Source organism: Poromitra crassiceps (genome assembly GCF_964638095.1).
Source record: "Poromitra crassiceps genome assembly, chromosome: 17".
Classification (NCBI taxonomy): domain Eukaryota; kingdom Metazoa; phylum Chordata; class Actinopteri; order Beryciformes; family Melamphaidae; genus Poromitra; species Poromitra crassiceps.
In genome coordinates this window covers 28,381,272-28,453,360 of record NC_139635.1, presented here as the reverse complement: position 1 = coordinate 28,453,360, position 72,089 = coordinate 28,381,272, and the positions used below count along the sequence as shown (strand labels likewise).

General features: G+C 43.4%; 4 protein-coding genes across 4 annotated transcripts; 2 read left to right on the top strand and 2 right to left on the bottom strand.

Moving 5' to 3' along the window:
- Positions 1-15,373: 15,373 nt before the first annotated feature.
- jcadb (junctional cadherin 5 associated b) lies at positions 15,374-27,492 on the top strand (the record flags this gene model as incomplete). Its single annotated transcript, XM_083654041.1, has 3 exons — positions 15,374-15,735; positions 20,747-24,636; positions 27,458-27,492. 3 exons carry the CDS (start codon positions 15,374-15,376, stop codon positions 27,490-27,492), a joined length of 4,287 nt encoding a protein of 1,428 aa, XP_083510167.1.
- Positions 27,493-36,288: 8,796 nt separating this feature from the next.
- On the bottom strand, positions 36,289-53,995 carry kcnj9 (potassium inwardly rectifying channel subfamily J member 9; the record flags this gene model as incomplete). Its single annotated transcript, XM_083653400.1, has 7 exons — positions 36,289-36,555; positions 37,611-37,741; positions 39,571-39,768; positions 41,291-41,483; positions 43,570-43,771; positions 47,178-47,388; positions 53,710-53,995. 7 exons carry the CDS (start codon positions 53,993-53,995, stop codon positions 36,289-36,291), a joined length of 1,488 nt encoding a protein of 495 aa, XP_083509526.1.
- Positions 53,996-64,205: 10,210 nt separating this feature from the next.
- eif3f (eukaryotic translation initiation factor 3, subunit F) lies at positions 64,206-69,910 on the top strand. Its single transcript, XM_083653336.1, has 8 exons — positions 64,206-64,335; positions 64,861-64,931; positions 65,518-65,597; positions 65,686-65,823; positions 65,918-66,009; positions 68,235-68,371; positions 69,108-69,221; positions 69,726-69,910. Exons 1-8 carry the CDS (start codon positions 64,224-64,226, stop codon positions 69,801-69,803), a joined length of 822 nt encoding a protein of 273 aa, XP_083509462.1. The 5' UTR covers positions 64,206-64,223; the 3' UTR covers positions 69,804-69,910.
- A 273-nt stretch (positions 69,911-70,183) lies between these two features.
- Positions 70,184-71,993, bottom strand: LOC310792317 (MICOS complex subunit MIC26-like; the record flags this gene model as incomplete). The annotated part of the gene is made up of 2 exons (XM_083654040.1): positions 70,184-70,751; positions 71,593-71,993. The coding sequence occupies 2 exons, from the start codon at positions 71,991-71,993 to the stop codon at positions 70,556-70,558; spliced, it is 597 nt and encodes a 198-aa protein (XP_083510166.1). The 3' UTR covers positions 70,184-70,555.
- Between the last annotated feature and the right edge of the window lie 96 nt (positions 71,994-72,089).

The window sequence follows — 72,089 nt, the reverse complement described above, 5'->3', positions numbered from 1 at the left end:
TGATGGGTTTCCTACACGTTCTGTAATAAAAACATCTCAAAGCAAACATCTGATCAGATGGGGGACCCTGTGACAAAATCTAATCAAATGGGGGTGTGGTCTAATTTGTGTCAGTTTAGGGTATGTAAAAGTTTGAGAACCACTGCTCTATATGATGAACCCACCACTCTATATTTCAAGGGGAATGAAGCTGATAGGTGTGTGTAATACTCGTCTATACCAGAGGTTCTCAAATGTTTTTCAGCCAAGGACCCCTTACAACATAGAAAATATACCGGGGATCTGATTTGTGATTTTGGGCTAAGCTTAATTGAAGCTTTTGCCAAAAGAAAAAAAAGTTTTTATTTTTATTTTCCTGAAAACTTTTCGCGGAGCCCCTGGCAAAGTGCCACGTACCCCTGGGGGTCCCCGGACCCCCATTTGAGAACCACTGGTCTATACTAATCACATATTCTCTCCTATTCACTAGTGAGACTGTTTTGCTGCTTTGGAGCCCTGACACATGCTATCTACAGAGGTGTGAAACACTATATATGTGTTGATTGGATGTATGGGAGAGCAGTATATATAGAGATTTAATTATGCAAACAGTTCTCAGAGGCAGAGCTGCTCTGGAGGCAGAAATAATCTGATTGGTTGACTTGAACCTCAATGGGTGGAGCCACCTAACTAAAAGTCAAGAGGTAAGAGAGGAAGAGACGAATCACAATGTTGTTTACAATAGCGCCCAGGTAGACAACGCCTGCATCACGTACATACAATTTAATTGAGCAGAGGCAACAACTGAGATCAAGAGAAAATGGTTACGTCAAAAATGCAGGTTTGATGCCTTCATATCTCATTCATTAATAACACTTTCACTAACGTTAGTTCAGAGACCTAATTTACCTGTTGGGCCACAGAATAAAAACAATTACAGCTTGAGTTCACCCAAAACTCGCAGCTCGTGCAGCCAGCGGTGAGATGTCACTGTTGGGGAGATTTGGTCGATCAACACAGTACATACAATAAAATAAATAATATAAATTGTATACTTGCTGTACCCCAGTGACTCTCTGACTGCATCTCCAGCAACCCTGCCATCAGGTTGATCAAACATGCGGATGACACACGACTGTGCTGGGCCTCATTAAGTACAATGATGGGTCTGGCTACAGACAAGTGGTGTCCCACCTGGCTGAGTGGGGCTCAGAAAATAACCTGGAGCTCCACCCCCCACCCACCCCAGAAACAAAAAAAACAGTTGAAATGATCATAGACTTCTGAAAATGCCCCTCCCCACTTTCACCCCTGGTAACCCCTGGTAACACGGATGTTAAGGAGGTGGATTCATTCAAATTCCTAGGCACCACCATCACCAACGACCTCAAAACGCCTATTCCACATCCCACCTCAAGCAGCCATTTTGTGTCTAAAACCCACACGGATTAAAGCTCCTGTTGGCTCCTTCCTCGTATGTGCTCCATTGTCCAGGCAAGTGTGAAAGCCAAGTAGGCTTCCTGCCTTTTAGACACAAAATGGCTGCTTTGGGTGTCATGTGAAATACAGGTCCAATGGGAGATGAACACCTCCATCATCAAAAGGATCTACTTTTATGACTTTTAAAAAAAAATCAGAAAACGCCTCAAAAGTCAGAAAAGTGATTCACGTTTGTGAAGATTATCCTGCTGAACACAAATTACCAATCCCATAAACTTTTAACCACAGACCTTATTTTATGCATTTAAGTGAAATCCCCATTCTAAAACGCCATTCACTTTCCCCCCGAACATGTCCGGGACTTCCGCCTTCCGCCTACAAAAATATGTCATCCATGCAGTACTCTATTCTTTACCTATAGCATTTCTGTATCAGGCATAGGCCTTTCATTCAATTTGGTCTATTTGTCTGTGATTTACCTGACAGACGGTAAACTGCGGTAAGCCCCACCCACCTGGTACTGCAAGCAACTCAAAATGAACCCGTAACCCCGTAACCCTGATGAAGACCTTGTCGGTCGAAACCGGTCGGTTTTTTAATTGTTAATTGTTCTACATGTAAAGCCATGCAATAATAAAGGCTTTTTAACTTTAAATTAACTAGTTTTCCTTGCTCCACGTACGAGTGCCTGAAGCCTGCCTTTTGCTCCAATAACTCAAAATGAACATTGAGAATTCTTTCCGAAAGTAGCCTACTATTTGAACCAGGTTTTCAAATGATTAGCCGACATGTAATAGGGACTTCCATAAAAGCAAAACCCTTTTGATGCCCACAGTATTTGACTGATTATTTTTCCTGCTGCTTTTTCATCTACAGTTCATGACTGTTTCTTAGATGAAGCACAAGGCTATGACTCGCTAACGCTGGGTGTGGGGGGGGGGGGGGGGGGGGGGGGGGGGGTCAGGTCTCTGTTCCTGCTGTACGTCTAATGGGGAAAACAGGCAGCAACACCTCATGAACAGCATTTCACTCCAATGTGAGATATATCCACCATACAAAAAAGTAACAGCTACTCTCAGAAAAAGGACAGCACACACTTAGAAATAAATGATGGTACTTTTTGACATGAAGGACATAACTTGAAGGGACATTCTGTCATCATTGACTCACCCTCATGTCAGTTGAAAACACTGTATAGAGACGCTGCGTAAAAAGAAGGGAAATAAAGGCCAAACGCATCCAAAATGGTGTCGGTAACATTACGGATTTCCACAAAACTGTAGAAAAGCAGGTGCAGGTCATGGATCAACCTGGAACTGATTACCTTTCCATAGAGACACTGCGTAACGCGTCATCATTCAGAAACCACGCCCAAAACGGGGGAAAACAGAAACCCCCCCTCCAATCCTGGCGTTCTCCTATGTCGCGTGCATGGTTGTGTGTTGCACCAAAAGATTGTATATACGGAAGATGAACACTCCAACTTACTTGGCTTCCTTGTTTTGCTCAGGAGCACAAAAAAACTTTAACTGGCGATTTTTTACATTTGTTGTGCGCGCAGCCCACCACACAACAGCTTTTAGCTATGTTTAATTCAAGGAAAATGACGCTGGTGTGTGGAAATGAATGGAGCTTTTCCCCCGTGATGGGCGTGGCCTATTTCATGCAGTGTCTCTATAACACGGAGTCAGCATCATTGACTTTCATTACAGTGCATCAACATAATGACATCATCAACGAGTTGTGCTGGCAGCCTCCCTGTGTGTTATATGGAACAAGCGTAAACCTTTAAGTCCGTGGTGCAGTGGTGTGGCCATTCAGCTTCATGGCACCAGAGCCATGTATATAGAAGAGTCGCGACATCTCCATTCACTCCAATGGACCAGTCTTTTACATTGCAAAAGGAACTTTTGGCAAAAAGGAACTTTTGGGAAGTAAGGTTCTGGATTAAGGAGTGCTGTCGATTTGCAGCAGAATGGATCGTTTGTGATGCACTTTGAAAGGGTCAGATGTTTAAATAGTCAAATTGTATATTATCAGCTTTATTTTATGCATTCAAACGTAGCGCGAGCCCCCTTCCTGGATCTGCATTTTGGACCGCCGCTGACGCCACTCTCTTACTAGATTGTTCTGCATGGCACCACCGACACCCCCCTAGCTACTCCCCCTCTTCACCCCTCAAATCCCAACTTTCTACCACCTTCTTATCCCTAGCTACGGCCCCGTTTCCCTCGCTCCGTTTCCTCGCCCCCCACACCACCAACACCCCCCATAGCTCCTCGCCCCCTTTCCTCGCCCCCCACACCACCAACACCCCCCATAGTCATCCCTCGAATCCTGACTCTCTATGACCTTCTTATCCTTAACCCTATGGCAAAAAAAGCACCCACATTGGATAAAACACCGGATAAAAGCATCCACCAAATGGCATATGTTATGTTACCATAGAGATGGCTGTCAGTGGCAGCGCCCTGTCGGTGTGGCCGCAGGCAGCAGCAGGAGAGCTGCACTGGTCTGTGTTCAGCTGGTGCTCCTGGCTGGCAGCACTGGGAAAATGGCCAGAGGTCCATCACAACAAAACCAGTCAGATTACTGTGTTCAAGAACAAAAACCAGTCAGATTACTGTGTTCAAGGACAAAACCAGTCAGATTACTGTGTTCAAGCACAAAACCAGTCAGATTACTGTGTTCAAGAACAAAACCAGTCAGATTACTGTGTTGTGTGTTCAAGGGGGTGGAGGTGCCAAGACAACACCTAGAAGCATTGGGAGCGTGTTAATATGGAAAACGTAGAATGGATTTATTTTTTTAAGTAGGCCTACTTCACTTGCTGTACACACACCCACCATCAATTTCTTCCTTAACCCTCTAATGCATAACATATCCATACCCCTGTTACAGATAAGGTTAAAAAATGACCCCTATTCATTTCCTATGTAATTTCATGCATGGTTGAGGGTTTCTTTGCTATATATTTTGAAATCTATTTATTTCATAATTTAATGTCCCATTAAATGTCATGTTCTTCATTACAACAAATCATTATTTTCATGTTTACTTTGTTACTTTATGGGGGAATAAACAAGTTTTTGTGGTACTACATCAAGTTTCTACACATGGCTCAAAAACGACCCATGTAGCCAAGTATGATTAAAAACAAGACAATGACAGACTTTAATAATCATTTTGTTAAAATAAATATTTTAGCAATGATTTGGACCAAACATTATTTAATATTTAAATTCATTCAATTCATATTTGTTCCTTATAAGGCATCATTCTGAGGCAAAGCTGCATGAATGCATGTTAGCAGACGGGTGAGAGTGCAGAGGAATGCAGGAAAAAGGTAGAGGCTTATTGTCTTGGTTGAGGATGAGACGGACACATGAGCTGTAGGAATTGAACCTGGGAGCTTGAAATGAGCACTATAACAGCCAGTGTGTTTTAGAGGTCAGAGAAGATGACCAAGCTGGCAACATGTCTGAAGGGAATAAATAAACAACACGGGTTTGCACAGTAAACAGGTCCAGCAAATGTCATGGAGGGATCTTTTCAAATCTAATTTCAGCTGTAATATTTATAATAGCTGTCAGTTGGTGGCGGCTTGGCCTTTCTAGTGTTTAGGGACGCGCTCTCTCTAAGCGTAACAAAGGCGGACTGTTCACTCAGCAATAATTTACTGACTTATTCACTTATTCCATGTTCACGTCGCGTCGGATTTACTTTAGCTGCCGAGTGGGAAAAAGTGTTCCCGTCAAATGTCCTACTTACATGTAGCCGAGGTTGTGTGCATTTGTTGTAGCTTCCGAAATCTCCTTTATGATTGGTGACATTTATCAACACAGGCAACAAACATGGCAGCGAATCCATCTATGCGAGCAGTCCAAGATGATACAAATCTAAATGACGCGAAATATTCACGCGAATACAATCACCTCCACTTGCGAAAAGCGAGCAGTATCCCTTACAGTTTGTTTACCATTTGTTGCATCCACCAACAGAGTTGGTGGAGTTGGTGGATGCAGTCAGTGTTTTTGTCCTCGTTGGGCGCCTAACTTCGGATTCACGTAACACCACAAAAATGTATAGAAGGGTGGCGGAGGTATGCAGTCCACCGAGTGCCCTCTAGTTGGTTAAGCTTTCGGTACAAGACCTCAACTAACAATGTTTGTTTTTTTTAGGAGCAATCTTGCATAGATCTTTTCTTCTAAGGGACCTTCCCCCCATACATTTTTGGGTGTGCAGATTCCCCTTTCTTGAAAATGAAATGGTCAAAATGACTTTGGATGTGGCTATTCCAATGAGTTAAATGCATGCACACTTCCAAGTTGTAGCAACAGGATATCACCTTATTCTTATGATCTTACTACTATAATAAGGTGGCCCGTTTGTGACATCACATAGCCAGAGTAATGGCTCATTTCCACCACATTTTACTGCCCTGCACAGCTCGTCACCAGTCGGCTCTACTCGTTTCGGCCCGATGGATGTTCTGCTTCGACCGCCGATCATCTGCCCCCGCCCACAGCTGGTCGTCATAGCGACCGCATATCTGTCCTCCGCCTGCTATAGCCGAAGTAGGCTATAACATAACGTTACAATTAAATCCATCCACAGAACTTTTAAACTGTTTATGAAATACTGGTGCCTCTAAATGACCTACAGTGTACATGGGCGAATGTGACAATCGGCCAGGAGAATGGATATCACTTTGTTGTTAGTCAAACTCACATGCATGCGCTGCGCGGGGACGGGAGAGGCACAACAGAGTAGCCTCTACCCCGGTGGCCTCTCACCAGGCAAGACCGCGGCTTCACCAAAGACCCGCCTGCGGCCTAGCGAAGCGCTGCACTCAACTACAAAGGGCTTCCTGACCAGCAGACTTTTTTCTCTCTCAAAACAATTGAAACCACCGCCACGATTTTATTTCACCAGAGGCGAAGGCAGCAACACAAAAGACTGATGGAAATAACATAACAGAAGAGAAGGTAAGCCCACTAAACTGGTATGCAGCATTGCATTGACAGTCAGTAGATAGACAGAGTAAACACGATTCTGCCTGACCAATCAGTCGTCAACAATGTTTTCACGTCACCGTATGGTACCGGGTTTACAGCCCTAGAACCCCGACGAGGCAGGGACGAAAAGTAGCCCGACTCAACCCCAAATCAACCCGGGCTGGGACGGTTTTTACCGGTGGAATGAGACCATTTATCATGTCGAGCGGAGCGGGATCGCGCTACTACCTGCGGTGGAAATGGGCCATAAGATCACTGATGGAGGATCAGGAGGAGGGAAGGCCATCGAGCAGGATTCGAAGCGGGACCCGTCGAGCAGCGAGGGAGGTCGGTGCGCTGGCACGAGGGCCGAGAGATGTCCGGGGACACGGCGGTCGAAGAGGAGAGCGAGGAGGCCGGGGGGAGGGACATTGAGGAGGGGGCGGACCCCCCGAGTCTGGAATTTGTGTAATATTCTGTGAGAGGCAGCAATGTGCCGCAAGGCATTCAGTCTGCCGGAAAGCCATTAGAAGAAGAAAAAGAAAAAGACTGATGACAAGGTTACCGAAGCTGAATCGAGGGGACAGAATGTAGGGAAACGGTGGATGGATAAATCCAGAAGGAGGCGGTAATGCAACATAAAGGATGCCAACTGCCATAAAACACCACAGAAGAAGAAGAAGACTGATGACAAGAAACCGGCTTGAGCCAGTGAAATTCCGATTGAGCTAAATACAGGAGTTGGCATGAGTTTGGTCACAGCTCAAAAAAGTGTGCCCATGGCACCTCCTCTCCAGAGTCTCCACCCTAGCGCATGGATTTATAGTATTACACAAAGCCACACCCTCTCTCACACACACACACAGCATGCACGCACAAACACAGATCCACACTAAAAAATACAAGATATCGGCAATCATATCGGTATCGGACAATCTTAGTCATTTTTCAATATATTGGTATCGGTCCGATTAGCAACATAACAGCAATGTTAATATCGCTTATCATCAGTATTAGTCAAAATGTTCATATGACGAAACAATGCGGTAAATATGATTTATAGGCTTTTCTAAATGTTTTGCAAATAAGAAAGACGTTACTTTTTCAAAATTCACAGTGTTTACATGACATTTTTCAGTACACAATTTGATGATTGTAGAAACTTGTTTTATACAGATAATATCGATACACGCAAATATTGGTTATCAGTCGATCATAATGTTATTATCGGTTATCGTATCTGCCAACATTTTCATATCGGTGTATGTATCCTTACACCCTGTTTTTGTGTATCGTGACAAGTGGGTTTGGCAGTCGTTAAGGTTAGAGAGGTGGACTGACTCAGACTGAGATGAATGAGTAATGCTCTACACTTGAGCATGGCAGAAGACTGGCTGTACTGTGCCTCTGTGAACATGAAAATCAGAGCATGCCTGCCCAGTGTAACCCTCTCCCTGGATGAGTAACGTTTGAACAATGAAGGCAAACTCTTGACTCTCTTTTCACAGGGACCATCGAGAATAGACTACAAGACTTCTTCAGCAATTAGTGGATGTTTGGGACGGCGGTGTCTGCGATGGAGGCATCCCTCAGAGTGCAGCGGCATCTTCATCAGTTAGTGGATCTTTGGGACGGTGTCTGCGATGGAGGCGTCCCTCAGAGTGCAGCAGCATCTTCATCAGTTAGTGGATCTTTGGGACGGTGTCTGCGATGGAGGCATCCCTCAGAGTGCAGCATGTCACAGTTGGCACACGAAGGCCTGAGCCCAGCACATTTAATTAGACAAGCTGTCTTGGCATTGGAGGGGAGGGGGGACACACACAGTGACGAGTCATCAACATCACCAAGGGCGCGGTGCTGCTTGCTGCCATACTATATATCTGAAAGTTAACAATGCTGTGTGGGGACAAAGACTTGCTTATATAGAAATCCATCACGGAGAACTAGAGAATTTATCACTGAGAATTAGAGTTTGTATTGACAATTCGGTTCAATAATGCTATGAATCGGAGCAGAAGTGATGGCTGCCCTGTCCTACTAGAAATGGGGTCCTGTCTTAGGTTTAATATACTGTAGCCTATTTGTGGGGTGGGTGTGCGTGCGTGTGTGCGTGTGTGTGTGTGTGAGAGAGAGAGGGGGGAGAGGCCTAACCACTATACATGTATGCTGTTATTCAAGTCAGTAGGCCAGAATCAATGGGGGGAAAACTGGCTGTTGCTATGAAAAAAGCAAACTTGTGAGGAAGAGTTTGGAAGAAACCATTTCAACATCCCTCTCTGTAGCTGCTATAGTAGGCTATGAGGAGCCAGCCCACCCCGCCTCTGTGGCTGTGGTGAGGAGAGCCCATGCAGTCAGGCAGCCAGCAACCAGCGCGTCTCTGCCTACCAATCACCATGCTCCGCTCAGGCTCCGGCTCTGCGCTCAGTCTCAGCAGCTGAAGCTGGAGACGGCCGCGCCGAGCATCTTCCCAGGTATGCGTCTCTCTGTCACTACGCCCTTACAGCCGTTTTGCAACGTTATGGCATCCATGCTGCAAGATTTCTCCCCAAAAGCCGACAGCGGGCTATTTCTAGGGAGGGGTTGAATCCATCTTTTATTTTTCCGTCTAGCCTCCACGGTAGCGCAGGGCAGCCGGGTCTCGGTAAACACAGTCAGCGAAGACGCATCTGCAAATCCTTCTCATTAACCGCGCTAGCTTCAACTTGCACACGCCTCAAAAATGTTATTCGCCCTTCGACAGATCACCGCTGCCCGGCCGCTGCTGCTTGCATGTGCGTGGCGAGGCGGGCAATGCGTGCTCGCCGATGTGATGCGTGCATTTCTCGGGGAAGATGTCAAATTGAGACGGGGTTATGATTTGGCCAAGCAGCTTTCGTCAAAACATGACCGCTGGCAATATTTTCAACTCAAAGTGCGTGCAGGTATATAGAGACCCCCCCCCCCCCCCCCCCCCCCCCCCATAGGCGCTGGACTTGCGGCACTGGGCGAAGCATGGTATTGGGAGCAAAGCTGATTTGAAAAAAATCATTTCATAGCAGTCAATTTGATGTAGGCAGTGCCATAACACTGCAGTAAGGCTATAGTAGGTCATACCACACACACCGTCTGTATCCATGCATGCACTGCTATTCTAACAGCAATGATATATTATTGATAGCCATATGCTATGATATAATAGGATCTATTTCACATCATTATTCATTCATACAATGTGTTATCATCCATGGGGATTTGATTAGGAAGATGTTTTTCAGAAAATCAGATGGACTTATAGTTAACACAAGTGGTCTTAATTATAAACGTGCTGGACTTGTGCTTTGAATTAGTTGAGCCAAGCAGTTTTTTGTGTGATTAGCCTGATGTGAGGCGCTCTGTTTTCCCTGTCACTAGGTAAGACAAGGTACACTCCCTTAGCAGTTAGGGTGGCGCTGCCTGCTAGTGCTGATGTGTTACAGTGGCCACTACCTGTGCATGCAGACAGCTAGGCCTGGCTGCTGTAGCCTACATTGGGGGCCTCCCTCCTCCCTCAGCACAGAGAGGGGGGCGGGCAGGTCAACTGAAGCAAGTTTAAGGTGATTCTTCAGACTCAATCCATCCACAACGTGATATTAAATATTATTATGTCTAGCATTGCACTGGGAAGTTATCAATGAGACCACTCTGCTTTTCCAAAAGCAGAATTGGGGCTCAGCTCTTAACAGCAGTATCGCCTAATTATTACCTTATGAATGACCTCAACAGCGTCTTTTACAACAATTGATTAGTTCTCCATTGTATTGTGCACGGAGTCTATAATGTGCACGCAGAAAACTGCTTGTGTCGTAATTACTCATGGCAGTTCTGTTGTTGCTATGCAAAAAGGCACATGTGCCCAAGTTCCCCTGCCATCATTTCCAGTCATGACCTTGTCTGTTTGGTTCGGCTGCCTCTGATGAAACTTACACTGCAGGCTACTTTTCTCTCCACTCGTCACGCCTGCTTCTGGATTTGACCAATTCAAGAAGCCGAGTTGATTTTTGCTGCATTTACCACAGTATAGCTGTTTGCTCCACTTGAAGAGAATAGTTTAAGGGGTTGTGCCGACGCTCTTTCAGCATGCTGATTTTTGGATTAAGCTTAAACTCCAGCCTTGCCTATAGCCTTGAAGTTGCAGTGACATTTGTGATTGGCTAATCCATTTTCAAAAGTGTTGTCCTTGAAACGATAGTTACACCCAGGCTGGCTGTGATGTGGAGGTTTTCTGTTGAGCGTTATACATCTGGATAGGCTAGCATTCATTATATTCAGGCTAGACTGATCTGTAGGTTTGCAGTGATTGAATCATACGGTATGAAATAATCTCCTGGACAAGAGGAAACTCCTAATTGCAAAGTTAAACAAGTTGTTGAGCCGAGAATGGTAAGGTCACCCTAAGGTCACGAGAAGAGGAGGGAGTTTTTAAAGCTCATTCATTGAATGGAAGTGTTTGATTTACAATAGCTATTTTGCTTCTTTTATGGAAATGGGGGCAAAGACAGAATTTGTTGACAGATTTGGTGGTTTAATCCAACTTGTTTTTAACACTCTTTTCATGTTTATATATAATTAATATATTCTATTGATGTTAAGCATTTACATGTTAAGTTATTGACACATTGTGCTGTAGGTCTGCTGCATACACATCCGATTTGTATCACATCAATGCTTATCACAGCAAAATAATATAGGCCTACCTGGAATTATTTTTCCAGAAAAATCTGTGTTCCAAAAACACTATGTTAGAATTATATATTATGTTATTATAATGTATTGAAGCCCCTGGAAACCCAAATCCACAATAACCTTCTAACTATATACTGTTGGGTCTTATGTGCATAAGAGTAAACATCAAAGTATTAGACATTAGTTTCAATCCAAATCCTAAATATTGCCATTTAAGTTTTTTGTTTTCTGATGTTGGGTTTGCAGTGGGAGTGGTTATGCTCAAGACTTATTGCACAATAAGCTTGCACAATGATCTGAAGTGCCTCTACCCTGCAAATTTATATTTTTATATATATATATATATATATATATATATATATATATATATATATATATATATATATATATATATATATATATATATATATACACACACAACAAATGTGTCAAGTTGTGCAGCACTGGAGGGGGAGGGGAGGGACACGCCTACAGTTTCAGAGCAGAGCATAGTTTTTCATGATTTAGAAACCTAATTTTATATGGCAACATTTAGAATCGTTCAAATTTGGCTATCTGGTTAATAACACATTTAGTTTTGGTTTCCAAGGGCTTTAATAATGAATTTACTACATTGATCCAACTAGAAAAGAGCTGCAAATGTCTATTTAGGAGCTTTTTGGGCAAAACAAGGCATCTCAATTAGCCTACACAACAAGGTAGAGGGAAGGCTCATATAAGACGGACTGATTTCTTATTGAGATCATGGTAGACGGAGTAAATATTGAAGTTTTTTTCAGTCTTTATAATCCACCATGCAATCACATGCAAATAATTCTCAATTCTGTCACACGTCTTCTCCCCTGTTAGCACTCTGATCTATTCATGAACAATAACATCGATGCAGTGCAGATTCATTGACAAAAGGAAGGCAAATTAAAATAATTTGTCATCACTTTTTTGTGAAAACACCATAGCTAGCGGTATCAGGTCGACTCTGCATCTTTGATTCAACACCATACTTGTCCTTTAAGTGACAACTTTCTAATGGAAAGTGGATAGTGAGCCACTATTCAAGTCCAAACCTGATTAGCCAAAATGCTAATGTGTGCAAAGCCTTTGATCACAGCATTACTGTTTTATAAGCCATCCACTGTCATCTCCAGGCAGGACAGACTGTGATAGCCACTAATTAATATATCAGACAGGCTGGGCTGCTTAAACATGCATGCACGTACGCACATCCTCCTGACACACACACACGCGCACGCACAAACACATGCACACCTAAACACACAAACCGTACAGGATAAATTCTTGATATTGAATTTAAAACTGATTTTTATAGGTCTGTGTTCATGCAGCTGTCCTGCAAAATGTCTGTGTTTTTAACTTGTTGCATGGCTTTTCCCACGGCGCTGGGCCAGCAGCCGCACCGGGGTCAGGGGACTGAAAAGTCAAGACAATCACTCACTCAGTCAGTCATGAGCAATTTATTGAGTTTAGTGGGAAAAGGGCTTGTAGCTAGGGATAGGAAGGTGCTAGAGTCGGGATTTGAGGGGTTGGTATAGGTGGAGTGGCTAGGGGGATATGGGTCATGGGGGGGGGGGGGGGGGGGGGGCAAGGAAGGGGGTGGGGGGAAAGGGGGCATAGCTAGGGATAGAAAGGTGGTACAGAGTCGGGATTCGATGGGTGGGTAGGGGGAGTGGCTAGGCCGGGGGATATGGGTCGTCGGGGGGGGGGGGGGGGGGGGGGGGGGGCAGGCAAGTGGAGGGGTGAGGGAAAAGAGGCCATAGGGATAAGAAGGTTCTGGACTGAGAGTCGGGATTCGAGGGGTAGGTGGGGATAGTGGTTAGGGGCATATGGGTGGTGTTGGGGGGGTGGGGCAAGGGGGAGGGGCCATAGGGAAAGGAAGATGGTAGAGTGTCGGGATTCGAGCGGTGGGGAGGTAGAGGGGCTAGGGAGATATGGGTGGTGGGATGGGGTGGCATGAACAGGGGAAGGGGGCAGGGCCGTAGGGGGATTGTTGCCGTGGGCTTAAAGGTTTGCGCTTGTTCAAGAATACAGTATTGGCAGCCTTTGTAAAACAACTTTAGCTGCTTTAAAAATGAATGATATTGTGACCATGATTAGTTGGTGCTGAAAACATACTGTAAAGCCTAGTTTGATCGGACACTTTGTTGTTGAACAGTATCTGCTGGTCTAGAATGGAATGGAGTGAATTTGGTTTGCAAAGTCTTTGTTGTGCTGAAAATAAGTAAGGAAATGAATGCAATATGGCTCTTCCACCAATCATCATGTAAAGACAATCAATCTTTTCAGAGATATCAAATGAAAGATTCTCTCACAGGCCTATCGGAAGTAGAAAGAGTTGAGTTGGAAAAATGATGTGAAAATATAACTCAAACTAGAAATAAATCTGTTTTTATTTGGGTTAGTTTTGGTTATTAGTCTAAGTTTATTTTCAGCTTTTCCATTATCTTTAGCTATTTTAAAATTGTATTCATTTTTTCCCCAAATGTCTCTTTTCACATCTAGTTTTAGTATTCATTTCAGGTTTTGTTATCAATAATAATGTTGATAGAGGTGGCAGTCAGCCATCTGAATTTGATCGGTACAAGTTAGATTTCAACTTTGAGGTTTGGGTTTTGAGAATCAGAACCAAAATCAACAGTTGTTCTTGTCCTTCCTCTGCAAAGTGAAGCTACTGGAAGTACTGTAGAGCACCGGCCTGCTTTAGTGCATCTGCCCAGATGCTGCTCTGAATGTCCCTGGAGAACAATAACAGTGATTAGAACACGGCTCTCTCGAATACTCGATTCTGATTGGTCAATCAACAATATTCACCGGTCATTATTTCTCGACAACCGACCGCTGCTCTGCCACACCTGGATTAATCAGTTGGTAAGAGCATTTTGTCCGCAGACGCTACTAATTAGGCCAACCAGTTGCAGCTGTGGTGTCTTGTGTGCCAATTACGAATGAAACCGCTTTGTGTTGAAAACGCTATTAAAAAATCTATTTGAATAATTATTTTTGTCAGATTATTGAATGATTTAGTTGTAGGCCGTGTTCTAAGCGGGATAATGTATACTGAGCCGGTGATTACTGGAAATAATGACCTTCAGGTGAATATTAAGCCCTCCGCTGCGCGTCGGGCTAAATCATTCACCTGTCGGTCATTATTTCCACAGTAATCACCGGCTCAGTATACATTATCCCTTACTTATATTGACTGATGAACTTTCTACCCTCTGAGAACCTACTTGTGTCGGGGTCGACCGCTTTCCCCCTGTACTTATCCCAAATAAGGGGCCACAAAGGCATCAGGCAGGCAGAGGTTTACTAGTGAACAGCAGGCAATTCATCACTTCCTATGTATGTATGGCTGATATTATAAATCCTACTTTTCTGCTTTCTGGATTTGGCAGAGTTGTTCACATTCGCAAATAAACCAGACTGCATAGGAATATCATATATGAATTCTTAAATGCTGTGGTGTTTCCCTTTAAAACTGCTTAAATGTTTTCTTCAACACATGCATTTGTTCAATTCAGGACAACACTCATTTGGAGCTTATAGCTTAGCTTAAGCCAGGCATGTCCAAAGTCCGGCCCGGGGGCCAATTGCGGCCCGCGGACAGATTCTAAGTGGCCCTCGGCTTGTCTCTAAAAAATATACTATTATGTGGCTCTCCAGAGTCCACACAGTATTTGTTAATCAAGTAAGTTTAATTTGCATTTTTCCCCTTTACCTAACAATGACAGCACTATCATACAGTTTGTACAAGCACCAAGTAGGAACAGCACATGCAGAACTAATGTTTTCAGATGCTAAACAAAATACTTTAGAGTACAATTGTATGTGATTTTTTTTTTTTTTTTTTTATAAGATGCGAGAAGCACCTGCCCCCCCCCCCCGGCATTTTCACATTATCTAATCTGGCCCCCATTCAAAAAAGTTTGGACACCCCTGGCTTAAGCGCACAATCTTGAAAAGTAACACACATCTGCGTTGTTGTTGTTGTTGTTGTTGTTGATTTTTACACCAGACACACTGAGGTGTTGAAAAAATGACACACCCAATTGAAGAGCGCACGAGGGAATAATCTGTACCAAATGTGACCTGTCCTTCCCCCCTCAGTGATGGCCTGTGCTGAGCAGCCGTGCTCCAGCCTCCACCAGCAGCACTGCGCATAAGGCAACACGCCCACCTTTTGCCCTCCTGCCCAGCAGCCAGAGAGAGAGAGAGAGAGAGAGAGAGAGAGAGACGGCGCCATGTACAGCGTGGAGGACCTCCTGATCTCGCACGGATACAAACTGCCCAAGAGCGGCCCTGCGTCTGCCACGCCTTACGACAAGCGCCCCGCCGACTGCCAGCGCGAGCTGGTGGTGGACACCAGGGCCGGCCGCGGCACGCTGAACGGGTACGAGGCGGCGGAGCGCGGGGCATCGCTCAGCGCCATCTACGGCAGCAGGCAGGCTGTGGTGAAGGGCTACCCCTACCCGCTGTACGCCGCGGACCACGAGAGCGGAGAGAGGTTTCTGAGGAGAAAAGAAGCCGGCAGCCTAGGCCTCCTAAGCCTAGGTAACCTAGGTGACGCTCAGCCCTTGGGTGATTCTCTCGCCACAGATAGTGGGTGAGTTTCCCCCCCTCTCTATTTTTGCGATCCCCCACACCCCATACCTTCCCTTTTTCTCCCTCTCCCCCTCCCTCCCTCCCTCACTAGGGCCCTTCTGTATTGCATGCAAAGCCGAGTCTGCACTGCGCACTGCTCTTCCCTTTCCCCTCCTTGCAGAGCTGCAGAACAGCGTGGCTGCAGCAGCAGCAGCACCGCTGCCCGATCTCACGCTGGGATATGAGGAGTTATGAAAGGTGCCTTTGCGCGCATATTTGCCTTGTTGACACGGCTGTACCGAGAGGGGGCCGGCCTCGCTGTGGAGCCCAGCCTCGCAGCGGTATGGTCTCTCCTCCCACAGCCTCCGCCAGATGTAAACAGCAGCGGTAGACAGCGAGCGAGCCGAGGAGGACTGAACATGCCTCAAGACAGGCGCGTAATCACTCCACTGTAAACACTGGCACACTGAATCACGCCCAGCACGTGCTCTGTGATGTAAGCATGTTGCTGGGCAAGTGTGCACAGCGCGGCTCCCCTCAGCCATACAGTAGCCTATGCTGCTGAGGATGATCCATTGATGTTGCTGCTTAAATGAATGAGTCCAGTGACTAACGCACTGATTTTGCCAGTTCAGCTCACTTCAGTGCCGATATGACTGGATCACTCGAAAGGTTAATTGTAATTGGCTCATTTTTGATTCCTCAATTATTATTATTTTTGGATTGCATATTTTGTCCATTTCTATTAGGGAAGGGACTGCTAAGGGCATTCTCAACTGCATATCACCGTTTCATAAGTATGAATTGTGCCTTGAGAAAATACCACAATTAATTCATTTTTTTCTTATTTGAAAGTTCTGAAGGTCACATTTTCTAAATGATAATTTCATCGATTCTAACCAGGATTCGAAAGCCACGCCCCCTCACTCCACTGACCTGGAGATATTTAGGGCCATTGCAATATTTCCGCTGCATTCATTCAGCAGTGCTGCTCTACCACTGCAAGAAAATTACCACCACTACGAGAGCAAATGAGACAATTTACATATTTCAACAAAATTCTCCCCTTGAATACAAACGTGAAGCTCTGGTGTTCCTATTCTGATTAAGTATCCTAAGAAAATAATTGTTAGCTTCATCTTGGACCTAAACAGAGACAAATGTGGAACCAAAACTAAAATTAGCCCCATCACTGCTACATGATATTACAGTGGACATGAACATGCCAGGAGTCACACGTCACACAGTTGGCATCTGATGTTAGTTTCAAATTATTTCAAGATTTTAAATGTCACAGATGTGCTTAAACAGAGCAATCAACAAGACCCTTTAGGGTTCTAATGCTCAATTTTGTCTCGAAAATTCCTCCTGAAATATGTTTTGCTCTGATATACTGAAGATGACTACTTTGATGGTTTGTAATTTACTAGCAATGTACCTGGTGTTGCTTGGGCTAAATAGGCACAAAGCAATACAACTGCGCCTTTTGCTTGGCTGGAAATTATGGGGGTGTCCAGCTGGTTTCCAGGACTATACAACCTGCCTATGACCGTCCCCGGGTCATAACCCACCGCCATGCAAATCTTCAGCCCAATCTGACCTCTGGTGTGGGGGCGTGCATAAAATATATGCACACAGACAGACAGACAACTTCAACTTTATTATATAGAATAGCGAGTGGCAGGTAGGTTATTATAGTACACGTGGAGATGGACCTTTCTAATTCAGTTATGAGATTAATTAAACTGAGGGCTTTGCAAAGAACACGTACTTCTGTTTCATCCGTTAACGTTAAATGGGAAGTCAAACAAACAAAGACCATTTTTGCTTAGACTTTAAGCCACAGCCGCTGTCCAGATGACCAGTTTTCAGAATAAGGTCAGCACAATTTAATATGCAGATGGATCATATTGCAGTAGCCGCACTATTTCATGGTGTCTTCAAGGGACTTGTGAGCCGCTGACTTAAGCACTTCCGTCTTCTATTAGGCTGTGTTGGAAAGACTGATTCCTCTATAGACCAAATCAGCGGGATGTTTACATTTACTTCCGGGTACCCCTGAGGTCCACACATTATAATGGCGGTGGACGGCACAAACTGACGCGTTGAAGACAAAAACAGACAAAGAAGACAAAAATGGTTCGTCCGTGTTGTGTTGTTGTTTAATATCATTCATAACAACACTTTCACGAACGTTAGTGGAGACCAGACTAGCTAATTTACCTGTTGGACCAGACCAGAGTAGACTTGAAGCTAAATTAAATTAACTTGGCGTCAGTAGCTCTGTCTGTAATAACCTCGCGTCACCAGGCTCTTCTCACGAGTCTGCAAAAAAAACAGCGAGTTTGACAGACAAACAAACGCTATTAGCTAGCTAACACTACATAAAACAAACACAGAAGAAAGGCTAGATACGTCGGACAAGCATGTTTACCAACCGTTTAACCATTTAAATTGAAAGTAGTCGGCCGAAAACAGCGAGAGGGTTTGACAGCATTTATTTGACAACACGCACATTTAAACCTGCCGCCTTCCCCAAGTGGTACCCGGAAGTAAATTTGTTTACATGGTGACGTCACGGTGATTTGGTCTATACACCCAAATCACAGACTTTATACAGACAGACAGACAAACACAGGCTTTATACAGACAAACACAGGCTTTATACAGACAGACAAACACAGGCTTTATACAGACATACAAACACAGGCTTTATACAGACAGACAAACACAGGCTTTATACAGACAGACAAACATAGGCTTTATACAGACAGACAAACACAGGCTTTATACAGACAGACAAACACAAGCTTTATACAGACATACAAACATAGGCTTTATACAGACAGACAAACATAGGCTTTATACAGACAGACAAACACAGGCTTTATACAGACAGACAAACACAAGCTTTATACAGACATACAAACATAGGCTTTATACAGATAGACAAACACAGGCTTTATACAGACAGACAAACACAGGCTTTATACAGACAGACAAACACAGGCTTTATACAGACATACAAACATAGGCTTTATACAGACAGACAAACACCGGCTTTATACAGACAGACAAACACAGGCTTTATACAGATAGACAAACACAGGCTTTATACAGATAGACAAACACAGGCTTTATACAGACAGACAAACACAGGCTTTATAGAGACAGACAAACACAGTATACAGACACACAAACACAGGCTTTATACAGATAGACAAACACAGGCTTTATACAGATAGACAAACACAGGCTTTATACAGACAGACAAACACAGGCTTTATACAGACAGACAAACACAGGCTTTATACAGACAGACATACTGTTGCACTTCTAACATGTCACAATTATCAATATCAATAACATCAAACCTCAATACAGCAATGGCTGTTTTACAGTATGAGATGATGATTATTAACAATGAGAGAATGCTCACTCACTTTTTCATTCATCTTATTTCAACATGGATTAATTTACACACACACACACACACACACACACACACACACACACACACACACACACACATTCACTTATGTACAGGTATTTGTACATACACAACACACACATGTACGCACGCACGTGTGTGTGTGTGTGTGTGTGTGTCTGTGTTTGACATACTGTTGCACCGCCTATATATATATATATATATATATATATATATATATATATATATACACAGTGCATGTATGTATATATATATATATATATATATACACAGTGCATATATATATATATATATATATATATATATATATATATATATATATATATATATATATATATATATATATATATATATACACAGTGCATATATTTAACAAATTTACCACGAGAGTAAGGGGGTTGTGGCCACATTTACCACTGGTACAGGGTTGTGGCACGAGGCGAACCAAATAATATAAAAAATACACAATTGTAACATCCAATTCATTTATTTACAATCATTACTGGTTTCAGAATACATTTATCCTTCCGCCACAGAATATAGTTCCATACACAAGATCAATGATTGCACTAAACATTTAGTTGCCTTTGAGCCAAAAAACAACTAACCTATTCCTTAACGGGATTCACAGTTATTGATACATTGCCTGTAAAAGTACAGTTATTTAAACAGTTATCTAAAGCAGCCCGTTTTGGTGGTGGTGTGTTGATATCTGGTGACAGCAGAGGGCGTTTGTTTGTTTGACAGTCCCAGGTTCGGGGTCCGGGCGCTAGTCCGACCTCCCGCTAGTCCGACCTCCCGCTAGTCCGAACTCGTGACAACTCAAGCTCAGCCAGTTCTCTCTCCCCAATTTCACCATGTCGTTCTTTGTTCACTTCACCTTCATCTTCATCTAACCACTGCTCAAAACTCAATCCACCCAGTAAATCAAACGTTACTACGAAATCGGACATTTCCTTGTTAGAGATCGGCCATTTCCTTGTTAGAGATTTGCAGACTGACAGGCTAACAGTGGGCGGAGTCAGCACAGGGAGCGGAGTCAGCATCAGGGAGCGGAGTGATACTGCGGTTGGAGCCGAACTGTAGATTGTTGGCCTATTTACCACTGTTGCTAGCCAATCAGAATCCAGTATTCACTCATGCTGTTGTAGAAATATATATACTGTATACTGCATACATATATATATATATATATATATATATATATGTGTGTGTGTGTGTGTGTGTGTGTGTGTGTGTGTGTGTGTGTGTGTGTGTATATCATGATTGAGATTGAGAATACATTATTGTGTCTACCAGACCTGGATAAAATAGGATTTGCAAATGATTCTCAATGTTTGTTTGAACCTACAGTATATGGAGTACCAGTGAGCTATCAATCACATAAACGTGGATGGAATTGACTTTCAAATTCTCTCCTGTGTTTGTGTAAACCTTCTGATGACGGCAACTAAGTAGACGCAAACAAACAACAAAAAAGTGTTTGCAAGGCCTAGTTAACATACTGTAGCTCTAGAGTCCACCATATTCTCCCTCTTAACAGTATGACTGTTGCTAACAATGAGTCTTTCTGTCCTCCTAGGTTCTACGATGTTCCTAGTTTGACTTATTCAGACCCGCTGAGCCATGAAGAAAGGGACGTCTCCTACTGGAGGAGGCGAGGCCAGGACTTCAGCGTCCTCCTGGACTATGCTGATGGCAGGGAGCTGAGGGCCTCTGCTGGCGCATGGAGGCCTCAGGCCCTAATCGCAGCTGAAGAACACAGGGCAGAGAGGCAAGCGCAGCAGCTATGGGAGGAAATTTCCTGGCTGAGAGACCCGGATGCGGGCCCTGGTCAGCTAAGGGTGACCGGGGAGAGGAAGTGCCAGAGCCTGGGCACAGAGGAGTGGAAGCCTGCTGTGGGCCTGGGAAGACAGCTGTCTGACGGGGAAGGGGACAGGTGGGCTCTGGATCAACGCCGCCTCAGGACTCCTGAGATGGGCTCTTTCCACCCCAGAACTAAAGCAAAGTCTCAGTCTCTCCCCAGAGTTTTGTCACCTGTTGGAATTGAACGCAAAGATGTAATTCCATCCAGGCCAAGCTTACCCGATAGACAGAGAGTGAGCAGCACTGTCTTCTCTGGGCCTTATAGTAGGTATATCTATAGCGGTGGCAGGGACCGGTGGGGCAGGAATGCCTGGCCAAGCAGCCATGTTGCACTTTTACCAAAGCCCAGGTTCAGCAGGCCTTCAAAGCCTCCGTCATATGAGATTCACCAGCAGACTAGGGGTAGCGCAGAAATGCTTGCTATAGACCAGGGTGCCAAACAAAAAGAAAGGCCTATCTATTATCCAAGGGGCGGGGATCTGAGACAAGACTATTTCGCACAACACTCTGCCATCTTTGGTATGGAGCCCCCTGGCTACATCCCACCCCCATCTTATAGACGACCCCCACCCCCAAGAATGGTTCAATCCATGGTTCAAATGGGTCAAATGAACCGCAACGAAATGGCAAACTTAAGATGGAGGTCACAGACTCTGCGGATTCCCAGCCTTCCAGATGCTAGAAGGTGGTTTTGTAGACAGGCAGGTTCATGGCTGGAACATTATGGAGATCGAGCTGCGTCCTATCGGAGACAGGTACATTCTGGATACGAAGAACATCCAGGTCATGCCCGTTATTTACCTATTGAAGACCCAAGAGTGAGACAAATCTCAGGAGGGCCTGGCGGAAATTCTCTCACTGACTCGGACAAGCTCCGGAACATCAACAAAGAGAATCCCTGCGCTAAGGTTTTAGGACAATCTACACATGATAGTGCCTTTCCCCCCCAACAGGGGCTCGCTCTCAATACCGACAGCCGCAAAGCATCTCTTAATGACAACGACAGCAGTAATCGGTGGTGCAACAGGGGCATAAACAAAGGGAGTGACAGTGTAGCTCCTGAACAAAGCCGTAGTCAGTTTTTCCCTTCATCTATTCTGGGTAAACCACCTCCTCCCCCATGCAAGCCGCCGGCTGACCAGGGTGTGTCTGAAACTGTGACAGAAGTCAAAAAGGTGGAGCAGCCTGAACCGCCAGAGAAAGACAAATCCAAGAATCTCAAAAAGAAACTTAGCGAGACAATATTTTGTTTGGTGTCGGTCCCTGTGACTCCGCAGCTCAGTGGGCCGTCGCGTGACCAGAATAATAATAACGAGAAGCCGCCGGAGCGAGCGGACAGTCCGAGTGAGAACAAAACTGGCCACTTAACAAACCAAAGTCTCCAAAGCACATCTTCAGCTGAGGCCGAGCTGCAAGCACTAACCGGTAGCTTCGCGAGCAGCAAAACGAGCAGCAGAGCCAGCAGCAAAATGGTGAGAAAATTACCCTGTAGACCCCCTAAGATAAACCATTACAAGGAGCTGAAATTGTCGGGGGCCTGGCCTGCAAACCAGTATCGAGACCAGGAGACACAAACTAGCCCAGAGGCCCGAAAACCTGCCCCTCCAGGGCCGGAAAACAAGGAAGCACAAGAAGAACCTGTCCCGCAAGGCACTGATGCCCCCTCGGATGGCAGCGGTGTGGTGAATACTGCCTTCAGTTTTGCTATAAAGGGGGTGAAGAGCCTGAAACTGTCCAGCAACAGCGCCTTCTCCCTGACCGCCACTTTCTCCAACCAGCTGAACAAGAGCACAGCTCAGCCGCCAGCAGCACCACCCTCAGGAAATGTGGAGGAGGCCCAACCAGCAGCAAGCAGTGGACAGGAGGCATTTGGACAGTTCCTGCTGAGACCAGCCAGCCAGCGGCCGTGGGACGCTGTCAAAGAGCTGGAGACCATCAACAAAGAACTCCAGGATCAGCAGCAGCAGAGCAGCAAACAGCCCAGCGTTGACAAGTGCATCGAGGACCTCAACGAGGCCTACAAAGACATCTTGGAGCTAGGCACTGCCAGCAATAAAGTCCCCAATGGTTCTGTGCAAATCCCTGAGCGTATCAAGATCCGATTGACGTCAGAACCAATCAAAAGGCCCAGCAGCCTTAGGCGGAGTGCAGTAAGCTGGTCTGTTGACCCAGAGTACAGGGAGGTTAAGAGCGCCTTCTCCAGACCTGCAACTAAGTCGGTAACTTTCAGCAAGCAGCTTAGGGAGGAGCTCCCCGTCCCACCTCGGGAGACGGGCTTCAGAGAATACAGGGTCGTCTCGCATCTTTCACGCAGGGCATCGAGCATCGATGGCAGGACAGTCAAACTAGACCTGCCCGATGAGCCTATCGAGACACCAATTTGTGACTTTAGCCCAACGACGCGCACCGCAGCAGCCGAGGTGCCGTGGGCAGATAGGCAGCCCATGCAGGATGCCTCCACACTTACCAGTCCTCCTGATTATGAGGACATATGCCAGACTTTGCGTCAGTCTAGAGACTCAACGGATGTCAACAAAGTGTCCGCAGGCCATTCCAAACCTAACGATGCAGAGCCTCCTCACAATCTCGGTGTCGAATCAGAGGAGGAGTGCCCCATTTGTAAACGAGAGCTCGAGAATCAGATGAGACAGGGTCCATTGCCTCCGCTCCACGAGGAGAACAGCTCGGACAGCTCAGCCAATCAGAACGGCAGTCCACCCCAATGTAGTGGGTCGGAAAGCCCAGATGAGGATACAAAATCGAAGGAGCCCAGTGAGTCTGGTTTGAATCAGTCAGGGTCTGACCTGTGTGCTGAAATGATGGAGCAGCATTCATCGACAGAGGACAATGTGGAAGGGGGTGAGAATACAGACAATGCTCAGGCAGAAGACCTCAACAGTCCATGTACGATTAAGCATGCCGAGAGCATTGCAGAGAATGACTCTACAGAGGTTGGGGCAGCCAGTGTCGTAGCGATTGATGTGCCTGCAGACTCCCAAGTCAAAGGGGAACAGAGTGTTAGTGAACCCGTAACCAAGGAAGTGGAAGCAAGAGAGAGGGAGGCCATTACAGGAGATCCACCTGAAGGCAGTGCAGACAAGCAGACAGCTGAAGTGAAAGACCGGCAGGAGCAAGAGAAGAAGCCATTTTCCACCCTAGAGCATCGAGTTGTTCTACGGACACACCTGGGGCGAGACCACCAATCGTTACCGGAGTTTCCGCCAGATAGACTGCCGCTTTCGGTTCCCCCAAACCTCGACCGCCGGCTGTCTCTCAGCTTGGAGGGGGAGAGGAGGAGCAGGGGCCCGTCCCAGCGCATAGAAGCCCTGCAGGACAAGCTGGCTGCCTCGCCGAGCCGGGTGACAATTGAGCGCCTGGCACGGATGAAAGAGGTGGACGTTGTGTCTCGTATAAGGCGCCTCAGCCTCAGTACCGACTCTACCGGGGATGGGGGGGCAGAGGTAGAAGGGGGGGCCAAGGGTGGGCAGGTGGAGGAGCCCCCTCCTGCTCCCCAGGGAGAAGAGGAGGAGGATCAAGAGGTCACCCAAACTCAGCAGGTCTCTGAAGAGAAAGTGTTGCAAGATGAGGAGGCGTCATCTGTCTCAGGTAAGAGAAGATAAATAAAAATAATAACGCAGGATGAAACTTTAATGATCCCCCATTGGAAAACTGGTTAACGGTGTTAGTCTAGTTTATAGGACAATGTTTAAAGCATTAAGAAAATGCTGCATCTCAAGTCCTTTGAGACATTCTTGTGATAAAGGGCTATCTAACACATAAACAGGCAGACCTACGTATCATGTATGTATCATCATGTCTCTCTGTTTCATTTTCCTCCGACACCGTCGGCCTGACATTTGGCACAAGTACCGGCAGAGGTGCCAAGCAGACAGTGACAGGGCCAGGGTCATTATGGCAGATTAAATAGCACTAACCACAGCAGCCATCGGGTGACACACACACACATACACACACCAGGCACACACACACACACACACCAATTAGTGATAGCCCCACCGACAGCAGCCAACAGTTGACACACACACAGACAGCACTACCGACAGCAGCCAGCAGGTGACACACACATACAGCACTACCCACACCAGCCAGCAGGTGACAGCCACACACACCCACACACTAGACTAGAGGGTGACACGGGAGTGGTTTTTCACTCCTGTCCCGTCCCAATGCCGGTAGAATGACTCCCATCCCATCCCGCTCCCATTTTTATTTTGATGTGTTTTATTTTTTTAGTCTTTAGGCAACACAATGACTCTGATTTGATGTTCTCCCCATCCTTTTTAGGTTATGTTGTGTTCTACTGTAGTTTTAATCCACACCATTTGGCCATATTTGCCATGATTCCTGCTCCCGCCCGCTCCCATTGTCTTTTTTCCCCCGCCTCGCCCCAATCACTTGATTAATTAATTAATTAATTATTAATTAATTAATTACTCCCAATCCTACGGGAATCCCGGGACCCACGGGACTCCCCAAAAAATGTGAGCCTCAACCACACATACAGTGATTTAGTGATAACACTACAGCAGGTGACACCCACACACCTACACACAGGCAGACAGTGATTGAGGACCACAATGGAAACAAGTCCTGGACTTTATTGTGTTTAATTGCTCAACTATTTTAATACTGCTGTATGGTTTGACCTGTGCATTGTGTTTTTTTTACAGCTGTCTTAATAAATTCATTCATTCATGCATGCTCCAACGGGGATCAGCAATTAGTGATAGCACTACACACAGCATCCAGCAGCCCCCCCCCCACACACACACACACACCCACAGTGATTGCATGCTCCAAAGGGTATCAGAACTAGTATAAATAAATGAACTTGACTTGACTCAAACTTATCCAGGATAGCATTACAAGTAAAAGACTTATCGTGCGTTCACGTGCTCCTCTGATACATCGTATTTACGAGTTGTGAGCACATTAATACAATGTCGTATTTACGAGTGGGAATTTTGGAAATTTCGATGCTACACGAGTTTGCGACATTGCATGAGGTTTCGGGACTACAACAATGGCGGAAAGTATGGAGTCCGTGGCACCAATTGACTGTAAAAAGTTAGATATTTTGTTATTCTGTTCATAGTACCTATCATCTATTTTTAGTAGTTGCACATTATGGCCTATGTAGCTACCATAATGACCCACTACTTGCTTTTAGTAAGAAAACACCAGCCACAAGAAAACAAGCGTCCATATTTGTTGTTCTTTCCGACCAAGAGCACTTGAACGGGGTCCTGTCGTAATTACCACATCACCCCTGGTAAATCCGATATATACGAGGAGCACATGAATGCACCATTATTCCCTTGTGGTTCTTGGTCTTAAGAACCACAAAGATTGAGTAGAGTTCCCAGTCATAAAGAAAATAATAATAATAATACAATAATTTAAATGTATTTTTCCCTATCCACAAGTTTACTGAGCATGCTTCACTATGACTGCACATCAAACTATGGTGAGTGAATGTGACAATGCCATTTAAATGCTGACCAATCTGATGAAAAGACAAAATGATGACAGATAAATAATAATAATAATAATAATAATAGTGATAAACTTTATTTGTATAGCACATTTCATACATAAAATACAACTCTCTCAACATGCTTTACATGCTAAAAATAAAACAAGAGCAAATAAAAAATCACAGCATAAAAAAAGACAATACAACAATATAAAATAATTACTAAATACAGATCAATTAATTAAAAGCAAGGCCATAAAAATACGTTTTTAGCCTGTTATTAAAACCTTCAATAACAGACAAGGCTTGGTAAATTGATTGACTCTCATAGTATCTGTGGGGGAATTCCACTTCAATTTAGTTTTAGTTCGTTATTCTGCAAAGGAGACATCAAATTGCATTGCCAGAAATGGCTGGAACAATATTTTACAGACAGGTTCTTTACTTATGTTATTAAAAATTCTGAGGAAAAAAATTGTAGTTTAATATACGGTAGCTACAAGTCCAAAAACTATACATACAATTGTTTTTATAGGATTGCATTTTGCCTTTATCGTGAGAGCTCATAACTCACAACTTGTAACTCACAACTCGTCAAAACTGAGAGAAACGATCAGTAGGACTTGCTTTTACTGATTTCCCCACAAGATGGTGTCATTGTCCAAAGATAGAACAAGCCTCCACCGCCCTGCAGCAGCACACTGAAAATGCAATGAAAATATCATTGATATTTGTTTTACAGGTCTAGTAAATTCAATCACAATCAATCACTTTTTGATAGAGCTGGCTGTTCCAGGTGCTTTTTCTGGGCCTTTTGGGCCTCAATCGGCCTTTATTTGGCTTATGATTTGAGTATATCAAGCCTCTATTTGTTGAGCAAATGTATCACCGTCATGCTCTGAATGAATGTTTTTCCTCTTTATGTCTCAGAACCCTCTGAGCCCAGCCAAGTGGAGAAAATGTAGAAAGACTGCGTCCATCATCTCCATCTGAGGTTTTTAGCTCCAACACTGTGACCTGGCTGCCTACAACAATGCCTTCATCTCATCCTGACACTGAAATGGCCTTCTTGTCCGACAAGAGCATTGTGTACACCCTCACCCTCGGCGCCACGTTGACTGCTAAGAGTGCTGTTCCACTGCCAAAGGGAGGCGCCCCGTCAACTTGGAGGGGCAACTTCCACCCCATGACCCCCTACCCCAACCCACCCCACCCCAACCCACCCCACCAAACCAGCTTCCCCCCAACCCCATCTACCCCTGCCCCCCACTTCCCAAAACCCGTCCTCTTATAGGGTTTCTACTAGTTAGTCTTCTTGTAGCGGCTTGTCCTTTCTATTCTATCCTCCCCATGTTTTTCTCATTGGCAGACATTATGCAATTCTGTCGTGCATACTAGAACTTCTAAAAAATCTCCATAGTGAATACAGTCGAGTCCTTCTCTGCATACCGAGCGAATCTGTTTGTTTACGGGCGAGCTGTTAAGGATATGAATGTACGCGCGTACAGTATGTTTCACTTAACGTAGACATAGGGGATTTATTGTCGCAAGGCTGTTCTGTTGCATTCAATCGACACCAAAATTAGCTGCGTTTTTTGACTGTCGTGGTGAGGCGACAGCCGTTTTCGAACTGGACATCACTGTCTCTGGCTCAAGAACTGTTTTGATTTTCTGACCATTCAGCTTGCTCTTTTTTTGTGACATCATGCCCCGTCTCATTGCTTTCCAACACACTGTAACCATAAACCCATGGAGCTCTTTAATGAAGAGCCACTCTACACCGTATGACATAATAGATCAATGACGTATTCCACCACACATTGGTTCTCTATCGTGTCTAGACTGTCTCTTCACCACTACACTTCCAATGTATTGATTTACCCCGATTAGTGACATTGAATAGCTCAATAAGATCATCAATGATGATGTCATTGGTGATGTCATAATGTCCCAGAAGTGTTGTCATCAGTGATGTCACTTGAGCAATTGTGTATTGTGACATCACTGATGATGTCATAGGCACTGTCATAAGAGCGCACAGGCGAGCCTAGGAATCAAGCGCTGCCTATATATATATATTTATGTATTTATGTATTTATTTATATATTTATTTATTTATTTATTTATTTATTTATTTATTTATTTATTTATTTATTTACTTATTTATTTATTTATGTATTCATTTATGTATTTATTTATGTATTTATTTATGTATTTATTTATATATCCCATGCCAACAATACATTGGCAATGTAGTGGTGGAGAGATAGTCTCTCCACTCAGAGAACTTGGGTTACAGCGTAATGTGGGAGAGGGAGAGTTGCCTTCTGCACCCAGATGTGTGTGTCTTGGTTGGATCAGGGTAAATCTCTGCTTAGTCCACTGGTCAGTCCCATGTATAGCTCCCATTTCCAAGTAATTTCAGGAAGCAATAATGGCACGGTTGAGTTAAGGTGGAGTTCAGCAAATTTGAGACAGAGAGAAAAAAAGATGGTTATATGGATATAGAACAAAAGAAGATAGAGCAATATTGTTGTACAAGCTCAGTGGTGTAGTGGAGCTACCTGTAGGAACCATTGTCAGCAGTTTTAATGTGAACGTATAATTCAAATCATACAGGGATATGGAATGGTGTCAGGGTATATGGGCGCGGGGTGGGTGCTTACTTCATGATAGATCATTATGTTCAGACATCTGAGACGGCATTTCACCGAATATTTATTTTTGTTATCATTGAATTGTTAATCAGTTTGCATAATGTACAAAATAAAGTATATTTTAAATATTTTAAGAGATATTTTGTATTTAACCATGGAATTTTTATTTCTCCACTTATATCAAGCTGAAAGTATCACATGTCTGTATAGTATCATATTGAGAGTATAATGTTACATACTTTTTATAGTGCTTTAAAAACTAAAAGAGTGATAGAAGGGGTGGCCCTACGGTGTGCCTTGATCACACAATTTGGTTTAACGAGCGATAGGGTTCATCACAGCAAGTCTTGACTTGATAGAACTTTTCTGATTGTGCCATGATGATTTCCTATTGGATAGTGCTTATTCTTAATGCTAACAGAAGATTTGATGTTGGACGCTCCTTGTGATATTTGATACATCAATCCATCTCAGCTGTATTTCCTGTGTTGGTGGTCAGACTTGGCCTGTGTCTTATTTTTGTCGTTGTATGTCTTCCAAGCCGAATCATGTACTGTTTTGTTGTTGGTTCATAGCAACATGTTTAGAAATAAAGTTGGGAAAATACATTGTTTTTATCCATGCAGCCAACATTTTCTTTCTTTCTTTCTTTCTTTCTTTCTTTCTTTCTTTCTTTCTTTCTTTCTTTCTTTCTTTCTTTCTTTCTTTCCTTCTTTCTTTCTTTCTTTCTTTCTTTCCTTCTTTCTTTCTTTCTTTCTTTCTTTCTTTCCTTCTTTCTTTCTTTCCTTCTTTCTTTCTTTCTTTCTTTCTTTCTTTCCTTCTTTCTTTCTTTCTTTCTTTCTTTCTTTCCTTCTTTCTTTCTTTCTTTCTTTCTTTCCTTCTTTCTTTCTTTCCTTCTTTCTTTCTTTCTTTCTTTCTTTCTTATACAGCGTGTTCATTTTTTGTAAACTGCTCTGCTGTCAGTAACACTTCTTGCCAGTAAGAGGATACAAAGCATTTTCAGACAAAAACCACGTATGTGTGTAAACTTTAAAGTATGAAGAAGAGAAAGATGATCCCTGTGTATTTTTGAAATAATACAGTGGGGAAACACATTTCAAAGCTCAACGGTTACTCAACAACAGAAATGACCAGCAAACGTTCAATTCAAGTGGAAAAACATAAACAACGAAACTGCATATTACAGGTTTTTTAACAGCAGTGTTGCATTAGTGTAACCCATCAACCCATTCTCACTTCGACGGCGTAAAATATCGCTGCTTTGTCACGCACCTTGTGCGTGGGATGTTAACGCGCACTGTACCCTTGTGCGTAAGTATGATACGCACGTGGACGCACCGTTTTAAACAAGCAATGTCCTGGTTGGAGGCTGCTTTTGTCTCCAGGGGGATCGCAACTGGTGTGGGGCATTAGGTGAAGGGTCTCCAGGGCCCCCTTCCCTACGGGGGTCTCCGATCCCCTTTAGGGGGTCTCCGACCTGATCACCTGGAGACCCTAAACCTAAGCCGTCCACTGGAGACCCTAACCCTTCCCCTGGATCCCCCCCCCCCCACCATATCCAAGCCCTACCCCCAACCAAGTGGCTACCAGTGCCTAATCCCACCCTCACCGCAACCCCAAGGCGTCGCTTGACCTTTGCCACACCCCAACCAGGTGAGCAGTGCTTGTTTAACGGTGGTCCGTGTGCGTACCATACTTACGCACAAGGGTACCGTGCACGTGACATCCCAGCACAAGGTGCGTGACAAAGCAGCGCCATTTTACGCCGTCTTGTTGGCCTCATCAACAACCAATTTGTAGGAATCCCTCATTCTTCAATCACCAATCAAATTTCACTTAAATTGTTATGTAGCATTTTACAGTTGTAGCATTTATCGACTCAGAACTTTGTCTTTTTAACTGACATTTCCTGTAAATTTTGAATAATCATGTCGCCTTATTATGTGTGCATTACATTATACTCCAGGCCAAATATGAACTTACTAAGCACTGTTTCATATCTTCAGTTTTTACAAACAACTTACTGTTCTGCCATTCTTCAAGCTGGAGGGGTACAGTAGCATTGTGGATAGCGTCTGCTTGTCACGCCGTTTAGGAACATTGCATCAAAACTGTGAACTTCAGACGATGCGAAAAGCCGACATTTACTCACTACAGGATAAGACTCAGTGTTTCACAATAAGCCCATAGTCAGCATCGCAGGGAGGACAAGCTGGCACGCCCATATTACTAACACATTTCATTTTCAATTCATTTGAAAGACTGACAGGCCTCGCCTCAGTCTTGTATGTAAACTGCCCTACACTAAAACTACACTAAAATGGCTATTTCGGTACATTCACCCCCTCCCCCCCCACTAATTGGCATGTCAGGTACACTTGGACATGGTGTCATTAGACTTTTTGTACTGCAGGTTATGTGCAACATGAAGTAATTATGCACACACTTGTAATATTTTCTATTTTCATATGAGATTTAAGTGCTTTTTGTACTCACTGACATCTTTTTTTCTTCCTTGCATTAAATGCAAGAGAGGAGGGGGGAAATGTTTTTTCTTTTCTTTCATAAACTATATTTGCATTTGGTACTCCGATAGTAAAACCAGTGGGCAAAACATTGTTTCATAATTTGATTTACAAAACTATGCCAAGTATTTAAAAGCTATTTTTAGAGTACAGTAAATCAAAAGAGAACTCGTTCTTTTTTTCTTTGCTTTAAGACATACCTTTGTCTTTGTATCTATAAATATGAGCATAATCCATAGTCATATGATTGTGCTACTGTTGTATGATACTGCAGTCTGATTCATAAATAAACTCTTTGCATGAAAAAAATGTGTTTGTGATCAATTGCCCAATGTGAATTCATTGTTTCATATAAAACAGTTACATATGACCGGGGAAAATGATCAATCATGTTGTTTGTTGCAGAGTATTTAGAAAGCAACTACAACAACTTAACGAGACGGATCCAACAAAGACGACATACATGGAAAGACTTGAATGGTTAACTGGCATTAGATACATCATGTAATAACATTATGCAAATGAGGTGATGACTGCCAAAGAGATGACAACAGACAAAGGATAATGTGGAGCTAAAACAGCACCTTCATAATGGAAGAGGGAAGTTTAGGTGAAGAACTTGTAGGCGTTCTCTCGTGTAGATCCAGGACTAAGCTAAATCTTTCTACTTCACATACTGTATGTTCATTTTGGGCAGGTTGTGGAATGATTTAGTGAAGGCCGGAGCTGACACAATGCAGAATCTGTTGCCATGACGATGTGAAAAGGGCCTAGTGGCAGGGATGCATTATGCCACCACCGAAGGTCGGATGTGAGGTTCCATCAATTCATCATCCTATCAATTCACTGTCAAAACAGCAGAGTGTGTTTGGGGACAAAGTGCCATGGTCACATGGTCAGGCTGATACCACTGTGTTTGTGGACAAAGTGCCATAGTTCTAATTCTAGCCACAAACACAACTTAGACTACTTATCCAATGCATTGCTACTGTTTCTATTTCTAACGTGGTAGTCAATATTTTGTAACAGATGATTTATAACCTGCCAGCCAGCTAAGGTTTAAAATGTTCCAAAAATTCCTTTAGTTCATAATTAAATTTTTTCTAAGATATACAATCCAGTCTGGTGCCATCATCCTTCAACCAAGGACTCAAATTAATACTCTACATGTTCGTCTTGACCTTTTATGGCAGATTGCAATTTACCAACGTTTAGGTGCATACCGCCACTACTATCCATGTTAAAGGGCCACCATTTTGTGTTAGCAATCGTCTCTTTTCAAAAATGTTCAACATGTTGGACAGAAATGTTAATTTGATGCTGAGACTCTATGCAACTTGAATAAAACGTAATCAAGAAGCACCAATTTCTCTTCAAGTATCCAACAACATGTAGCGCACTGATATCCATTTTTTTGATTTTCTGCATCTTGGCACTTTTTCACATCAGATGGAGTGAATTCGTAAATGGACTGAATCTATATAGCACTTTTATCAAAAGCGCTTTATAATATGCATACATTCACCCATTCACACACATGTCACATTCATACACGGATGATGGCAAGCTACCACACAGGTTGCTGGAGCAGCCATCGGGAGCAATTTGGGGTTCAGTATCTTGCCCAAGGGCACTTCGGCATCGAACCACCGACCTCTTTTATCTACTAGCAATGTACCCTGCATTGCCTGGGCTAAATAGACACACAGCAGTACAATTACACCTGCTTGGCTGGAAATGGTGGCATCCAGGTGGTTCAGGACTTTACAACCTGCCCATGACCTTCCCCGGATCAGAACAACGTACAGCCATGCACATTTTCAGCCCAATCCCACCTTGGGTGTGTGTGTCATGAAAGACACACAGACAGACACACACACACACAATGTCAAATGTATTATACTAGGAATCGAGTGCAGGGTGGAGACTCTGGAAATGATGCGCCATGGCTGCAGTTATGGAAATGGGCGGGTCCACGGGCTCCCAAAATCGTGACTGACAGACGGCAGACAAACCGACACCGCCCACCCACCTAGGCGCCATTGTGCAACTGTGCGCCATCGGCTCATCATACTACATCACAGTTGCTCGAGTGACATCACTGAAGTCATCTTTTGCAAGTCCAAGTCAAGTCTAAAGTCTTTGAGCTCGAGTCCAAGTCAAGGCTAAAGTCTTTGAGGGGCAAATCCAAGTCAAGTCTCAAGTCTTCGGTCACAAGTTCAAGTCAAGTCTGTTATGGATGAGCGTTCTATCATCTGCTGGATGCCATCTCAACACTGCATAGCTCAAACTAAAGCATGATGCTGTATTATCCTGACTCCTTTATTAGCATACGGTATCAGGATGGATTAGTTGACATTATAAATAGACATTTCCTTAATGTTAATACACACACACACACACACACACACACACACACACACACACATACACACACACACAAAATAAAAGAAATAAAAATAAAGATTGTTCACAAGTCCCAAATCTCAAGTCCAAGGTCAAGTCTCAAGTCTTTGAGGATGAGACTCAAGTCACTGTGCGTGCGACTTAAGTGTGACTTGAGTCCACGTCTCAGGTCCAAGTCCCCATCTCTGCATCACAGCAGGGCAATCGCAGTTGCTCGAGTGACATCCCTGATGACATCACAGTTGCTCAAGTGACATCACTGAGGACATCACTTCCGTCACAAATCGTGACAGACACCACCACCACCACCAGTTAGCCAATTTTAACTAAGAAGATAGATTAGCGGACAACCCGCTTGACCTCAGAGCATCTTTCAGTGGATTATAGTTTGAAAAAATCACACCAACGTTTGGTGCTTCTTTCATCTGTTTGCAATCTCCCTCAACTCAATTAAAGGGAAAGGCCAGCTTTGCCTTTAATTGATGCCATCAAACAGAATATTGAATGAAAACATATAAATCGGAGACATTTTGTCTGGAATATACCGTAGTTTATTATGTGTGTTATATTAAATATTATAAACATGGAGTAAAAATGCTCACATATGTACACAGCAGCAGAAGCAGAAGAGTGGGCTGAAGTGAGCAGGACGCTGTTGTGCTGTACGTGTGTTGTCATTTCTACTCGGCTGGGGAAAGAGGACAAATAGAGATATAGTCCTTGTGCTACACACGTCATGATGTGGAAAGACGCCACAGAAACACTCAAGTGAGTCAATTTGTCTCCAAGTTAAAGGTTTTAGACTGATACTCTATTCACCATATTGTGTGAGTGCAGTTAGCAATGCCAGCAAATCCACATTAGTGTTAAGAACATAGCTCGATACTCTCCGGAAAATAAATTGTTTACACCCAGGGCAGGAAACTAACTTTTTTTTGTCAACTGGCCACAGCGGCAGGTCGGTAGAGCCCCAAAATTCTCCTGCGTCGTTTCGTTTTCATCAAACAAATAGATATTTAGAGCCGATTTCTAGCACCAAATGATGGTTTGTCGACAACCTAGCATCTTTGTAGAATAGACAAACCAGCGGCTGGGGTTAATTTCCCACCCTGTTTACAGTTACACCTGCTTTAATGGACAATACATCTCAGAACAATCTTTGCTTGAAAGGAAATTCAAGATACTGTTCTATTCCTCAATATCATCTAGTGATATTCATGCGCAGGTGAAAATAAGCATCTATGCACGGTGCCTATAACGTGAACGCTCCATATGATTCTATACACGCAACCAAGATGGCCTTCTGCCCAAGAGTGCACACTTCGTTAACGTAGCTTTACATTCTCAAGACAAATGTCTTCTTCCGCGTTCTACCCCAGCCAAAGCATAGTATTGTCATCTTAAATGTATAGGCAAGGGTGATTGGAGCTAATACAACAGAACAGAAAGTGATAGCGCACATACAATCAGAACGAAGATCAACAGAAAAATAAACGTACAAAATATCAAGAAATCAATGTCCAGTGTATGGTAACGTAAGACATGGCGTGTACTGTAGAACTGAGCCTAATCAAACGGATTGGTTACACTGTGATCCAGGTTATCTGAGTGGAGAAACTATCTCTCCACCACTACATTTCCAATGTATTGGTACGGGATTTACCCTGAATAACTCTATAAGACACATAATCACCTCACCTGTGGCTATATAAACCCCACTCCGCTATGGTTAACCTTGATTTGAACAGTTTCAGAGCGGCTCTTAGCTGGAGAGATAGTCTCCATAGCAAAACATTAATGAGGGTTTCCAACTTCAATCATGGACGTTGGAAACCCTCATTAATGTTTTGCTTGCACCTGTGTTTACCCTGCCTTTTCGACACAAAATGGCCACTGTGAAAAAGGCCTATTACGGCATCGCCCTAATCACCCGCAGGTGAGGTGATTCACTCACAGGTGAGGTGATTATGTGTCTTATGGAGTTATTCAATGTCAGTTGCCGCTGCTCAGGGTAAATCCCATACCAATACATTGGAAATGTAGTGGTGGAGAGATAGTCTTGAACATGAACGAGAACACTCATTCCCCTCTAAAGTAAAGATTTCCAAACACACTGCCTGTCATGTGGTGATGATATACTGTAGGTCCTTGTCTTTTGTAAACATTCTCTGAACTAGGCTTCTGATTCTGATTGGTCGGTGGTGACACTGCCGTTCAGTTCGCCCAGTCCCGATTGCTCCTGGATCTCGGTCATCTCTCCGGCGATGAACGTGGGCCCGCCTCCCTTGCCGTTGGCCGAGCCGCCGTCCGGCTGCTTGGCCGCCTGGCTGGCCAGGGCAGGTTCCTCGTCCAGCCGGCTGGAGATGGACCAGTACAGGTGAGCCTCCAGCCGGTCCTTGGCCATTGAGATCTCTCGCGCTGAGCAGGAGGGTGTGTCCACCTGGGGAGGAGAAAGAGAAGAGCTGCGTTCACCTTCAGATGTTCAATGCTTTCCAGGAGTTATTTTAAGTGTAATTTACTTTACGTTTTTGGTGTACCCACTTTCACTCAAACTGCTTGTCTACTTCTACTTCAGTTAGTGAGTTCCTACGTTTCCCAGAATGCCTTTAAACAATCTCCAGAGAACAGGCCAGAACTTGTTGTATTCAGCTGTGGGTTATAGCCTACATGTATTGTGAAGAGAGCGATAGCTATAACGGAGTGAGAGTTTTCCAGTCAAGAAAAAGTGAGAGTTGCATCCCTTACTCAAAACACGTCTGCACTGCATCTTAGGTCTCTTGAGGTTGCTTTCAGTGGAGAAATGGGTCTCTTTGCTTCTTCTATGATGGATTTCTCCCCGTATGATTGTTTGTGCAAAATGGTGAGAGTAGAAAGAAGATCTGACAGCAAAACCTGAGATGCTGTGATGAAACTCCTGTGATGAAACTTCATTGTAGTTGTTGCAGCAAATATCTCAACGTGACGTCACGCTGTCTACTTTTGGCCGGTTATCCATGTGAATAAGAAACATCCACCAGCAAATAACAAAATGGACCCAGGGATGCACGATACCTCGCTAATGTTTCTTAACAGTGTTAAGTGAGGTTTGCCTTTAAAAAGAAAGGACATAACAAATATTGCACAAAGAAATCTGGGTCATATTGCATTTTCAGGACATTTTTTTAAATCAAATGTTGGGAAATACCTTACTCCTTCTATGTTGCATGACAGACCAATAACTTGTATCCAAACTATATTTCTAAGTAAGCAAAAATACTGAACAGGATTCATTGAAACAAGCTGAAAAAAAGATAAAACATCTGTTATATCCTTATTTCTCTATGCGCTCCTGTAACGGGGGTTGCCAGTAGGCATCAAGAGGGTGTGTAAGCATAAATGGGATACAGCTATTGTAGTCAGTCAGAAAATAATACTACCTATCAGACAGCTCATCCAGGCTGCCGAATCAAACGCACCCATAACAAGACATTTAGTCACAGCTTAGAAAGACGTTACCTCGAAGGTGTGATGGAAGGCTCCGTAGTCCACGTCGAAGAAGCCCTCGGCCAGTGACATCATCGGACTGAACCTGTGACCCCACTGCACCTCGTCTGCTAGGTAGGAGCTCCTCGCCTGGCACGTCATCCCTGCCCGTGCAAGCACGCACACACACACACACACACACACACGCGCGTGCGCACACACCCCCACACACACACACACACACAGTGATGAATACATGAATGCATTATGTGTATGTTAGCAGTTGTGCCTCACAACCAAGCCCCAACCTCTGGTTCTGAAAAATGAGGCCAACGTGTCAGTAACAAAAGCTCCTCGAATGTCCACTTGAGGCTGGCTCCAAAGGAAGTCATTGGATTGCCCATTCACCCCCATGTTAAAATGCCTGACTTTACAGCAGAAATAAACGTGTTTTGGTCTCTATAACTAATTTCACCATTCATAACAAATGTATGGGGGGTGAATTTTTATATAACTCACCCATTTATACAGTCTATGGCTGCAAAAAAAGTCAGATTGCATAGAATTCAATGGAAAAATGACCCGACTTCTCACTTGATTTATGACCTCAGTATGCACTTTCCTAATGAGTTGATGGTCTCAATCACTAGTTCCAAGTCTTCTTCAATGCAGTATGGTTCCTTTTCGTGTAAAATAGATAAAGCAGACTGTTTTGGGGCGTGATTCACAGGTCGCCTGTCCAATGATCGCACAGCTCGCAAATCACGGAATAATAGCAGGTGCCACGGTGGCGCAGTGGTAGCGTTGTCGCCTCACAGCAAGAAGGTCCTGGGTTCGATTCTCACCTGGGACGCTGTGGGCGCTGAGGGTGTGTCCCCATTCCCATGTCCTCAGTGCCTACTGCCCAGGTGGGCTCGTCAAAAGGGCCTTTCTGTGTGGAGTTTGCATGTTCTCCCCGTGCTCCTCTGGGGTTTCCTCCAGATAAGAACGCCCAGCTAAAAACATGCATGCATAAATAATAATAATAATAATAATAATAATAATAATAATAATAATAATTCTGGCTCAAAAAGATAAAAACAAGATGGCGACGTTCACAATGTGAAACTCAAGGCTTGGGTGACGTCATGGTGGCGCCGTCCATATTTTTATACAGTCTATGCTCACAACATGTTTCACAACGTGCTTGGGCCCTTGTGATATGTACTGTAAGAGGATTCACAGACACACACACACACACACACACACACACACACACACACACACACACACACACACACACAGACAGACAGACAGACAGACAGACAGACACACACACACACACACACACACACACACACACACACACACACACACACTCTCTCTCTCTCTCTCCACAGCACTCTCTGAAGGGGATCAATATTTGGAGTAGGCAGAGAGGCCAGCTTAATACACTGAATTCTTGCCAAACTTTGTGAGACAGTTCAGTGTATTATCACCTCAGAGTGGTATATACATATATAGTTGTATATATATAGTTATAAGTATGAGGAAAAAGAGATAAACGTGGCCCATCCGTGTACTTGTAATAGTCGATACAGCCAAGATAACAGACAAAGGCAAAAACATAACACAGATGTTTGATTTTTGGTTCACTGGCGATCTGAAACTGTGTGGTTGAATGGGAATATGTGAGCTATGGGATAATGTTTTGCCCAGCTGGTGGTCTTTCTGTCCCCATCTATATAAATCTAAACCTTACCGCTTGGATCAAATAGATGACTGAAAAAATGCTTGAATCCCAAGCCAGAGCTTATTCAAAGTAAGCAAGTGTAACACTGTACATTAACATCTTAGGCAGTTAGCTGATGATTTCTCCAGAGCGACTTACAGTGAATGAGCAGATGAGGTGCCACATCAATTAACTCATCAATTAACATGTAAGTTCACCAAGGGACCAATCTCCCCAAAATGTGGTGTATTCCTTTCATTTAAGGTTGCAGCCATTCCTCACCGGTGGCCTCCACCATGCCCTCCAGGATGACCACGATCTCAAAGTCCTCCGTCTGCAGCTGGGCCTGCGACATGTCCCAGAAGGGCGAGCGGAGGTCAATCTCATGGGAGATGACCAGCGGAGAGACCAGGAAGAGGCGGTCGTCTCCCGTCTCGAAGCCCACGCTGATGTCTGTCTGGTCCAGTGGGATGAACTCACCTGGAGGGAGACCAAGGACAGGAGAGGAGCTTGTCCTACATAATTTTGTTCACCACTGATTGTGTTTAGTTAGATCTAGCTAGACACATTCTCTGTAAAGTCCTCTGAGACATGCTGGTGATAAAGGACTATATAAACCAGAAGGGGACTCGGAGAGTGCAGACCTCCGCACGACATGAGAGGAGAGGGGAGGAGAGATGGAGCGGATGGGGAAGGAGATGCGATGAGATGGTGAAAGTCATCAATATCAGACAATTAAAAAGATACTTAGATGGAGGTAACATAAAATAAATTAGACTTTCCATGTTAACTTCTGTCAAAATGAATTGGTACTGTTAATACAGAAGAGGTTTTGGACTCTTCCTGTATTAAATTATCATTGCTATTATTATTAGTATTTGTCTTAGTAGCAGTAGTCGTAGTAGTAATTGAAGCAGTGGCATTATATGTTTGTGGTAGTAATAACAGTTAGCACTGTCTGGTACTAGTAGTAGTAGTTAAAGTAATGATGTATGTCGGAAAACTCTTTCTAACAATGTAATTACTGTATATTAGTCGTAATAATAGCAGTAGTATCAGTGTTAAAATAGTACGTAATAGGAGTAGAGAAGTCATAGGAGTAGTCATGGTAGTAGTCATAATACTTGGTGGCAATGGCATTATATTTAGTGATAGTATGACGTCAACACATCACAGCAACCATTGGTTTAGTTTGGCTGTCAATCTAAGTCACCCATTTTGGTGATTGGATAAACATTTGCGCGTGTTAGAGGGTTTGGCCTGTGATTAGTCGATACCTGGCAAAGAGGGCGGTCCTACTGAGCTGTCAATGATCATTAACCCGAGAAGCGGGAAGTGCCGAGGGGTTAGTAGAGAGACAATGGACAATGGCTCCGGTGAAAAGGCACGGGAGATGCTTGCCTGTGCAATAGCAGGAGCGAATATGGACTCTCGTGGAGATATGGACGAACTATAACGACTCATTCCCCTAGGACTGAGTCCAGTGGAGGTTCATGTGTGTAGTTGTATGTCTGGACACGAGGGTCCCTCTCTGCTCATTGGGAACCGACGCTTGGACCTGCGTGGGTCGGCACAGAGGACGCGACGGGCAGAACTACGTTTGTGATTCTGATTCAGGTAGAGCCTGCCTTCGCTACTAAGCCATGGACATGCTGCTAAATGCTAGCACAGCCCCAAACAGACCAATGTACATTTCAACTAAGATTGCAGTGATAGCTTTGAAGTGTGTTAAACCCCTGGATGAGAATGACGCCAAATTGACATGATAATACACATTCACAGCATGTAATAGTAGTAACACTCGGTAGTATTACTAGCACTATTAGTCGTAGAAGTAGTGGCATAATTATTATTAGTCGGAATAACAGCAGAAGTACCAGTAGTAGTCATAGAAACTCACAATAATAGTAGTAGTAGCGATGGTAGTCATACGTAGCAGTACTTAGTAGTACTAGTAGCAGTTGTCAGTAGTAATAGTAATACTATAGTAGTGCAGTCTCACCCTCCTGCGTCTGCTTGGACTTGATGAGCTTGGCCCTCATGTTGGCTCCTACGATGTGGGAGCTGCGCAGGTCGCCCACCCTGAACATCAGACACAGCTTGTCGTCTCTCAGCGAGATGACGGCGTGTTTGGAGAACACCAGCGTCTCCGCCCGCTTGTTGGGCTGCGAGATCTTCACAAACATACAGCCCACCTGGAGGCACAGGAGAGAGATGAAACAGAGCTCAACTCTCAAAACTCAAAGACAGACAAAGTGGAGTGGAAAAAGACAAACACATTTGCTACTACAACTGGAAAAATAGCCAGCGTTATTGAGAAAACAAACGAGACCTCTCTTTATTCTCTGTATTCGTGTGTCAGCAAAAACGTTGAATCATTGCGACTGCTGAATATAGACGGAGTGTGTTTATTTTTCAAGACTGCCGGCCTATTTCCAGTTTCTTCTTTCAAATCTTTCAAAACATAGCATGTTCTGTAGTGAGAGCAGAGTGCACGTCTGACTCAAACAGACAGATTAACAGATTAATATGCATAGTGGAACAGCCTCATGTTTCCATCAGTTGATAACATGGCATGTTTCCAGCCCAGGAACATGCATAAACATGAATCTGCTTGGACAGCAGAGTGCGGATCCATTCACATCCTCATCAAAGGACTGCTTACTTCCTGCGGAAAAATGTAGCCCCATCAGCACTTTCAAAGTGAATATTCTCTTCTTGATGATGCAAGCCATCTGCACTGAATTAGTGTCATTTCTTCAGCACCATATTCACACATTTGCTCTCCGCCCGGGCTCAGCGAAATCAATATATATATATTTTTTTAGCTGAACTAGGAGGTCTAACTTTAATCAAAACAGACCTGGGTCAAATAGTATTTTGCACATCATTTTTATGGTTTGTCTTAGCCTACTTAGCTGCCTGTCTGCTTCACTTTGGAATCTTTACTACTAGTGATAAAATGCATAGAGTATGGATGATGGGATGATACGTTTATCTCACAATACGATTCGATACGACCACCGTCCAATGATACGACCACCATGGCAGCTCTGATTGCCAATCATCTATAATAGGTGCCATTTCGCCATCTCAGTCATTTTGAAAACTGTGAACTGTTATATAGTTACAGTTCACAGTTTCAAATAATGATGTAAACGTATGTGAAAGTTATCCCCATTAGCAAAAATGGCAGGATTTCGACTGCCCTGAACTTGAGGTTACGAGAGTTGAATGAGAATGAGATGTCTAGAGTGACATCAGATGATTGCCTTATATAGTCCAGCCCCCAGCACTGTTCAAACCATACCCATCTAATGCTTCCTATAAAAACAGCCTTGAGTGCGTGATGTCACAATTCGCTTTACGAGACTTTACAGGCTATAGATAGTATTCGATCGGCGGCGTCACGGTCGCTGCGGCCATGTTGTTGACATAGCGCTGCAGCTCTCAACTAGTGACAGCCTAAATGAGAGCAGCGCTAATAGGAAGCTAGCCGCCGTTAGCGTTACCTCTATCGTCTATTACCGTTCCTGTTGTGTTAGGATGGTGGCCTGCGTTATACGTGGCTGTAGTAATGACAGCAATAAAGCTCCCGTGGTTTGTTTCTATGCTATCTCTACCGTCCACAGGCGTGAAGGGAGCGAGACTGAGGATACGTCATGTGTGGGTAGTTAAGAGAGACAGGTGAAACTTTCTGCCAGCTCCTCTGCAAAGGCCGTTCTTTGTTGTTTCTTTTGTTTATTACAGGCATTAACGGCAGCATACAAACAACAACCCTGGGGATTTTATTGCTGTCATCACCATCACTGGTTTGTAATAGATCCTAACGCAACAGAAACGACAATAAAGGCAGCGCTGTGCGTGCAGGACGGTATGTCAACAATATGACCGCGGCAACCGCGATGATGCTGATTGAATACTATACTCTACTCTCTTTTAATAAATACAATACACACATGTTAAAACTGTGACCGTTGACACAACTTTAACACTACTGTACTTACTTACAGATTTTATACATCAAACCCTTCAGCTACTTCTGCTCTCACTCACAATGTCCAAATATAAGCGAAGGTTTTTGAGTGTTGCGGACAGAGGCTGAACTGAGGGGCTGCATAAAGGGACAGTTCAAGATAAAGATGGAGTTTCTTGAACTGTGAATCATCATGCAAAGCTACTCTAGTGGAGTCCCGGAAATAAAATAATCATAAAATATAGAACTGGAAATGAACAATAATAGGTCCCCTTTAAAGAGTTGTGTGGAGCCCTGGCGCTCACCATGAAGGCGTTGACCATGGATCCCAGTATGGCCTGCAGGAGCAGCAGGATGGTGCCGACGGGACACTGGTCGGTGATGACGCGGTGGCCGTAGCCGATGGTGGTCTCCGTCTCGATGGAGAACAGGAAGGCCGAGATGAAGCCGTTGACGTTGTTGACGCAGGGAGTCCAAGTCTCGTCCTCCAGGTGGTCCAGATCACCCCTGGGGAGGGAGGAGGACACATGGGTGGGGGAGAGGGGGTGACAAAGTGGGCGTCAAGAGAAGGCGTAAAGATGTATATATTTAGAATGAAATATATACATCTATCCTTTATTTTACTTTTTTGATCAAGTTCTTTCTGGTTTTTCGCCCATTTCCTCCCCAATTGTACTTGGCCAATTCCCCCTGCTGTCCCAGTCGTTGCTCCACCCCCTCCTCTGCCGATCTGGATTGAGTTGTAGACTAGCACGTCATGCTTCCTCCGATACATGTGCAGTCACCAGCCGTTTATATTCTCCTGAGAGTGACGAGTTTCACCGGCAGGATGTAGGGCATGGGAGGACCACGCTATTCCCCTCAGTTCCCCTCCTCCCCGAACAGGCACCCTGACAGAGCAGAGGAGGCGCTAGTGCAGCGACCAGGACACATACCCTTAATCCCGCTTCCCACCTGCAGACACGGCCAATTGTGCCTCTATGGACGCCCGACCAAGCCAGAGGTAACACGGGGGCTCGAACCTGTGACCCTCGTGTTGGTAGGCAGGGAATCTACAGCTGCAATACCCGGATGCCCTGATCTCTCTCCTTTAAATTGTATATCTCCTTTCATAAAGGCAAAATATCTTGAATGCTCATCTCTAATTCCTTTACTACATATGTACTGTACATTCCATCAATAATTCCATTAAATAATCCTATTCCCCATATCTACCCATAGTGATGAATTTCCCTGGGATGGAATCATTGACCTATATGTACTTCCTCATTTCTTTCCTGACCTGGTAAAAAGCTACATTTTCCATCATATAACACCATACTGTATCTTTATCATATAACACCTATATCTTCATCATATAACACCTATATCTTCATCATATAACACCTATATCTTCATCATATAACACCTATATCTTCATCATATAACACCTATATCTTCATCATATAACACCTATATCTTCATCATATAACACCTATATCTTCATCATATAACACCTATATCTTCATCATATAACACCTATATCTTCATCATATAACACCTATATCTTCATCATATAACATCTATATCTTCATCATATAACATCTATATCTTCATCATATAACATCTATATCTTCATCATATAACACCTATATCAGTGATACTCAACTTGCGGCCCGCGGACCACATGCGGCCCGCAAGCGCCCCCTGTGTGGCCCGCGATGAAATTGCAAGTTTTTTTCCCTTTTTTTACAGTGCACCTGAACGCAACATGCAAGATACCCGCTGAATAAGTGTCCAAATGTTCATGTCATTCTGGCCAATAATCCACTTCTGTTATAGCATTTCAGTCTGGAATATGGAATATCTTTGAATAATCTATGATTTACAGTAGCTGCTAAATTGTCAAATACCGCCGACTGCTCGCTACCCAGGCACTTATGTATGTACTTAACCTAACTAACTCCAACACACTAGCTCTCATGCTATATTGCTTAATTATAAAACGGCTCTCTCAAATCAAGCAATCTGATTGGTTCACAGCCATTGTATAAATCCAATAACCCACTCCAATAACCCATGGCCATGGGTTATTGGTTGCCATGGCAACTCTCTTACTAAAAGCCTTTGGTTACCTCAAAAAAAAAAAAAAATGGCGGAGACAGCTGTCAGATCCTTGTGAATCGATCTTCGCTTATAACTTTACTAATACTTCGCAGAAAATTATGTTTTGTACAAGAACAGATGCGGGCTAATGTCTTCTTTGCAAAAAAAAGGCTGTTAACCCCGCATTTAACCCCGCATTTAACCCCGTAACGTTAGTTGGTGTCGGGCTTTGCAGAAAGCACTCAGCTTCTCAGCAAGCGCTGAGAATGCAGCGCTGCGCTCGAGCTGCCTGTCGGGGTTTCCAGAAAGCTCTCAGCTTCTCAGCAAGCGCCAGGATTGGCCAATGTCAACTTCAGTCTCCAGAACGATCCAATCAAATCACCCGCACGTCTATCTTCTTGCTAGAGGTCCCGCCTTACAATAGTGTTTCAACTGACTCTATCAGAATACCATGCCAGTCGGACTTATAGTATTATTATTATATTTATATTATCATACTTGGAAACCGTTTTATAAAAGCAATATAGCACTCGAGCAGCGTGTGTTGTGGCATATATCCCCCTGATCAGTTGTTATCCCACGACGCCGCAGGCCGAGTGGGATAACAACTGATCAGCGGGATATATTTGCCACAACACACTAGCTCTCATGCTATATTGCTTAAATATATTCATCATATGACACCTATATCTTCATCGTATTGCCTGCTGTCCAATCCTGAGCCATGGAAGGGTCGGCAGGTTTTCATTCAAAAACTCCAGTGATTAGCACTAGCAGTATTAAAAGGACGGTTACAGTAAGTAATATGGGACTTTTAGTGACCTCTGTCAGCGACCAAGGAATTGCAACAACATCAACAGGTCTCTGACACAGCTTGTGGTGGCCTGCAACTGACATAAATGAGTCACAATTTTACAACAGAGACAAAACAGAAAGATCTAGTGAAGAGGTAGCTAATACATTGTAACGAAAAATACTGTAATAATAATATACCGTATATATATTTGTTTTGCTTGACAATGAGGCTTTTTAGCCTTGATAGCTGAAATGTGTTGCAGTGCTAATCACGTGTTTGTAGCACAGTCATCCATTGCTGAACAGCTGAAAAGCACATGATCTTTGTGCAGTGTCAAAACACTAATACTGTACAAACTGAAGACAAAACGAGGAGGAGGAGGAGGGGCATACAAATGTGGTACAACACCTCTGAGTTTTGAAAGCCAGAATTGGTAAGTAAGTGATCAGTGTCAAAGACTCAAGTTGTCTTTGACACTGATCAACAATGAAACAAAATGGTCATTTTGTGCGATAGGATAGTAAGAATCGTAATTATTTCTCAGCGAAATTAGCTGCTGTAGTGTGCGGTTGGGAACTTCCCTTGTGCTTATTGTACCCTTTAACATTTTATTTTCACAGTAGACCTCCTATAGCAGTGTTTCCCAAACTATGGGCCGGGACCCAATTAGGGTCGCGGACCCGTGGGGTTTGGGTCGCCAACTGGTTGTCATGGCAACTCATTACCATATGTTTTTTTTGTGAGTTTGGGTCCCAGGGAGACACAAAATGTATCTTTTGGGTCCCAAGATGAAAAAGTTTGGGAACCCCTGTCCTATAGGAACAGATGCTGCAAACTAGCAGCTGCTACAAGCACTATGATACTAGCATCTGTTCACTGTCATTTGCTCATCTGTCTATGTATACTATATCCGTCCCTTCGAAATCAACCTTAAATAAATAAATAAAAGAAAATGTACTCTTCCATGGCTCAGGACTGGACCCACACTGCGTGGATCCATACAAATAAATAATCACCCCACCCCTCCATCACCTCCAGTAGGCTATGAGGTACCAGATGGCTCCGAAGAAGAGCCATGTGATAGCGTAGGCCAGGACGAAGACGATGAGCGAGCAGCGCCAGTTGAGGTCCACCAGCGTTGTGAAGATGTCTGTCAGGTAGCGGTAGGTCTCCCGCATGTTGCCGTGCTGGACGTTGCAGCGGCCGTTCTTCTCCACATAGCGCTGCCGTTTACGTTTCCGAGCTGATGAGGGGACAGAGGAGAGAGGAGAGGAGAGGAGAGGAGAGGGGGGAGAGAGAGGAGAGGAGAGAGGAGAGGGGGGAGAGAGAGGAGAGGAGAGGGGGGAGAGAGAGGAGAGGAGAAGAGAGGAAAGTGTTACTTCCTGCATTTTAGACATACAATGGCTGATTTGGGTGCAGGTGAAATAGGCATATTAAGGCTGGAGGAGGGGGAGATGATGAGAGCAATTACCTGCTGTTGCAGAAAAGCCTTGCAGCCTCAGTTTTGGTGATTTTTTTAATGCTTTTACTTGAAATATAGTATATATACTATATAACGTAGTGCAAGTTTCATAACGCCAGGGTCCATGAAACCCATTCAGAACCCATTAGAAAACTTCAAAAATGCAAGGCTGTTGGCCTGAAGATAAGGTGACATTTCTAAATTTCTGAGAAGTTTATTATTATTTTTCATGATACAAGACTGACTGCAGCAGCAAAGGGTAAGATATGGATGTAGGCATGTAGAGAGATTGGAGGATAAATGGAAGAGACAAAGCTATCAGAGATGCCTTCTGAAATTCACTTCCTACATGTACACATCTGTTGCTGTCATTGAGTGGTGGGTCAAAATTCACCTTGCAATTTTGTGCTGTATATTCTCTGCAATAAGCAATAAGAGAAACTATGCAGTCTGGGTTTTGTCTCTTCGGTCGTTGCTCCACCCCCTCTAGTCTCGGCTCCAGACGTTTGGTGAGCGGCGCCAACAGCTACACCAAGTAGTAGTAGTTGAGCGAAGCGGATAGAGACTGAGAACTGAGTCTACACCCCCTCTGCCGATCTGGGGAGCGTTGTAGACTAGCACATGCTTCCTCCGATACATGTGCCATACAGTCGCCAGCCGCTTCTTTTCACCTGACAGTGAGGAGTTTCACCGGCAGGACGTAGCACGCGGGAGGATCACGCTATTCCTCCCTGTTCCCTTCCCCCAGAACAGGCCCCCCGACCGACCAGAGGAGGCACTAGTGCAGCGACCAGGACACATGCCCTTAATCCAGCTTCCCACCCGCAGACACGGCCAATTGTGCCTGCATGGACGCCCGACCAAGCCAGAGGTAACACAGGTCCTCGAACCTGCAACCCTCGTGTTGGTAGGCTAATGCTGCACTACCCGGACACCCAATATGCATTGATCAATATGCATCCCTCTGAAGGCCTTAAAGGACGGCTTTCCCGTGGGGAATATGAATATATAAATCTCACGCCCCTAAGGTTTTCGAATCCGTTGAAATTTTTGAAATTAGTTCTTCACAGCCAGAGATATCAACCGAAATCCACTCTGTGTGTGTGTGTGTGTGTGTGTGTGTGTGTGTGGGGGGGGGGGTGGTGGAGGGGAGGGGCGGGTGCGGGGACCCGAAATCCTACATTTCCCACAATGCACTGGGCTCGCGTGGCCTTCGTTTCCACGCCCACCCCTCAGGCATTTGGCTGATATCAAACTCCAGTAGGTGGCGGTAATGCACATATATGCTTGCCAACCGCCATAAAAGTCAAAGAAGAAGAAGAAGGCTTCGACATAAAAACATTTAGTAGAACAAGAAAAAATAAAAAATAAAATTGCCTCCAAATTGCACCAAATTTAAACCGTAGTATATATGTCGGGAGATGTCTTCATAAAAAACATTTCATGCATTTTAAGGCATTTTCCAAGGAGTTACGCGCATCTGATGTTGTAACTATTTCATGTAAAAATGTATAAAAACGGGTACATTGCTCAGCGTTGATTTCGTTACTTCAACGCACCTACTACTAGATGTAAAATTTGACGAGCTTTCCAATGCCGCCAGTCCCATGTCTGTACGTGCTTCCGTTCCCGAGATATGGTCTCTTTGCAAGGAGCTATGGAAAGCTAATATTAGCTACCGTAGGCTAGGCGGTGGAAAAAGATGGCTGCCTTTTGTTTTTCTTCAAGACCTCTGAAGGGGCGTGGAGGACCTCTAGAGGCGGGACCATGGCAGCACAGGCCCACAAGTAGTGTAGTTCATAGGTGCTCGACTTCCGCAAGGCGGACTTGGCCCAGATGACGCAAAACGCGTCGGCTGGGCCAAAAAATATGTGAGAGATGGTTGATATCTCTGGCTGTGAAGAACGAATTTCAAAAATTTCAACGGATTCGAAAACCTTAGGGGCGTGAGATTTAATATATATTCATATTCCCCACGGGAAAGCCGTCCTTTAAGCACAACCTGAAAACAACAGAACGCCTACTAGAAAACTGCTGAAGCTTCAGATTGTCTGCAACCTCCAAATAACAAGCACGTATTGGAAGTCTTGTTAGTGTTTGATTAACATCCAATATCATTCCCATCCCTTCTGGCACTTCCTTCTAGAACAGAGTATACAGTATATAGACAGAGCTGTCAGATACTAGAGGGGGTGAAGAAGAGTTATGAGCAGGGACTTAAATGAACACCAGGTGAATTATTTAGTTGTTAAAAAGTCAGTCGACTCTCTCAGCTACTTTTGCAGGTAAGAAACATTTTGGCTGGATGTTTTCATCTCTTCTGAAGGTCCAGAGAGTTGAACAGTGAAAGTTGTTGGTGGATTCTGGAATCCACTGTTGGCGGCGCATGAAGAAGTGTTCGAATTGATTTATTTATTTTTTTGTACCCACTACCCACTTCCCCTCAACCTGCCAGTTAGTGATTTCCTGCATTTCCCAAAATCACTTTCAAAAACTCCAAGAGAAGATGTGTGAATCTGTTGCCTTCTTCAGCTGTGCATTACAGGTGGAGAGCAATGAATAGTAATAGCATAGTGTAAGAAACGGCCAGATTTGTTTCTCAACGTGTCTTGTTGAAATTGGTCTCTCTCCTCTTTTACGATAGATTTCTCCCTGTGTATGATTTTTGGACGTCTCTTGGTGCAAAATGGCGGCTCTAGAAAAAAAGCACTCACTCTGAATGTGAAGGGCTGAAACCAAAACCCGACGTTTACCGCTGATGTTTTGAATAGTTGAAAAATCTTCTGCTATTAAACGGCATTGCAGCTATGCTGGAAATATCTCGTTGTGATGTCATGTTGTCTATGTTTGGCCAGTTATCCATGGGAAGTTACAAAGAGTCGTACGCATGGCTCAGAGGGTCATCAGCTGCCACCTGCCCTCCATCAAGGAGCTTCACTGCTCCAGAGCAGAGCCAGGAAGCGTGCAAGAAAGATGGTGGTTGATCCCTCCCATCCAGCCGACAGCTTGTTAAAAAGAAAAACATCCTTCTGGGCAACGGTACAGCTCACCTGCACAGCGTCTTTCCAAAGCCCTTCTCAATACTTCCTGAACTCTTTCACTGTATTTAGCCATTTATGTATCGTAATTAGTACTTGACGTGGTACTTTTGTAGTAATTGGTACTTCTTTTTTGCAATAATTGGTACTTCAATTGGTCATTTTTCGTCCCCATTTCCCCCACAATTGTACTTGGCCAATTCCCCCTGCTGTCCCGGTTGTTGCTACACCACCCTCTGCCGATCTGGGGAGAGTTATAAACTAGCACAATGCTTCCTCCGATACATGTTCAGTCGCCAGCCACTTATTTTCACCTGACAGCGAGGAGTTTCACAGGCAGGACGTAGCGTGTGGGTGGACCACGACCCCGGCCAGAGGAGGCACTAGTGCAGCAACCAGAACTCATACCCCAGCGGCTTCCCACCCACTTAGACGGCCAATTGTGTCTGTAGGAATGTCTGGCCAAGCCGGAAGTACCGCTGCCAGGAATTGAACCCGGGTCTCCGCGGTGGTAGGCAGTTGAATTGGTATTTTGACAGTGAACTGTTAATTAAGACGGCATTTTTCTGTTTTGTTTTTTTATGTATTGGCACTAGAGAGAAATAACAGTGCATTGCGTAGGCTACCTCATTGGGTGGTCCTTGATATTCTTTAAGAATTATTGTTCCTGACAGGGGTTGTAATTATTGCTCATGTGGCTCACTTTGATTGATTAAATATTGCATATCGTATCGTATTGTGCATTGTAAATTGCATACTCTATTGTATATTGTAGAAGGTATTGCATTGTGTAGTGTATTGTATTGTATTGTGTAGCAGTATATTGTAAGTCCTGCACAGTGTATTGTATTGATTGCGTATTCTGCCCAACAGTAAACAAAGAGAAGAAGAAGAAGAAGAAGAAGAAGAACTAAAGGAGAGGAGTACCGTAATATAAAGAAATGTGCAGGACTGTTCAAAGCAGTGAGGGTGAAGCACTGCAGCATGGTCCACATTAGTCAGAGAGGATTTACAACAATGGCACTACTATTATTGCAGGAGGACTAGTGGAGGGGGAATGAAGTGCACGAGTTCAGTCGATACAAGGATGGAGAGAGAAAAGATCTAGCATCAGTCAATAGCCTCCTGTCTCTGGGGATGTGGAACACATAATAGGTACCACAGAGGAGTCGATACTGCGCCGACGCACCACCTAACCTTCATGCGGCTTCGGCCATAGTCCAAAATGTGATGTTTCCCTAACATTGTGAACACTAACGGGAAATAAACCCACTATCTTTAAAGGGAGGTTGCCAGCACAACTACATCGCAGTCTTCTCCACAACAACTGAAGTCAGTGGGGGGAGCAGTTCTTCAAAGGTCAAAACAAGACCTATTTTTACACCATCATTTCGTGTAAATCTTAACTACCACTGATTGATTTGTAACAAATAATGGTGTATGCTTTCTATTCACAGTGTTTGGCTGTTTTAAGCAGCTCCACATAGACTTCAGCTGCTACCAAGTTGTGCTGCAAAACCTCCTATACCAGGGATACTCAACTTGCTTTGCCCAGGGCCACTTTTGTGAAATGATAGGCCAGGGGCCAGTTAATAAACAAACAATATACATTTAGATTCTAATTCACAACGAAAACTAACGTGAAATTATTAGAAAATGGTCGGGGGGCCACTCTGCACCCTGTCGCGGGCCGCATCTGGCCCCCGGGCTGCAAGTTGAGTATCACTGTCCTAGACGGCACGGTGGCTCAGTGGTTAGTACTGTTGCCTCACAGCAAGAAGTTCCCGTGTTCGAACCCCGGTCCATCCCAGGTCCTTTCTGTGTGGAGTTTGCATGTTCTCCCCGAGTTCGTGTGGGTTTCATCCGGGTGCTCCGGTTTCCTCCCACCATCAAAGACATGTATGTTAGGGTTAATACTCCTGTCAGTTCCCTGACCAAGGCACTGGCAAAAAGAACTGGAGTTGGTCCCCGGCCGCTGCACTGTGGCTGCCCACTGCTCCTATAGATCTAGGAAGGTTCCTAGTAGAGGATGGGTCAAATGCAGAGGATGAATTTCCCCATGGGGATAAACAAAGGAGTGTGTTATATAGACAAACACATTTCACCTGTGTTTCATTCAGGATGAGGGGGAGTAGATGATGACAGAATTGTCATTTTTGAACTCTTCCTTTAAACGTGCAGTATGTCATTTTCGCCCGCTAGGGGTCACTCTCCTGAAACCTCTCAAACAATGACAAAGGTCATGTGTTGATGGCTCCAGAGCCACAAGGAATTGTGGGATGGCAGCATTAGCCGCGTTAGCTTGCTATATCGTGGAAAAAGTATCTTCCTTTCGTAACCAAGCAACAGATTTTTCATCATTTATTTTATTGAAAGGTGTGAGTGTACTTGTGTAACGGCGTTGTGTTGGTGGTAATTGCAGCAACCCATGTTAAGGGCTTGCCCAGGGGTGGATTCGTACTGCCGACCTTCGGCTTGCTGGACGGACACGCTAACCACTGCACCAAGAGAGCTAACTCCCTTGGCGGAGCTGATTAACGTGCCTTTACACTGGGGGAGTGAGTTTAAGCAACCTACTCGCTACCACTCGGGACTCACGAGGACTCGCATTCATTCGGTAACACTTGCTAAAAAGTGAATGTTTTGGTCACCATGCAGTGACCCCAGAGAAGCTTAATTTATCCTGCATGGGAGGGGGAGGTCCTGAGTGCAAGTTGTGCGCTGGTGTTTTGTGTCCCCGCTCCTCCTTCAGTAGGAATGTTTCTCCTTGGTTCCTTTTATCAGCGTTTTCGGGAAAGAGGCGATGATGTCATCTACATGCAATCATGTGAAACGCTCCGTGTCTTTGAATAGAATTGAGGATTTCTCTGGGTTGGAACATTGTTGGAAACATTTAACTTAAGATAATGTAAGTAGTCAACAACAAAAAGTGTATGACATAGGTCTACTAATTTTTAGATAATTGAATGTAATAATCTTACTAAAGTTTACATATTGCATCTTTAAGCTGCCATCAAACAGAAAGTCACGGGGAGGTGACATGGCATCATGTGGTGTCACTCACCCCAGCCGAAGCGTCCCCTCTCCTTCTCGGCCACTCGCGGCGTCTTCTTGGTGGGCCGGGTGTCGTTGGCGTTGGCCGTCCGCTCGGCCAGCTTGGACTGGAACGACCTCTTGACCTTGGCTATGGGCGGAGTGGGCGGGGCCGTCTCCGTGGTAACCACGTGGCCCAGCTCCTCTGATAGGTTAAAGACGCCCCCCTCGGTGGCCACCTCCACCCCTTCCCCCTTCTCCTCTGGCAGGGAGAGGGAGTCCGGCCGGGCGGGCAAGACCGAGGTATCCAGCGCCATGCCGTGTGTGTGTGAGTGCGTGCGTGCGTGCGCGTGTGTGTGAAGTGGATTAGTGTTATTGATATCCTCCCTATGGCAGACTCTGTCCAGTGCCTATTGATTGTACCATTTGTTTCCTTGACTGAGAGCCTGAAATAAAGAGCACAATGGTCACATGACATCATGAAATTGATTAACTTTGTCACATTGATTGATTGACCAACACTTTTTTTTTTATCGATTGGGCTACATGTTTTTTGTGTGCTCCTGTTCCTTCATTAAATTATCTTAACCTACCTATTTGCTCAATTACTACTACTTGTCTTTTGCAGATACCGGTACATTATACGGCCTCCTAAATCCTGTGTTGTTTACCTTCTTGTTTTGCCCACCAGTATCTGCCTCCCTCATCACATTCATTGCATGCAATGTGTAGAGAGAATGTGCAAAACAAAAGAAAAGGGGAATCACAATGTCAGAGTCAATATTTGTCAGTGTACTTTTGTCTTTGGAATGAGTCAAGAAGGGCAGTTTTTTCCCCTCTCGTTATTTATTTTTGAAGAGATAGCTAGCTAATCCTGGAGCACAGTGTGGTAGGCTACTAATAGGCTATATGCATATTAGAACCACTTTCTGTGTGTTACAGTACATGTTTCATAAAGCGCCTTGGGGTGTTTGAGTGCACTTTCTTATTTATGTCTTATTTCTTGTGTCTTATTTATGGCACACACACACACACACACACACACACACACACACACACACACACACACACACACACACACACACACACACACACACACACACACACACACACACACACACACACACACACACACACACACAGGCCTACTGAGATCAGGCTGCTCTTACATAAGTCCCATACAAGTCAAACGCACTGAGTTAGGTGAGCAATTAAAGCGGCGGTGTCACTCGTCTCAAAGATGTGCACAGTAAAAATGGAGTCCTCTATGAACCCATCTGGACAAGGCAAGCCAGCGGATGATCGAAGGCAGAGACTGATGATGGTGACCGTCAAGATGACGCATTACGCGTGGATGGATCCGAAATAACCTATAATACAGTGGGGCTTGTCAGCCAGCCAATTGGCTACAAAACCACAAAACACCTAGATTGGGCATTATTGTCACGCAGTAAAGAGGAAGCAAATAATATATTTTAGCCTACCTGTTCAGCGTAGCACCTTGTTGATGTAAGACTTGGCTTTGGCTGATGTTGTATCATAATAAAACGCTAAATCTGGTCCAAGGACGAACCGGGATTGCCACCTCTGGCTCGATGACACCCATCTCTGGTGTTTATCAGCAGCAGCGACGCAGCTTCAGTCCACACACACTACTGCCCGCTTTTACTGCGGTGAAGCCAGCCTACTCACGCTGATGCCTCGTCAAGCCAGCCGCTCCTACATTTCAAGGGCGCCCTTATTGCTTATTGCAGACCTTACGGTAAATACACCGCGCGTTGACCAACTTCAGGGTTTCAAAATAAAATGTCAGGTTTTTGAAAGGCAATAACAGAGATGTGTCGAATTGTCGATGATTTTACCAGCCAGCCAGTGTATTCTACACTGATTTTGAGTCATTAGGTCACATGACCTGGAAGGTATTCAGCCGTAAATGCTTATTTTTCGATAAAGAAAATAATATGAAATATATGGAGTATTAAACTCCAATAAAAATAGGTGTGTCCTAACCAGGCTGTGCAGTAATGCCATTCTACATTGATTTCGAGTCATTAGGTCATATGACCTGGGAGTTATTGAGCCGAAAAGCCACATTTTTCCATAAAAAAATGAATTATGAAATTTGGGGAGTATTAAACTCCAATAAAAGAAGGTGTGTCCTAACCAGGCAGTGTAGTAATGTCATTCTACATTGACTTTGAGTCATTAGGTCATATGACCTGGGAGTTATTGACCCGAAAAGCCACATTTTTCCATAAAAAAATGAATTATGAAATTTGGGGAGTATTAAACTCCAATAAAAGAAGGTGTGTCCTAACCAGGCAGTGTAGTAATGTCATTCTACATTGACTTTGAGTCATTAGCTCATATGACCTGGGAGTTATTGAGCCGAAAAGCCACATTTTTCCATAAAAAAATGAATTATGAAATTTGGGAAGTATTAAACTCCAATAAAAGAAGGTGTGTCCTAACCAGGCAGTGTAGTAATGTCATTCTACATTGACTTTGAGTCATTCGGTCATATGACCTGGGAGTTATTGAGCCGAAAAGCCACATTTTTCCATAAAAAAATGAATTATGAAATTTGGGGAGTATTAAACTCCAATAAAAGAAGGTGTGTCCTAACCAGGCAGTGTAGTAATGTCATTCTACATTGACTTTGAGTCATTAGGTCATATGACCTGGGAGTTATTGACCCGAAAAGCCACATTTTTCCATAAAAAAATGAATTATGAAATTTGGGGAGTATTAAACTCCAATAAAAGAAGGTGTGTCCTAACCAGGCAGTGTAGTAATGTCATTCTACATTGACTTTGAGTCATTAGCTCATATGACCTGGGAGTTATTGAGCCGAAAAGCCACATTTTTCCATAAAAAAATGAATTATGAAATTTGGGGAGTATTAAACTCCAATAAAAGAAGGTGTGTCCTAACCAGGCAGTGTAGTAATGTCATTCTACATTGACTTTGAGTCATTAGCTCATATGACCTGGGAGTTATTGAGCCGAAAAGCCACATTTTTCCATAAAAAAATGAATTATGAAATTTGGGAAGTATTAAACTCCAATAAAAGAAGGTGTGTCCTAACCAGGCAGTGTAGTAATGTCATTCTACATTGACTTTGAGTCATTCGGTCATATGACCTGGGAGTTATTGAGCCGAAAAGCCACATTTTTCCATAAAAAAATGAATTATGAAATTTGGGGAGTATTAAACTCCAATAAAAGAAGGTGTGTCCTAACCAGGCAGTGTAGTAATGTCATTCTACATTGACTTTGAGTCATTAGGTCATATGACCTGGGAGTTATTGACCCGAAAAGCCACATTTTTCCATAAAAAAATGAATTATGAAATTTGGGGAGTATTAAACTCCAATAAAAGAAGGTGTGTCCTAACCAGGCAGTGTAGTAATGTCATTCTACATTGACTTTGAGTCATTAGCTCATATGACCTGGGAGTTATTGAGCCGAAAAGCCACATTTTTCATAAATGCATGTTTCCATAAAGAAATTAATCATGAAATATGGGGAGTATTACACTCCAATAAAAAAAGGTGTGTCCTAACCAGGCAGTCTAGTAATATGATTCTACATTGACTTTGAGTCATTCGGTCATATGACCTGGGAGTTATTGAGCCGAAAAGCCACATTTTTCCACAAAAAAATGAATTATGAAATTTGGGGAGTATTAAACTCCAATAAAAGAAGGTGTGTCCTAACCAGGCAGTGTAGTAATGTCATTCTACATTGACTTTGAGTCATTAGCTCATATGACCTGGGAGTTATTGAGCCGAAAAGCCACATTTTTCCATAAAAAAATGAATTATGAAATTTGGGGAGTATTAAACTCCAATAAAAGAAGGTGTGTCCTAACCAGGCAGTGTAGTAATGTCATTCTACATTGACTTTGAGTCATTAGCTCATATGACCTGGGAGTTATTGAGCCGAAAAGCCACATTTTTCAGAAAATGCATGTTTCCATAAAGAAATTAATCATGAAATATGGGGAGTATTACACTCCAATAAAAAAAGGTGTGTCCTAACCAGGCAGTCTAGTAATATGATTCTACATTGATTTTGAGTCATTCGGTCACATGACCTGGGAGTTATTGAGCCGAAAAGGCGAATTTTTCAGAAAATGCATGTTTCCATAAAGAAATTAATCATGAAATATGGGGAGTATTAAACTCCAATAAAAGAAGGTGTGTCCTAACCAGGCAGTGTAGTAATGTCATTCTACATTGACTTTGAATCATTAGCTCATATGACCTGGGAGTTATTGAGCCGAAAAGCCACATTTTTCCATAAAAAAATGAATTATGAAATTTGGGGAGTATTAAACTCCAATAAAAAAAGGTGTGTCCTAACCAGGCAGTCTAGTAATATGATTCTACATTGATTTTGAGTCATTCAGTCATATGACCTGGGAGTTATTGAGCCGAAAAGCCACATTTTTCAGAAAATGCATGTTTCCATAAAGAAATTAATCATGAAATATGGGGAGTATTACACTCCAATAAAAAAAGGTGTGTCCTAACCAGGCAGTCTAGTAATATGATTCTACATTGATTTTGAGTCATTCGGTCACATGACCTGGGAGTTATTGAGCCGAAAAGGCGAATTTTTCAGAAAATGCATGTTTCCATAAAGAAATTAATCATGAAATATGGGGAGTATTAAACTCCAATAAAAAAAGGTGTGTCCTAACCAGGCAGTGTAGTAATGTCATTCTACATTGACTTTGAGTCATTAGCTCATATGACCTGGGAGTTATTGAGCCGAAAAGGCGAATTCTTCAGAAAATGCATGTTTCCATAAAGAAATTAATCATGAAATATGGGGAGTATTAAACTCCAATAAAAAAAGGTGTGTCCTAACCAGGCAGTCTAGTAATATGATTCTACATTGATTTTGAGTCATTCGGTCATATGACCTGGGAGTTATTGAGCCGAAAAGCCACATTTTTCCATAAAAAAATGAATTATGAAATTTGGGGAGTATTAAACTCCAATAAAAGAAGGTGTGTCCTAACCAGGCAGTGTAGTAATGTCATTCTACATTGACTTTGAGTCATTAGCTCATATGACCTGGGAGTTATTGAGCCGAAAAGCCACATTTTTCCATAAAAAAATGAATTATGAAATTTGGGGAGTATTAAACTCCAATAAAAGAAGGTGTGTCCTAACCAGGCAGTGTAGTAATGTCATTCTACATTGACTTTGAGTCATTAGCTCATATGACCTGGGAGTTATTGAGCCGAAAAGCCACATTTTTCCATAAAAAAATGAATTATGAAATTTGGGGAGTATTAAACTCCAATAAAAGAAGGTGTGTCCTAACCAGGCAGTGTAGTAATGTCATTCTACATTGACTTTGAGTCATTAGGTCATATGACCTGGGAGTTATTGAGCCAAAAAGCCTCACTTCTCTGAAAATGCGTATTTTTCCATAAAAAATATAATATGAGGAGTATTAACTATTTTCTTAGAAGGGAAGGCAGAAGATTCTAGGGCTGATATCTCCAAAACCCATACAACTATTGACAGGGAAAATAAATTAACATCACACCAGCTCATTTTATGTGCTACTTTACATTTTCAGTTAGCATACACTTTAATAGATTTAATAGATGCATGGACACATTTCACTGGTGACTTCTAGCCTACATTTTATAATTCATCTTGACCATCTTGAAACAGCTCACAACGCTAGGATAAGTGTAGGATAATGTGGTAATCAAAACATACAGAAGTGCGTATGCCCTGCTTTATTGTCATAACAATCAACTTCTTTAATAATAACTGCATTCATAGTTATACAGATCATCTCTCAGTCACAGGTCAAAATAACCTCATGTCTCATCACATTGCCCTGTGTACAGCGCCATTTTAGAATAACAAATGTAATCTCTGATCTGGGCACTATCGTAACAGAATAACAAAATGTAATCTCTGTTCAACTGAATCACTATAAACGTGTACGACTGGCTGGTCCTTTTCATGTAAGCCTGTATGTCCACCCGTGGTATGTACAGGAGTGCATCTCCTTGGCCAGGATCTCTGTTTCAACTGAATATATATCATATCACAAAACTTCTTTTGACTCCGGCTCCCTTTCACTCAAGACTTCCATTTTTGAGTGTTTTGCTGTTATGCTATTTGGTCTACAACAATATTTCTGCAACAACTATCAAAGAACAACCTAGATTGATATGAGATATGACTACTTCGCGGTGGTGGCCCCAAGGCTCTGGAATGCTCTCCCCCTGGTCCAGAGAGGCTCTTCCTCTGAACTCACATTCAAAAAGCAGTTAAAAACTTTCCTGTTTAGAAAAGCTTTTTCCCATTCATAGATTTTATCAACTGTTTTCTGTTTTACTTCATTTTTCTGCTCGTAATGACTGTCTTCATTTTAGCTATTTTTCTGCTATCTTAAACTTTTGCATTTTCTTAAAAATTCGCCTTTTCGGCTCAATAACTCCCAGGTCATGTGACCGAATGACTCAAAATCAATGTAGAATCATATTACTAGACTGCCTGGTTAGGACACACCTTTTTTTATTGGAGTGTAATACTCCCCATATTTCATGATTAATTTCTTTATGGAAACATGCATTTTCTGAAAAATGTGGCTTTTCGGCTCAATAACTCCCAGGTCATATGAGCTAATGACTCAAAGTCAATGTAGAATGACATTACTACACTGCCTGGTTAGGACACACCTTCTTTTATTGGAGTTTAATACTCCCCAAATTTCATAATTCATTTTTTTATGGAAAAATGTGGCTTTTCGGTTCAATAACTCCCAGGTCATATGACCTAATGACTCAAAGTCAATGTAGAATGACATTACTACACTGCCTGGTTAGGACACACCTTCTTTTATTGGAGTTTAATACTCCCCAAATTTCATAATTCATTTTTTTATGGAAAAATGTGGCTTTTCGGCTCAATAACTCCCAGGTCATATGAGCTAATGACTCAAAGTCAATGTAGAATGACATTACTACACTGCCTGGTTAGGACACACCTTCTTTTATTGGAGTTTAATACTCCCCAAATTTCATAATTCATTTTTTTATGGAAAAATGTGGCTTTTCGGCTCAATAACTCCCAGGTCATATGACCTAATGACTCAAAGTCAATGTAGAATGACATTACTACACTGCCTGGTTAGGACACACCTTCTTTTATTGGAGTTTAATACTTCCCAAATTTCATAATTCATTTTTTTATCGAAAAATGTGGCTTTTCGGCTCAATAACTCCCAGGTCATATGACCGAATGACTCAAAATCAATGTAGAATCAGATTACTAGACTGCCTGGTTAGGACACACCTTTTTTTATTGGAGTTTAATACTCCCCATATTTCATGATTAATTTCTTTATGGAAACATGCATTTTCTGAAAAATTCGCCTTTTCGGCTCAATAACTCCCAGGTCATGTGACCGAATGACTCAAAATCAATGTAGAATCATATTACTAGACTGCCTGGTTAGGACACACCTTTTTTTATTGGAGTGTAATACTCCCCAAATTTCATAATTCATTTTTTTATGGAAAAATGTGGCTTTTCGGCTCAATAACTCCCAGGTCATATGACCGAATGACTCAAAGTCAATGTAGAATGACATTACTACACTGCCTGGTTAGGACACACCTTATTTTATTGGAGTTTAATACTTCCCAAATTTCATAATTCATTTTTTTATGGAAAAATGTGGCTTTTCGGCTCAATAACTCCCAGGTCATATGACTGAATGACTCAAAATCAATGTAGAATCATATTACTAGACTGCCTGGTTAGGACACACCTTTTTTATTGGAGTTTAATACTCCCCAAATTTCATAATTCATTTTTTTATGGAAAAATGTGGCTTTTCGGCTCAATAACTCCCTGGTCATATGAGCTAATGACTCAAAGTCAATGTAGAATGACATTACTACACTGCCTGGTTAGGACACACCTTCTTTTATTGGAGTTTAATACTCCCCAAATTTCATAATTCATTTTTTTATGGAAAAATGTGGCTTTTCGGCTCAATAACTCCCAGGTCATATGAGCTAATGACTCAAAGTCAATGTAGAATGACATTACTACACTGCCTGGTTAGGACACACCTTCTTTTATTGGAGTTTAATACTCCCCAAATTTCATAATTCATTTTTTTATGGAAAAATGTGGCTTTTCGGCTCAATAACTCCCAGGTCATATGACCGAATGACTCAAAATCAATGTAGAATCATATTACTAGACTGCCTGGTTAGGACACACCTTTTTTTATTGGAGTTTAATACTCCCCATATTTCATGATTAATTTCTTTATGGAAACATGCATTTTCTGAAAAATTCGCCTTTTCGGCTCAATAACTCCCAGGTCATGTGACCGAATGACTCAAAATCAATGTAGAATCATATTACTAGATTGCCTGGTTAGGACACACCTTTTTTTATTGGAGTGTAATACTCCCCATATTTCATGATTAATTTCTTTATGGAAACATGCATTTTCTGAAAAATGTGGCTTTTCGGCTCAATAACTCCCAGGTCATATGAGCTAATGACTCAAAGTCAATGTAGAATGACATTACTACACTGCCTGGTTAGGACACACCTTTTTTTATTGGAGTTTAATACTCCCCAAATTTCATAATTCATTTTTTTATGGAAAAATGTGGCTTTTCGGCTCAATAACTCCCAGGTCATATGAGCTAATGACTCAAAGTCAATGTAGAATGACATTACTACACTGCCTGGTTAGGACACACCTTCTTTTATTGGAGTTTAATACTCCCCAAATTTCATAATTCATTTTTTTATGGAAAAATGTGGCTTTTCGGCTCAATAACTCCCAGGTCATATGAGCTAATGACTCAAAGTCAATGTAGAATGACATTACTACACTGCCTGGTTAGGACACACCTTCTTTTATTGGAGTTTAATACTCCCCAAATTTCATAATTCATTTTTTTATGGAAAAATGTGGCTTTTCGGCTCAATAACTCCCAGGTCATATGACCGAATGACTCAAAGTCAATGTAGAATCATATTACTAGACTGCCTGGTTAGGACACACCTTTTTTTATTGGAGTGTAATACTCCCCATATTTCATGATTAATTTCTTTATGGAAACATGCATTTTCTGAAAAATGTGGCTTTTCGGCTCAATAACTCCCAGGTCATATGAGCTAATGACTCAAAGTCAATGTAGAATGACATTACTACACTGCCTGGTTAGGACACACCTTTTTTTATTGGAGTTTAATACTCCCCAAATTTCATAATTCATTTTTTTATGGAAAAATGTGGCTTTTCGGCTCAATAACTCCCAGGTCATATGACCTAATGACTCGAAATCAATGTAGAATGGCATTACTGCACAGCCTGGTTAGGACACACCTATTTTTATTGGAGTTTAATACTCCATATATTTCATATTATTTTCTTTATCGAAAAATAAGCATTTACGGCTGAATACCTTCCAGGTCATGTGACCTAATGACTCAAAATCAGTGTAGAATACACTGGCTGGCTGGTAAAATCATCGACAATTCGACACATCTCTGTTATTGCCTTTCAAAAACCTGACATTTTATTTTGAAACCCTGAAGTTGGTCAACGCGGTGTATTTACCGTAAGGTCTGCAATAAGGGCGCCCTTGAAATGTAGGAGCGGCTGGCTTGACGAGGCAACAGCGTGAGTAGGCTGGCTTCACCGCAGTCCGCTTTTCCAGGAAAACAAAGACCCCCGCGATCCGACCAGTCCGCATTTACCAGATGTGTCCTCCACGAAATGAACAAGCGGCAGAGAAAAGACCCCGGCAAACGCATTCGTGTTTCTTACGGCATTGGTGTCTGGCTGTGGACGTGTGAAATGGTGGCAGGATAAGCAGCAGCCGGCAGCGCGGAGAGACCCATCATCTGTGCATCATCTTATGGGGCCAGTCAGGTGTCGAGGATGCTGTCAACCCAGCCCCTCTCTCAACCCTGCCGAGCCGACACGCTTTCATTTCATTTCCACAACACGGAAATTCATCTCCCCATCCACTTGGCTGGCTTTTACACAGATCTGTGGTACGGCTCAGAAATAAGGAAATGCGGAGGCCTTGTTTCCAATTAAAATGCAATTAAATTATGAATAACACGTAGCTGATGTTAATTCAAAATAATTGGCTATATATAGCCTATGCAACGTTATGGACTACGAACCCATGGAAATAAATTGTTTTCTTTATGCAAATTATTTAGCTAGTTCTAATTTGTGGCACTTTCAAAAGCAAACACATTAAAGCAATTCTGAACCTAACCTGTGCCACCAAATCGGTATAGACTACTAGAGCCTATAAATAGGGCTACTGGATCGTGTCTTGCTGATAGAGCCCATCACCGCACTGTCTATCTAAACTTGATGATTCATTGTTGGATTAATTATACGCTGTTCGCCCGCCAGCCTGTAGATGGCAGTGTGTCCCTCCACCGTACTATCTCTCTCCCATTGGTCTCTCCAATGAAAACAGTCAGCACGGCAGTCCTCCTTTTTCAAGATGTCGGTGTACGGGCCAGTGGTGAAAATTCACCCTGTGGTTCTCGCCTCTATCGGCGACTCCTACGAGCGGAGAAATGAAGGAGCAAGTCGGGTGATCGGGACCCTGCTGGGTAAATACAAATGTCACTCATTTGTCCTCCACCGGATGGACTGCCAGCTGTCAAAGAAAGTGACGGTTAGCTAATGTTAGCCTGCCTGCTAACGCATGTTCGCTAGCGTTAATTCAGCCAAATGCATCTGGCTGGCAAAGCTAACAGTAGCCGCTAGCTAGCCAAAACAGATAGCCAGCAGCATCACTTGTAACAGCTGGCCTTCAGCGCATACCATGACTATGGTCATGGGTCATATAGCCACTTTTGGTTAATTTGTTATGTGTATCTTAGCTATCAAGATGACGAGCGTAGTTTGATTAACTTTAACTTGAGTTCTTTCCAGCTTTAGCTTGTGCTAATGATGGTGCTAACCGCTCCCCACCAGCTTTCCAGCTTTAGCTTGTGCTGATGATGGTGCTAACCGCTTCCAACCAGATGCCAGCTAGCCACCTGACGTTAACGTTAACAAGGCGAGGATAGCTAACGTAAAATAACAATGTCATGTAACCTAACTTGTTAAATGTAACATAATGTCCTCCTCAGGTACCATTGAGAAGCACTCAGTTGAGGTCACCAACTGCTTCTCTGTCCCTCACAATGAGTCAGAAGACGAGGTGCGTTGTAACACGTCGATGGGCATCAATTTGGACCATTATTATTACGATATCTATGTGTACAAACATTTGGAAAACCCAGAGCAGATAATAAGTAAACAACACCCCACAAAGCTTAAAGACAAAACTTGCTAAAGTCGTCCACTGGGAACCACATTGATTTTACATCCATTCAGAAACTATTCGCTTTTACTATTTCACACTGGTCTTTTTGTCTCTAGAGGTTTGTCTGTACCTTGATAACTGTAGGTTCAGACCAAGGCAAAAGGAATGCACGCAAATTATTCACTCAAGTTGAAAATTCAACTTAAGGGAATAGGCGATGACATGAAAATCGCATCATTCGCGCCATGAAAATTTGCCTCATTTGCACCTCCTGGGACGAAATCTCATCGACTTGCGCGTTTGCATTGACTTTGTATGTAATCTCGTCACGTGAAGATCTGAAAACACCGGTGTGAACGAACAGTAATGATTTCTTACAGCACATAGTACAAACCTAGTTGTCAGTTGCCACACATTACATTCTCTAAGGAAAAGTATGTTTTAGCCATATGACACAACTCCCCTCCCTCCCTGACAACAGGTTGCTGTGGACATGGAGTTCGCCAAGAACATGTACGAGCTCCACAAGCGGGTGTCGCCCAGTGAGGTCATCATTGGATGGTACATCAATAGTCTCAATGATATTTGACAATTAAAATAGGAGGAAAATACTTTTTTTTTCTGACCCTTTTTATGTATTTTCTAACAGGTACGCCACAGGCTTCGACATCACAGAACACTCTGTGCTGATCCACGAGTATTACAGCCGCGAGGCCACCAACCCCATCCACCTCACTGTGGACACGGCCCTGCAGAGTGGCAAGATGAACATCCGCGCCTACGTCAGGTTGGCTCATCTGCCTTGTCGGTCGCTTCCTTTTCAGTGCATGTCCAACAGGAGCTAGTGTGACTGACTGTCTTCGTGTGTCCCTCCCATACAGTGCACAGATGGGCGTGCCGGGAAAGACAGTCGGCGTGATGTTCACCCCCCTGAGTATCAAGTACGTGTACTATGATACCGAGCGGATAGGTGGTAAGTCTCCAAAGAAGCAGTGAAAATGACCCATGGGAAAACCAATGCTTCCTCACCAAATATGTATGTCATCCTGAAATTCCTCCTTTTAGTAGGGCTGAACAAGGAAAATGAGGAAGCATATCTAATTGTGATTTTTCTGACATATTGTGATTGCGACTTGATTTGCAATATAACTATTTTGATTGACTTTTTGCGATTATTTGACAGAATATGGCAATTGCGATTTAAACTGTAATATCACCTTTTTCTTGTTTTAATTTTGAATAAGGAAAAAAAAAGTCAATGCGCAGGGTTTAACAGAGTTTGAGTATGATGAAAGGTTTTCATCATATATTGAACTTGATCCATGGACCAAAGATTACCTGCAGTATTACAATAACTTCTTTAGAAATCCATTTTGGACTTATGCAATTAATTGCTGCCTCTGCGATTTGAAAATTGCAGAAGTTTATATTACGGTTTCAATTTTTTTATTCTTTGATTAATTGTTCAGCTCTACCTTTTACCAATGACTAACATTAGGGTAGTTAATCATCCAGGCAACTGAGAAACAGAAACATACCGTATGCAGAGGTTTAGATGCTACCGCTAGTTTTTACGGTGTGGCCATGGCTGTGGCCAAGCCATCTAGAACAGGGTTTGTCTGTATGTCGGTCCCCCAAAAAGTAGACCAATCACAGCTCACACTGCTATGTGCATAACGTCACGTGCCCGATGCAACGGGCTTCAAACAGCATGGAAGTCAAAGGGGGCACACGCAATTCTCAGCCCACCAGAAATGTTAATATCTGCACAAATGAGCATGCAACAATTACAAAAGACGTCAATATCTTAGTTTAATGTAGATGCAAAGGCAATAATTGCCTTGTTATAACTCACCTTTCAGAAATATTGGTATTTACGATGCCGCGGCTCGTGGCATGTCTCTAGGGGTGCTCCAAAAAATCGATTCTAAAAGGATCGCGATTCTTAATGCCACGATTCCTGGATCGATTCCAAACTCCCAAGAATCGATTCTTCTTCGTATTCGTAATGCAACATGCAAGATACATGCAGTGTCCAAATGTTCATGTCATTTGTGTACTGTACTGCCATGGTGCCACCACCTCTTGCACTTAAGAACTCTGGTTAATGTATTCCCCCCAAAATCTATAAATCCTTCTCAAAGTCTACAGATCCCCCCCAGCCTATAAATCCATCTTATCTGAAGAACATAAGGGGGGAATTCCCCCCTAGTTTGCAAAATGAATTTAGGCCCTGACTGTAATACTTCAGAAGTTGAATTTGAAGTTCAGCATTAATACATTTGTCATTTTTTGTCTTAGATTTCCTTTGTGTGTTATTGTAGCAAGCAGTGAAGGACTCGCACACAGAACTATAGACAATACAAAGTCTTAAAAAATCAGATCCATTTTATTGTAGGATCGGCACAAATTGGCAGCAAACATTTCAGTCCTAGTTGGACTATCGTCAGTGCAGTCACACAGTGCAGTGTGTGTTATTGCAATATAAAACTACATAATTGAGAATCGATTCTAGATTCTGGAATCGAGAATCGTTGGAATCGAGAATCGATTCTGGAATCGGATCGTGACCCCAGGAATCCAATCGGATCGTGGCTTAGCCGGATCGGAGCACCCCTACATGTCTCGCTGCCAGCGCCCAGCTCTCTCCCCTCGCGCAGGAAGCGGCTGTCTGCCTGGGAGGAACTGCAAGCCCATTCCCTGCCAGCCAGGCGCTGTAACCTGGATTTATAATATATAATTGATATTTTGTTTGGAACATAGACTGTTGAAGTTGATTTGGTGGAGTCATGTCTACCCTCTGCTCAGAGGCACTGCAGGGCACTCGTCCCCTTGTCCCAGACACGCCCACTTTTCAACGGTCACATCGAATTCCTGCCAACGTTATGTCCCGCCTGTCTATCTGTAGATATGAAAGTTATGTCCCGCCTGTCTATCTGTAGATATGAAAGTTCTGTCCCGCCTGTCTATCTGTAGATATGAAAGTTAGATACTCTGGAAATGCTGTTTCAGCTGGATTTTAAGCTGTCTATCCGCATGGAAGTGAAGAGATTGTATCACAACGAGCCAACTATGTACATATAATCCCCCGCATCCACATTGCATCCAACAACAGAACAGCGCGGAGGCCACACTGTTATTAAACTCTGTCTTGTTCTGTATTCCTCTGCTGTAACAATGGTGCTCTGTGTGTTTCAGTGGACCTTCTCCAGAGGACACGTGACCTTCCCACTCACACCAAGGGCCTGACCTCTGACCTCTCCCAGGTGGCCGGCTCTGCGGCCAGGGTCCAGGACATGCTGGCCACTGTGCTCACATACATCGAGGATGTGCTGGTGAGAATGATCATGTGACTCGAATCAAATGAGGGATAGGAAGGTGGTAGAGTCGGGATTGGAGGGGTGGCTAGGGGGGATATAGAGACAGTCGGCATGTGTGGGAACGCCCACAAAATGTTATCCGGCTGGCGTGCGAGTGGGGTAAAACCGCCGATATATCTCAATGGGCTGACTCACCAAAGGACGGTGCTGCGGCTCTAAACTACAGGTTTGGGGATTCTAGAGCAGAACACAAGACGTCTGCTCAGATGTGCGTTTACTGCGGTGGTTAAATCCCTGATCATGTCTGCCTGGGCTGGGCTATCAGCTAAATTCGAACTTTGCTGAATGGATAGAACGGGGGATTTACCCCCAGCCAGGCTGAGCCAGCTAACCCAGCGTCTATGACGAGACATCGCCTCAACCAATGGGTGGGCGATGGGAAAGGAAGGTGCTAGAGAGTCGGGATTCAAGGGGGTTGGTATGATTAGTGGCTAGGGGGGTATGGGTGGTGTTGGGGGGCATAGGGATAGGAAGGCGCTACAGATTCTGGAGTCGAGGGGGTGGGTAGCTGGAGTGGCTAGGGGGATATGGGTGGTGGGAGTGGAGGCATAGGGGGAGTGGTGCCGTGGGCTTGTTGCCGTGGTAACTTCCCTGAAAACTAGATTGCATTACTCCTTGTACTTTTGGTTTTAGAGGCCCACTGGGAAGCAATTAAATATGACACCAATTAAGTTGATTGTGTCTGTCTCAGTCTGGCAAGGTGACGGCGGACAACAGCGTGGGCCGTTTCCTGATGGATCTAGTCAACAAGGTGCCCACCATCTCAGCCGAGGACTTTGAGACCATGCTCAATTCCAATATCAACGTAAGTGCTCCCTACAGCCACACAATTAGACGTGCATTAATTCCTCATATCCAAGTTGAGATTGATAGTCTCTGCTCATGTTGGTTTCCATCTTTGGGTTTAGTGTGTCCCTTAAGCTTTTTCCAGGCTTTAATCAGCTACTTTCAGCTTTGTGTTTTGCACATTTGCTCACTCACATTAATCACAGAAAGCATTTTTTAATTAGCCTTTGATTCTTATTGTTAATTGGTGCTCTTCTGTGCATCAGGAAAAACTTTTGTTCTTTGTTTTTTTATTCTTTTTGTCTCTTATTTTTCTTAACCTAGGACTTGTCTAACATACACAATCAGCACAGGAACTTAACAGAATAGTTGTTGGATCTGTTGTCACACCCCTTGCTTGTAATGTCGAAGTAGGAGCGTAAAGCCATTCAAGCTCATTCTAGGAGTCACTCTAGGTAAGATTTTCAGATAAATGCCTGATGAAACAAATGTAATATAAATGCTGTGTGTTTGCCTGTTGCAGGACCTGCTGATGGTGACCTACCTGTCTAACCTCACTCAAGCTCAGATTGCCCTAAACGAAAAGCTGGTGCTGCTCTGAGTCATGGAGGACAAGGAATTGATGGTGGTGATTGATATTTAATTTTGTACCCTCCCCCCCTTTTTTCTTTTTTTTTGGCTGAGACGAATAAAGATGTTAAACAGTCACACATTGTTCATTCCCTTCAGGTTTAGGCAATATTCTTGGTTATATTGTAATTGTAAATAATATATTTTGCTTTCTCCCTGTAAAGACAATGAACATCAGGAGAATTGGTTTAGAGGGTTAGACAGACTGTTAATATTATCTGGCTTTATGACCCACACAACACAGTAATTCACTTTTGCCATTAAGCCCTTTGTGGTGCAGAATCCAGCTTTAGGATAAGGAATGTATGACATAAGAATCAGGAGTATGATGATGTTGATTCACATTCTTTATGTTTTGCTGTTGACATGATTGAAGGACATCAGTGGTGTACAATCATCACACGTTTAACACTGATACATGTAGAAAAGCAGTGGGATAAGTGCCTTTAAGATCATCATAAATTATTCAAGATAATATAATTTTATTAGGTCTCTCGATAAATATACATTCAAATCGGAAAGCACAAGTACAATTATTTCAAGTTAAAAACACCCTGTGACAGGCTATGCCCGGCCTGAGTTAGAATTGGAAGCTAGTGCAAAAACTGGGCATGAGAAAGTCACTCAAGGTTATTGCCTGTTTGGTTGGAAATAATGTGAATCGACAGTAACAAGAAAGGCTGCTGATGTGATTGCTGAGTTGGTGCAGAGCCGCTGCTGTGATCAAGGTTTCTCCTCTGGAGCTTTCTCTGCCTTCTTCTCGGGCTTCCTCATGGTCTTCTCTGCAGCCATGTAGCTCCGCAGCACCCAGTCGTACACAGAGTCTCCGGCTGACTTGACCACAGCTGTAGCTCTCTCGGGGTAGTAGAGTGAGGCACCGATGGTCACCAGGCCCGCCGGGTAGATCACCCTTTTCATCCTGGGCGATATGGACCAAAAATTAGGCTGGATGGCCGTATTTTCTACAAAGTGGGCTAAATGTTCAGTTGTAAGTCAAAGCTACATGCCAAGACTGATCAAAATAAGATGCAAAGACAGGGTTTCCTTCCCTGACTATACAGTAGGTGCTTTCACAAAATATTTACAGGAGATGTAGATGTTTGATAAATAATCATCAGTAGGCTAATGTGGATCAAATGACTAAGTGGGTATAAACACAAATAACAACAGCTAGAAATAACAGTCTGGTAAATTCAGAAAATTACATCACTTTACTGTAATCCAGCATTTAAAACCAGGAAAAAACAATTACGTGATATCAAAATCTAACAGATATCTACACATTTTCAATTAAAAAAAACATACTTTTTCCAGACTTCGATTTGTTTTGAAGATTTTTTGTCTGTTGTTCAATATGATTTATGGAGATAGACATCTTGCCCCTGCTCTCATATCACTGTATTGATGGTTGTTCTTCACACAGCCATCAGAATGTGAGGTGATTATCAGGTATCATACACTTTTTTTCCATGCAGACCCTATGTTCTTGACTGGATGTGATTTTTCTGGGTAGCCTATTTGATATAATATTGCATGCTGACAACAGCTGGGTAATAAGAGCATGATCCCTCTATGAACATTAATTCTTCACATGAACAAAAACCACAACATTTTCAGTAGGCTACTTTTTCCCATGTCAAATTACCAAACTATTCGAAACTTGGAAATTAACAAATTCATTTTTGCTAGGCTAGAACCTATGGCTAGAACCAACCAATGCGTAATCAGACAAGAACCCTGCTAGTCTCATATCACTCTACCTGGAGCGTCCGGCGAGAAACAGTCCCAGGACACCGGTGGCACCAATAACTCCCGCACGGGGGTAGAAGCCCTTGGGAGGGTCTTGCAGATAGGTGTAGGCGTCACACCCACGCTGGATGACCCTCTGAACTCTGGGTTTGATGTTACCGTAGACGTGCTGCTGCCACCACAGGGTGTATGGCTCCAGCGTCTCCCTGACAGCGGCGACACTCTGCTCCAGCTGGCCGGCTTCAGGCTCCACATACCGGAGCTTCTGCTGCTGGGGAGCCGCGTACAGAGAGAGGTCGTCCCGGTTTAACGGGACGCTCGGCTCCTCCTCGCCACCGGCAGCAAACACTGTGAAAGACATCAGGCTCGGAGCTCCCAGCAGCATGGCACTGCCCGCTGTCACCTTCAACATGATCCCTGCGGACCATTAACTACGGCGTCCGAGCAGGGACATACGTGACTGGCCTAAAGCTGTGCGTGTCTCCCTCAACATTTTCTCCCTTTTCAC

Coding starts and splice junctions, on each gene's coding strand:
- eif3f (XM_083653336.1), top strand. CDS start 64,224: ATGTCGGTGTACGGGCCAGTGGTGAAAATTCACCCTGTGGTTCTCGCC. Junction 65,598..65,685: donor AGTGAGGTCATCATTGGATG/GTACATCAATAG, acceptor ATTTTCTAACAG/GTACGCCACAGGCTTCGACA. Junction 66,010..68,234: donor TGATACCGAGCGGATAGGTG/GTAAGTCTCCAA, acceptor TGTGTGTTTCAG/TGGACCTTCTCCAGAGGACA.